This window comes from Trifolium pratense, linkage group LG5, assembly GCF_020283565.1.
Source record: "Trifolium pratense cultivar HEN17-A07 linkage group LG5, ARS_RC_1.1, whole genome shotgun sequence".
Lineage (NCBI taxonomy): Eukaryota > Viridiplantae > Streptophyta > Magnoliopsida > Fabales > Fabaceae > Trifolium > Trifolium pratense.
Genome location: NC_060063.1, coordinates 27720826 through 27792914, shown reverse-complemented (window position 1 = coordinate 27792914; position 72089 = coordinate 27720826). Strand labels below are relative to the sequence as shown.

Here is a 72089-nt window from a genome sequence, read left to right as displayed (position 1 = left end):
CCTGCAATCCATTCAACGTAACTGATTTTGCTCTTATTTAGCCAATTATTTCCAAATATCACATACTTTAAATTGGCAAATAAATAGATCGTAAATTATTATTAAAATATGAATTATAGCAACATTCAAAATTAATAGTCCAAAATCTGAATTTGAGCAAAACAGAAGAATTTGAGCACTTATACTATAACACGTTAAATTGAATAACCGGCAACCAATGGTGGTACAAAATATAAATAAAAATTTCTCACCAAATTTCTCTTAACATACTTCACACTTCACATGATTGCTGCAAAATAAAATTAGTAGCAATCCCGTGTAGAATAATTTAATTGGTCCCAATATTTAAGAAGAAGACCCACAAAATAATTTGAGAGCAAAAGTATTATACTAGTACTCAACTTAAATCCAACTATACGGCTGAGAAAAGAAATTAACAAATGCAGCCAGCACAAAGAACCCATTGATTTGAGAGTTAAAAATTTAAGCAAGAGAAATCTCAAATTGTAAAATTAGTTTCTGTACAAAATAAAATATATTTAGAAAGGATCAATTCTTTCAAAAATAAAAGAAATATGTCCTTTGTATTCACGTCAATTTCTCCATATTTAAACATGATTTGGCTCTATTCACCAACAAGAACATTCACTATAAAAAATTAGGCTTTGACCCGGGATAATTGATAAATCAATCTTTAAACCAAACCAACACGTGATTGACCGAAAAATTACATAGCCGAATAAAAATTTCACAATGATGAAGCATAGCTATGATTCAAACATGACCGGCTTATACTTAACCAATTTGAGACGAAGCACCAATAAAAAAAAAAAAAAAAAAAAAAAACATTAAGCTTCAATTAAACAATTCTGCTTCGTGCTTACAACAACAATATACTTGGTTTCTTTAAGTTCGGTTTTGGTTTAAGGAAATTGCACAAAATCAAAACATAAAGGTGGGGGCACAAAGTTGCAGTGTACATGAGTCAAACCCAAAACTGAATTCATAATAAAACAATTATATAAAATCCAAAACACCCAATCGATATATGGAAAGCAAATATGATTTCCTTGAATGAATCACAGCCGATGTGAATATAAAATAATATGATGTTATTGGTCATTCACGTACTGGGTTAATGAAGAAACAAATAAAATAATCTCCAAAACTTTGAAAACCCACCAATAGCATATGCAACAACATTCATACGACTATCAAACAGAAGTAAGTATGTTAATCGCACAACATGATTAACAAGGAACCTCAAAATAAAATTATGGTTTTGACAAAATTTATTTCATTCAAATTAGGGTTCTAAATCATATAATAACAAGCTCTGATACTACATGTAATAATTAATAATTTAGAGATCGATATATTATATGAAATTAGAACACACTTATTTGATAATCAACAATCATGTTTACCGGAGAGCCGATATCGGAACCACCAATATGTTAGACAAGGTCTTCCTTTGCCTATCACTTGCTCCGGTCTTTGAGGTCTTTGATGGGTAAAACCACAAATGAGCTTACTGTGTTTGTACGTGACGGCAAAGGGGACCTAGCCAATCTTATATAAGATCACAACCCTAGTACCACCATGATGGACTCTAGAGTTGGGCCTACACTTTGTTTCTACACAAATCAGAATTAGTGTTCAAGCCAATTATTACTGATCACAATTATCGGGCTTAAGCATCATCAAATGGATCACAACAACATCAACCCGTTTTTATTAAAACCAAAACTCACAATTGATTGCAGCCCACATAATATTGAAAAATATTCTAACACTTGAGAGAGGGAGGGAGGAGTGAGTCTTCTTGGTGGAGGGAAATAGTGAGTATCCGAGATGGCAGGGGAGACTTAGGGGTGGCTGGTTTGAAGAGAGTATGTCGAAAAAGGTGGGTGATGGATTAGACACTTTCTTTTTGTCTGATCCATGGTTGGGAGAGGTTTGGATGCTTATTTGATTTTGCGGTGAACAAATCGAGTAAGGTAGCCGAGATGAGTGCTCTAGGATGGGAGGTATGTGGGGAGGCGTGGAAGTGGCGGAGACAGTTGTGGTCATGGAAGTGGCGGTGATTACATATTTTTATCAGTTGCATATCTACTTACATTAATTAAGTACATATGATTCATCGCTTTTTAATTGATCTTTTTTATTATTTACAAAATTTGCAAAAACCATTTGGCCAATATCTTGTGAAAAATTCCTTCAAGATTGTGCTCCTCTGTACCCAACATCTTGATATTGTGCAATGTTCGGTTATTATAAGGGGACCATCAGCAAACGTTGTCCAATTAGCGCATGGATGAAAAGAATTTTGTCAAATGGAAGGGTACCAACCTGGTCATAATCTTAGGTTCAAATTTGGAGGATGCTTTTCAGCAAATTTAATTCATATTATCAACATTTAGAATTATCAATAATTTGACAAATTATGTCTAAGTTCTACATTAGTATTGTCCAGTTGTTTTTATTTTAATTTGTAACAAGAATTCGTGAGTTCTTTTTATTATCAAGTTATTTTTCTTTTCTTATATTAACGTCCATATTTTCCTTTTCTTATATAAGGTCAATTTTAAAATAATTATGATCATGTTACAAATTTTACGTGCCCTAAAATCTATGTTATACTCCTTCCAAACATAAATATAAGCAAAAATATATTTCAAATTTTGATTACTATTATAAGCAAAAGTTAACTACTTTTAAATTAATTAATATTACTATTCCTTATTTAATTCTATTTTATTTTAGACATTTATTTCACTTACACTTTTCAAACAAGGTAATATTGTAAACTTATCTTATGGTTTGCATTAAATAAAGAAAATTAACTATACTTAACTAAATTTCTTAAACACAGCGTAAATTATGTTTTTTGCTTATATTTGTGTTCGGAGAAGTATATTGTTAATTTTGTTCAATATGAGATTAAAATCATAGTTACAATTTTTTTTCACTCTTACCGAGTCTATTCTTTTAACCATATAGTTAGCATTTCAAACTATGTTAGCTCTAACCAAACCAGCTCCTTGACAAGTTCTGCAACCTATCATAGCCTTTAGTCAATCAAAAAACATATTCCAAGACTGACTTCATACACATCAACTTGCTTGACTTGACTTGATTGTACAATATGATCATTACTTTAGATAAGAATAGATTTACATTTTCCAAGACTGCTTTTATAACCTGCAAAACTAAATATTAAATTCACATTTTGGCTAATATCTACTGTCACCTCTACATTTATAACACTATCTACTACTATCAAGTCTAAATTACTCGCTCTAACCCAAAATAATTATAACATTTCACTAATGTACATTTGAACATACAAGATTTCGAAGATGTAACCAAAAAAAAATACAAGATTTCGAAGATTTATTACTCCCACATTTTCTTTTTAAGCGTTTAAAAATGTCGGATTTATTATTTCTATTTAATTGTTTATTTGGTGTTTAAAGATACGATTTCTCAGTTTTACATTTTATCAATTACTCTTATTTTTTTTAATATAACTAATTAATGCTATCAATTTAGAAAACTAAATTTTCTTTTCATAATTCTTTTTTGGTTCATAACATATTAAAGATTTGTGTTTTGCATAATATATTAAATTTAATAAAGAAAAAAAAAAGCTGTGCAAAAATAAAAATTTTTAATTTGGTGTTATTATTCTAAATGGACACTAAAAAAACAGATTAATTAAAAACAGTACGTGTAGAATAATGAACCCATATATCGTTACTCATATAATTGTATAGCCACTAAATGAAATTGCTCAGAAATTAATAAATTACTGCCTTCGGTTCTAAATAATTCCTCTGTCTCTAATTATAAGCACCCTTTAAAAAAAAAAAAAAAAATTGTCCCTCCGGTTCTCTTATATTTAGAACCGGCAGAAGTAATCAATTACTGAATTGGTATATACTCCCTCCGGTCCTAAATATAAGAGAAAAACTATTTTTAAATTAATAAATTATTGCCTCCAATTCTAAATAATCCCTCCATCCCTAATTATAAGCACCCATTAAAAACAAAATTTGTCCCTCCGGTTCTTTTATATTTAGAACCGGCAGAAGTAATCAATTACTGAATTGGTATATACTCCCCCGATCCTAAATATAATAGAAAAACTATTTTTTAGAACCGGCAGGAGTAATCAATTACTAAATTGGTATATTTTAAATTTTCTAAATTTCAAATTTGCCTACATTTCTACATGAAATTTTCAAAATTGAAGTTAACACTTGACTTTTTGCTTATAACTATAACACCTTACAAACCTACTCAAGCAAAATCTAACTAAACCAATGATAAGATGCTAACACAGAAACCTTACCTTCCTACTTATATCAACACATAACACACGGCCATTACAGGTAATTTTTCCAAAATGATACTTTCCAATTCTCTTATGGTTATTATACAGATTTGTGTTGCATCTTATTCACTCAATATGAAATTCCCATAACTACCTAATTTCTCGATCTTATATGTATCTTAACTGAAATTGCAAATAGTATATCCACTGTTATCATATATACCTATTTTTATATGCCTGGATACATTTATGTAAAAATGATTTTCAATCATTGACCCTCACAGCAGATGTCACGTTTTCAAAGTTTATGCAGCTGTCAATGCTTCTCCAAAATGACTACTATAACGATTGGACTTTGTTGGTGGGACTTTTGTCAACAAATTGGTTTTCATTCTGGAGATGTCATCTACTTTATGTTGTTAGTGTGTTCAAAATCAGTCATTAAGTCTTTGTCAGTTTCGCGTCTTCGTTTCTTCAATTTAGTTGTTGTTCCCATTTTATTACAATGAAGTTTCTGCATTTTTTTGCCTTTCACAGTAAGATTGTTTATGTATGCCCTCTTCTATCAATCATGTACTTTTATAACTTAATTTCATAGTTCTGTTTGTTTTATTCCTTTTTATACCTTTAAATCTGCTTAGTTCTTAATATTAAATTTCTACCTTGACTTCCCAAACTCAAATTGATAAATTCAATCAATATATATATAATAACTGACATTATAAAAACGACATTGATCAATTTCTACCTTTATAGGACTACTAGTCCCACACCCGTGCGATGCACAGGTGTTATGTGATATTTTATATTATAATGTTGAAAAATTATTCGTATAAATTGTAACAATAAGTATTATAAAATGAAAATTATAATAATAATAATAATAATATTAATAATACAAAAGTGATGTACTTATCACTTCCTCTAACCAATATATATACCTATATGTATAGAGAATTAGTACAGACCATCAAAATTGAATGAAATTTTTTTTTTGTGGGGTGCGTCAGCCAATGCAATAGTGCAACGCATAGGCGACACACTAAAATTGAATGAAATATGATAATGATAATGATTATTATATATTTCAATCCCATAACCTAACTTTTTGCATAACCTTCACTCTTCTCTAAAATTATAATGTAATTAAGTCAATAATGTATACACTCTTCGTATTTTTTTGTGTGACTAAATTATAAACTCTTTGTTGTTTCTATGAAAACGGTTGACATTTAAATGGGATAAATGTTGAAAGAGAATCCAACTATGTTCATCTTCATTGTCACTAAGAAATATTATAATAATGTAGAAAAATGTAACATCTTATGACATCAATTTTTGGATAATTGAAGAGGTATAATTTAATAATAATGTAGAAAATTGTAACATCTTGTGACATCAATTTTTGGATAATTGGAGAATCATAATTCTTTATTATTTATTATGAGATTGATATAATATAAAAAAAAAAAAATAGAGATGAGAATGATATAATATAAGGAAGTGATGTGAAAAAAAAAAATAGAGATGAAAATTATATAATATAAGGAAGTGATGTGGCATTATTGTGTGATTTAATTGGATGTAAATGGGTGATGTGGATTAGGGTTAAGATGAATAGTAGGAGAACTATCTAGGAATTATATATATAGATAAATTTGTTCTTTTTTTTTTTGCAACATTATTTTTATTTAGGTCATTAATATTTTCTATATTAATTATGCTAATTTAATATTTTTTAAGGGTATGTATTTTTTTTTGTCAAGTTTTAACTATATAATTTTATTTAAATATTATATTTAACTAAGTAATTTATTTGTCAAAAAAAAACAAAATTAATTTGATTTATATTTTTGGAAAAACACATTAAAACCAATTTGGTAATTATGTTTTCTAAAGCAATTTTGACTCAAATTATTCAAACAACTTTAAATATTGAGAATCATTTTTACATAAATGTATCCAGACATAAATCAATTTAGTTAAACTCACTTTTAACCAAAATCAAATCTGTTAAACTCAATTCTATCAAAATCAATTTGTCCCACCGCAGAATGAAACACATACATTATATGGCTTATGAAAAGTTAAATGGTCGAATATAAATTAAACCACAACAACGTTTACATCTTCAGTTACATAGTGACAAGTTACAAAGTTCAACAAGTTTAATGACATACAAAACATGAAACATACTATTTTTTTTCCTAATCATACCACCAAAACAACACCTCTAACTAATTGAAAATTATATCCAAACGATAAACATACATGATTTTTGGCGGATCGTCAACAGTAAACAACACCTTCTCCCCATCATTCAATCCCACTTCTTCCAAATATTTGAACCAAAAAAGTTGCAGATTCACTTATGAAAATTTCACTTTTAGCACATGCTTATTTTTGTGGTTTTATTCTCATAAAATAAAATACAAAATGCATTTAATTTGCTCTATCTTAACTTTTCCATAAATAATGACCAATAAAATTTATTTTTACATCTTACCATTCATCTATTTACAAAAAAACATATTTCAAATTATTATATTTTAATTTTTCGTAATAAGTGTGTTTTTTATTTGTTCCCTTATGATTTGAGACATACAAAATATACTTTAATTTTCATTTTATTCTCTACCGATATTCTTTTTCACCTATTTCACTCTTATATACATCTCTTCTTGCAACTAAGCATAAAATAAAAGAAATATTGATGTGTTTGCTTTTAAACATTGTCATAACCATGCTTTTTTTTTCCACCAAATACTTGATATCATGCTGCAACAAGCTACCTTCTCATCAATTTTCTTAATTTTTTCTTACATTTATCAGTGTTTTCTCAAATCAGTTATTAAAATCAATATCCATTGATTAAATGTTTGAATATGTAAGCTAGGGAATCATGTCAACAAAAATGTCATCGAAAAAATCAAAATACCATTACCTAAATATATTGTCATCGAAGAAAGTAGATCTAATGAACAGAGGTTACGCTAAACAAAAATTACATTTGGTTAGGCTAAAAAAATATGAGAAAAAAAATATGCACCGATTGTATATAATAATTTTTACACTGTCAATAAATATCAATCATGTTTTTCGCCACATCATTCCACTAAACCTCACTTTCTTAATATGATGTGGAATAATTCTTCATTCTTATCGGTTGTCAGTATAAAATTAATTTACACTGACGATGCGTAGTCTTTAAACTCGAAAAATATATATACTATCTTTGTCCCTAATTATAACATCATTTTGGGCTTATTTTTTTGGCTTAACTACATATTTGGTCCCTTACGTTTATTTTAGGTTTCAATTTGGTCCCTTACGTTTAAAAAGTATCAATTTGGTCCCTTACGTTTATTTTAGGTTTCAAGTTAGTCCTTTCCGTTAGTTTTGTCACTAACACCGTTTGAACAGTACACGTGTCAGCGTGTCAAAGTGCCACGTGTCAGTCCACGTATGCAAATTGACTGCCACATGTGACAAAATTGACGGAAAGGACTAGCTTGAAACCTAAAATAAACGTAAGGGACCAAATTGATACTTTTTAAACATAAAAGACCAAATTAAAACCTAAAATAAACGTAAATGACCAAATGTGTAGTTAAGCCTATTTTTTTTTTACCATTTTTAAACTCTCCAATTTTATAAGTACTCCCTCATGTTCTCGAAAGTAAACATAACATAAAATAAAAGAAGATATACTTTTTATGTTTATTGACAATCTAATATATTTAATTTATATTAAATGCTAGATACATAAAATTCTCAATGTATCTAAAAAGTCGATTTTCTCTCAGTATTTTGGATGTAAAAGAGTATTTATGTATTTGCTTTTTAGGCATGCATGCATGCTCAGTATTGGATTTTAGCATGTCATTATTCACATGACCATACGTTTTTCAACCAAATCACTTATACCTTCCTGCAACTACGTAACTTCTAATCAAACGTAAAAATAACCATTCCTCAATACATGAGCCAAATGTATAGCTATGATTCAATAATTCAACCAAATCTGATAACATCATGCAACAAACTATCTTCTGAACAAATTACTTATAAAATACTCTCTCCGTCCTAAAATATAAGTAAAAGTTGGTCAACCAAAATAAATGTATTTGATCCAAATTTCGAATCAAATACATCAAATTCCTATGACATATTTTTTCTTATATTTTGGGACGTAGAAAGTATTAATTTTATATTGGGCCTAAACAATTATCTTTAAAAGTAGAACAATTAATCAATGATACTTTTCGAAATATTATACAAAATTGAATTTGATAATTTTGCTTATATTTAAGGGAATTTTTATTTTTACTTTTGCGGATAAATAAGTCATGAGTTTGTATTTTAGTTCTCAAACTAAGATTTGTCTTATTTTTATTAAGATAGTCATATCATATAATAAAGACACTATATTGCTGCATCTTAACAAAATTCACATTGCCAAGAACATGCAACATGTAATGTAACCATCATATCTAAGCTAAAATACAAACATGTTTGCCAGCTTTTGGAACTAACATTATTATTATTATTATTATTTTATCAAAACTAACAATTTAAACAACAATACTTTGAAATTTGAATTACAGTTGTATGTCATTATTGTCTTAGTCCCTTCTTTCAAAATTTAGTAACCTATTTAATCGTCATCTACTATAAAAATACAAATAAATATTATTATTTAACATGTTTTTTAAAAATATCAACTTTTTTTTAACAAACTTGATCAAAAAAAATTATTTAAGAAATTTGACTGTGGTGTTAAATGTTTTAATGTATTTATTAAAAATCATATCAAAATATGCACTATAATTAGAGATATATATTGGTAAAAATATTTTTAATGTCCTTATGAATTTGAAAGAAATCTTATGAAAATTAAAAAAAAAAAAAATCAAAATGACCTTATAATTAAAGAAGGAGTTAGTATGACACTATCTAACTATCTACTCATATTTGTCAAATGTATCAAAACCAACCCACCTTATATTATATAGTAGTATTTAAGTAGTATTTATTAATTCTATATATATATATATATATATATATCAAACTAAACTCATAAAACCAAAACCAATAAGTTTACATCATCATGCCTCATACTTTACTTCGCATTTTTTAGGCAAACCCTAAAGGATGGTTTCCAACTGTTCATGTCACTAACCAGGTAAAAATACTACTTTTATGTTTTTCATTTTTATAATAGATTACTAATTTTTATTATTCTCAAACAATATAAATAACATTACAACATTCTATTACAGGATTCTGGAGAACTGAATCCATATTTTATTGCTGAATTTTTTGATGAGCTAGACAATCAATGGGAGATATTTGATAACAAAGGAATTTCTCACATTCTTGAGTTCAATTGTTCAGCAATCAATCCACTTTTAACTACCGGTTGGGAGAACTTAAGAAACCACTATTCTTGGACTGTAAATCAAAGATTAGCTCTCATTTACTATGGCCGTAGTCAATTCTTCATAATGACATGTGATCCTGGCAGGAATGTTGAACCTTACATTTTTCCACAATTTCATAGTGTTAGTAGTTCAGCAGGAGACTATCGTATTTTTTTCTGAAATTGTCAAACCTAGCGACAATACTTCTTCTTAAATGGTTAGAATATTATATCACTAATTTTAATAAAAATTGCTAATACATTCATTATATTTTGCAATTTTACAGAGACTTTCCTACTAGTTTGGTCTTTTTCTCAGACTCAAAAGACATTCATCAGTTAAACTATCTGACCCATTGAACAATGTTATAACTTGCGAGTTGATCATGGATAACGAAACAGAAGTAACTAGGAAGTTCGGAAATGGATGGAACACTTTTTGTCAAGCCAATCAAATTGTTGAGGGAATTCATCTTCAATTCAAAACTTATCGAGATATGGAAAAGAATGTACTCATTGTTAGTATCGTGTAATGATCATCCTTGATAATTTTAAGAACCTTTAGCTAATTTCCCATGTATTGTTGCTGCAATTTTAATTTCGTGTTGTACTTTATGTTTAAATTTAAATTTCATGTTGTACTTTATGTTTCTTTGTTTTTTTCCTATTGCAATTATAATTTATGTGTGGTATTATTGTAACTTGATTACAAATTCAATGCTTTGTTAATCATATCAGTTTTTTTTTTTGTACATTGGCTAAAAAGAAAAAAGACAAAAAGAAAACTAAGCTCTAGGGTGGAGCACCCTTAAAGCATCAGACAGAAGAATGCTCTTTAAAGCTTCAGGAGGGGACTCCCAAATTTTTATCTTGGTATCATTCGCCGAACCCAACTTAGCAAGCCAATCAGAACTGAAGTTTCCTTCCCGGAGAGAATGAGATAAAGTAATGTCTCAATTCAACTTCAGCATATCCTAGATGTTAGTAATAACAACAACGTAGCAATGATAGATGCTATGTCCCTTCAAAATAAGATCCAAGACTGTTTGGGAATCCGAATAACACAAGATGCTCGAAAAATCCAAGTCCCTCGCAATCTTCAAGCCATGGTAAATTGCCATAAGTTCTGCAAAAGTATTGTCCTTTAAGCCCAAGTAGCCACTGAAACCAATGATCCAGCTACCATCGCTTCTACGGATTAAACCTCCAAAACCGGTTCTGCCCGAGGTGCCCAAACAACTATCATCCACATTTAAAACATATCCCTCCTGTCGAGAAGGATGCCATGAAATCCATCTCATGGAATCATTAGTCTGAATTGAACCAGGAAAGCAAGAATGAATAATATGAACAAGTTTGTGCACTTCCAACACAATTTTGTACAAACTGATGTTTTCTTTACCAACACAGACAATATTCCTCGCTCTCCAATTCCACCACAACGCTGCTACAAATAATTGAGCACCTGAACCTTTCACATTATTATTCAGCCAAAGACCAAGATTCATTTGACTATAGAATTCACCATTTCGAAAGCCAATAGCATCCCAAATACGAGCAACATCTGGACAATCTCTAAGGCAATGCACAGTAGTTTCTACATTTGCTAAACATCTGGAACAAATATTACTTTGGGCTAGATGTCGATGATGCAAGATATCAAGAGTTGGAATGGAATTATGACAAATACACCATATAAAAAATTTAATTTTTTCTGGTGCTCGAAGATTCCAAATCCACTTCTAAGACTTATTGTTAGGATTGTCTTGCTTCTTTTTCAACAACCAGCTATAACCAGAAGATGCAGTATAAACGTTATCCAGACTACCATTCCAAGTAAAACAATCTGGTACACCAACGTTCAACATAGGATGAAAATTTGAGATGAGATTCTTTATGTCAATCGTCAAAGGAGTGTAAAGTTGATTTAAGTGTCAAGAATCATTAAAACTTACATCTTAAGGCGTAACTGACTATCCTGAATTGCCACATAATCTAATGATTTGCAGAGAGGATCCTTAGAAATCCAAGGAGTGTACCAAAAAGAGGAGTTTTCATCACCAATCCTGTAATAAAACCCGTCAAGGAGGGCTAACTTAGCCTTAGAAATTGAATTTCAAATAGGGGAGCCAAATTTCCTTTTGCTATTGAGTATAGGCCTATTGTATAGATACTTGTCTTAAAGCATGTAAACCCAAGGTTTATCAGATTGTTGTTGCAACTCCCAAACCAATTTACCCAACATTGTTGTGTCTGCTTCTCTTGCAATACGTACACCAAGGCTTATCAGTTTAATTATATATTAGTTGTTATCTATCTCAATTTTTTTAAATACTTCTTTTTAATCATTATCAATGGTAATTCTATAATAAAATAATTCCACTACTTAAACCAACGATAACTATATTATGAATACAAATTTACATCCATTCCAACTATAATATAGCCCACAGCATACTCATTCATTTTATCCTACTTTCATATAAAAATTATTGTCACAAATTATTAGGCCCATTTTACTCATTCATTTTTTTAACTTTCACTAATTCCTGAATTTTAACATTATTTATTTCAGTAATTTCTTACTCCGGTCTTTTTTATAAGAAACACTTTGAAAAAATTACGCAGACCATCGAAACATATTTTACATAGTTATTTTCATTTAATACTCTTATAAATTTAAATATATTTCATGTATATCCTTATTTAATTACTCTTAATTCAACTAACTTACTTTATTTTTAAAATTATCTCTCATAATAAATAAGGACATAAGTGAAATTAATTAACTTACTCTTATCAATTTGAAAATTGGTAAAAATTTCTTATAAAAAAGACCGATTTTTTTTCTCAAAGTGTAACTTATAAAAATAACCGAGGGAGTATTTGGAATGTAGTGCTAGGAATATAATCACTCCGGTCCTTAATTTAAGAAGGGTTTCCTTAATCTTTTAAATTCCGTAGGGTTTCCAAATAACGTAGATGTTCTATTTGCTTATTATGGTTATAAATGTTTTGGAATTATTTCTTACAAGGACCTTTATAATACGGACCTGGATTAGGTGCATTCAAATTGACTGTGCAGTCATGCAGTCACCCTACTTTAATGGTCCAGATTCAAAGCTCCCAAAATAAAATAAAAGACATAAATAAATGGGTGGTTGAGATTTACCTGCATTCACTATTTGATTCACTATTTGAATGTAGGGAATCCATTTCCTTATAATACACATGAAATACTACCCTTCCATAGCCGAAGTACTTTTCCTTCTGCAACAACTTGGTTCGATGTTACATTAACTGAAACAACAGTGATAAAAACAAAATTGGTTAAGTATTACAATATTAAATTCACTAATTATTTTATAATTTTAATTTTTTTCTCTTATCTAATCATTTTTTGGTTTAATTTTTATCAGGTCTTAGATCATTCATTTGGCGAATATATCAGATTTTATGGATTTGATGACTTACAACTCTGTACGAACGATGGCCGACACAATAAATTTTTAGTCATTTTGAAACAATTTCCGAAAAAAAATAAAAAAATCTTTAGGATATCATTGGAATGATGTTTTTAATAGAAACAACTTCGTTTCTGGTGATACTGTATACTTTAAATTTGGTACTTTTAATATGTGTCATCTTTTTAAAATTATATTCTAAACGTAATCAATTTATATATTAATCATCATGAGTATTATAAACTTCATGCTATGGAGATAAGATAATCTACTAAATATTCGAATTCTTTAAACTTTTCTGTTTCGATCTAAAATTTTTATTCGGTTTACTAACAATTAATTCCATTATTTTTTTGCCGAACAAAATACCCAAAGACGCGCGGAACGCGCGTCCACGTGCGTTAGCACGGGTAAGTTACTACTATTTGATGAAAATAAACAAAAATAACACCAATGTATGTTAGTCAAAAAACCAGAATACTGAACAACACACTCACCAAAAAACCAGACACACTGAACTGAACAACATTATCACTAAGTCGACAACAAAAACGACGGAAATGGATTCCCTGCATTCAAATAGTGAATGCAGGTAAATCTCAACCACCCATTTATTTGTGTCTTTTATTTATTTTGGGAGCTTTGAATCTGGACCATTACATTAGGGTGACTGCATGACTGCATTGTCAATTTTGAATGCACCTAATCCAAAAACGACACTGTCCTTAAACCTTAATCATCAAAAGAGGTTATCTTTTTTATGTTCCTCTCAATTTCTCCATTTTCTCTTAGCTCAAATTCAACAATGCTTTCATAGTGTTTCTTTTTTATCTTCTTAATCCATGGAAATTCTCAACTTTTCAACCTCAAAAACCATTACATACCCATTTTTCTGCAACCCCAAAACTCTATACCCATCAAACCGTAACACCCCATTTCATAGAAACCTTTTCCATTTCTATCAAACAACTTCTACTTCAAGAAAGTTTCAAACTTTTGCTCATTTTGGAAGACCCAATAACCGCCGCAATTCACTGAGAAACAAGTTTCTTCATGATAACCGGGTAAGTCTCAATCATATTCCCAATGACCCATCTTTTGTTTCTAGTAATGGTGTTGAAGAGAGTGATGTAAGTTTTCAAAATGATGGTTTTGTTGAATTGGAAAAAGAAAAATCTAAACTTTTAGGTGAATCTGTTTTGTTGGATAAATTGGAGAATTGGGTTGATCAGTATAGGAAAGATAGTGATTTTTGGGGAATTGGGTCTAGTCCTATATTTACTGTTTATGAAGATTCATTTGGTGGTGTTAAAAGGGTTTTAGTTGATGAAGATGAGATTTTGGAAAGAGTTAGGGTTCAGAGAGGTGGAAATGAAATCGAGGATTTATCTGAAGTGAAGTGTAAGATTTTGGAGGCTAAGAAGCTAGCTAGGGATATGGAGAATGGTGATAATGTGATTGCGAGGGATAGTTCTGTGGCTAAGTTTGTGGTTCAAGGTGAGGAGGAGGAGAAGAGTGGTTTTGTTAAGGCTGTTAGAGGTTTAGTTGTTCAGCCTCGGATGGTTACGAAGCTTTCGGGGGTTGGCGGAATAGTATTGTGTGTTTTGGTTGTAATGTTTGCTGCGAAGAAATTGTTTAGTTTTGGAGGTAAAGAAGTTGAGTATACAGAAATGGAGAAGAAAATGATGATGAGGAAGGTGAAGGCTAGAAAAGAGAAAGAGAGGTCGATGAAGGGTGCTGTTGAAGTTATTCATAAAACTACGGAGATACCGGCGGTGATAGGTGTAAAGAAGCCGAAGTTAGATAAAGAGCAGCTTAAGAATAATATTGTAAAAGCTAAGGCTTCTTCTGATAAACTTGTAGTTCAGAATTCTTCTGGTGAAATGAGAACTGGATCTAAGGATATGGACTATAAAGTTCGAGAGATCAGAGAAATGGCTAGGCAGGCACGGGAAATTGAAGGAAGAGATCGTTCTCTAGTTAGTAAGGATATGGAAATGGATGACTCTGTGACTGGGAAATCCTCCGATGAGACTGAAGTTATAATAAATAATAGCAAACAAGATAATGGTTTAAGTAATCGTCAAAATGAAGTTGCAAGGAAAACAACAGATAGTAATGAAATTCTGCAAACAACTTCTGATGATATCACGGAGAACGTTGTTAATTCAATCGAGCATGAGATAGTTCGTGATGATAGAAAAGTTGATAAAGGGGAAATAGGAATCAATGAAAACACTATGACCCTTAAAGACGATAAATTGTCACGTACTCCTATTAATGGCTCATTTATGACAAATAAAAGTTCAGTGACCAAGAAACCGAGGATCATACGGTCTGTCAAGGAAGCTCAGGATTATCTTTCAAAGAAACACGACAAACAAAATCCTGATACAGTATCTCAAATTGAACTTGGAAAAGAAAACATCACTGATTCAAAGCCTTCCGAATTTGTTGATTTTAACAACAAGAAGCAGCAAAATTTGGAGATGAATACGTTCGTGTCCAGAAGTAATACATTAAATGGATCATCATATTCTAAGCCGGACATAAATGGCAGCGAAGTTTCAAATCAGAAGGAAAGGAAAGTTGGCTCAACAAAGGACGAGTGCTTCAAAGATTCTGGTATTGAACCTGGATTGGAAGACCTTCAAAAGTCCGAGACCACTTTAGACCGTGAAGTCAACGGCAACGGTACAGAGGCAAGTCTATCGGTGGAGAAAAGCTTCCCTGAAGTTGAGCCAACAATTAAACCAATTAGAAGTGATGATACTTTAAATATGGTATCCAATTCTAAGCCTGACCTAAATCCAAGTGAAGATTCTGATCAGAAGGATAAGAAATTCAACTGGAAAAAGATTGACAACATCAAAGACTCTAATGTTGAACCTAGAGTCGAAAATCTTCAAAGTTCTGAGACCAGTTCAGACCATAAAGTTAATGGTGATAGTAGAGAAACAAAATCATCTGCAAAGACAGAAAATTGGCTGGAGAAAAATTTCCATGAAGTTGAGCCTATAATTAAGCAAATTAGAGCTGGATTTAGAGATAACTACATGGTTGCAAAAGAGAGAGTTGATCAACCTTTAGATATACCAACTGAGATGGAATCACTTGGAGTTGCTGAAGATGGCGGAGAACTTGACTGGATGCAGAATGATCATCTTAGAGACATTGTCTTTCGAGTCCGTGATAATGAATTGTCTGGACGAGACCCGTTTTATTTGATGAATGATGAAGACAAAGAAGCTTTCCTCGGAGGTCTTGAGAAAAAAGTGATGAAAGAAAACAAAAAACTTTCTCACCTCCATGAATGGCTCCATTCAAATATCGAAAACATTGATTACGGAGCAGGTAGTTTACTTGTTTCCAAAATTATTATGATACACGCAATGTTAAACTTTCATTTTTTAAAGCTACTTTTTTTTGTTCCTTGCCTAAACTAAAAGTTTACTGTATACGATTAAATTTTTAAGATATACTACCAATGTCCCTTATTATAAGCTCTTTTTACAATTTTCACATATATTAAGAAAAGTATGCTATGTATTTAATCTGTCTATTTTGTGAATAAATGTTTCTACAGTTCTCTTTTGTATGTGAATGTGTTCAATTATGACTTCTCATCTCTCAAGACACTTGGTAGTATACTAGTATTAATTAGGAGTATATTTGAAAATTAATTAGTAATAAATGTATCTAATAATTTGAATGTGGCTTATATTTAGGAATAATTTATTTTTCTTTTTAAATAATGCTTTAAGGAAAAGAGGTAGTATTAGTTTGCATTTTCTTTTGAATAATCTTAAACATCATGCTTATTGTGTTCTTTTATTCCTCTAGATGGCATTAGTATATATGATTCACCGGAGAAAATTATACCACGTTGGAAAGGACCCTCCGTGGAGAAAATTCCTGAGTCTTTAAACCAATTCCTAGATAATAAAATAAAGACAGCTTCCACCAGAAACTTGAACCCTGTGAAGAAGGATGAGAAGGAATCAGCTAAAAAATCAGTGGATTCATCTTCAAAAGTAAAGGTTGATAATTCTACAGAACCGAAGAAGTTAAAAAATCCAAAGACTGTTGTTGAAGGAAGCGATGGTTCTGTTAAAGCTGGCAAAAAATCAGGGAAGGAATATTGGCAGCACACGAAGAAATGGTCTCAAGAGTTTTTGGATTGTTACAATGCTGAAACAGACCCGGAAGTTAAGTCCATAATGAAGGATATGGGGAAGGACTTGGATCGCTGGATAACTGAAAAAGAAATCAAGGAAGCAGCTGATGTGAGGAAACAATTACCTAATAAGAATAAAAGTTTCGTGGAAAAGAAACTCAACAAACTTAAAAGAGAGATGGAGTTGTTCGGACCGCAAGCAGTGGTTAGCAAATATCGTGAATATACAGACGATAAAGAAGAAGATTACTTATGGTGGTTAGATCTTCCATATGTACTGGTATGTATGCATTTTCTTATACTTAGTTTCCACTATGTCACTAGCTAACATGAAATGAGTACATCAGAATTTTAGTAATTGAAATTGCAAGAGTTGCTCAATTTAGTCCCTCAAGTTTTCAAAATAGCAATTTAGGCTCTGTTTGGCAACACCATATTTTGAGCTTATGGCTTATAGCTTAAAGCTTATAAGCTCATACGACAAAAAAAGACCTGTTTGGTAAAGTTTTTTTCTCATGAGCTTTTAGCTTATTTTTACTAGCTTATTTTCATAAGCTAATTCAATTAGCTTATAGCTTATCATTTTCTCTTCCAATTTTACCCCTGCCATCTTACTTGAAAAAAAAAAAAAATATTAATTATACATATCTTTTTTTATGTCATTTCATACTTATAAGCTAGTTCAACTGCTAATTTTACCAAACACCACAAATTCAATCAGCTAGCTTATTCGCTATAAGCTAAAAGCTAGCTTATAAGCTATTTGCTATAAGCTTGTCCGCTATAAGCTAGCTTATCGGCTATTCGCTATTTTTTACCAAACAGAGCCTTAGTCCCTTAAATTGAACCTCAGTTGATTTTCTCCTTTTATTTTACAAATTTAGCACCACAATTTTAAAGGTTTTATGCTTATTTTGATGTAACAATAGATTATTCAAGTCAATACGTAGGTCTTTTATTAACTTTGATGCGTGTTAACTAAAGAAATGTTTTGATTGAGAGACTAAATTGATTGTTCCTTAATTTAAGGGATTAATTTGCTATTTGGTAAATTTGACGGACTTCCTTTTCAATTTTGAAGACTAATCAATTTTGAAGACTAAAGTGCTGATTTACTCAATATGAAATGTGAATGTTATGTTCTTGAGTGATGGTTCTTCTGAATCAAAGCCACACTTCCCTCTTCCACTGGTTTTAATCTGTCATTTTTTCCTATCCATTGATGCTGATTTAATGTTTATTTTCTGTCAGTGCATTGAGGTATATACCGTAGAGGATGGAGAAGAAAGAATCGGATTTTATTCATTGGAGATGGCTCCAGATCTTGAATTGGAGCCTAAGCCATATCATGTGATTGCTTTCCAAGATCCCGGTGACTGCAAAAATCTTTGTTACATAGTCCAGGCTCATATGGAGATGCTTGGAAGTGGCAATGCATTTGTCGTTGCACGGCCTCCTAAGGTATTAAATTGTATGCTATCAGAAGCGTTTTTTTTTTTTTTGAATGACTGATATTAGTATATATTAGTGTTGTGTTTTGAGTGAGGATAGAACTCTTAACCTCCTTATCACTTCACTGTCAAAAGCGTTATTAGTTTCATAAATCATTTTATTAGTTCAGGATGTGGTAGTGCAACAAACAAGCAACCATGGCGTTTGAATTTTTTCTTTTCTTTTCTTTTTTGCTTGCTAGAACATTTTAATTTGTGTTAACCCTCCAGTCTGACCAAGAATTGTTCCACCCAAGAATCGAACTCTGGTTCTCCCGAACGATTTGTTCATAGTGGAGTTCATCAACCACTTAAGGAAATTATCTTATGTCTCTTTTAGGTATTGTTTTGAATGTTCTCTTAAACTTGTATTACATATGACAGGAAGCATTTCGAGATGCTAAAGAAAACGGTTTTGGTGTTACTGTCATCAAGAAAGGAGAACTTCATCTTAATATAGACGAACCACTAGAAGAAGTGGAGGAACAAATTACAGAGATTGGAAGCAAAATGTACCACGATAAGATCATGAAGGATCGATCCGTGGATGTAAACACGATAATGAAGGGTGTATTTGGTTTTAATGCCTCCACTATTAGGTAAATTAATCATTTACTTAGTAGTTTCATAATTCAGCTATGGTATAAATTGCATAGAAGCTCAACTCAAACATGATAAGATTATTTCATTTTTGTCTTAATAAAAAGGTTAAGGCGGAAGCGGAAGTTGAAGTAAGCCGAATGGTGATGATGGCTCAAACTATTTTCAAGAATGAAACTGGTTGAAGAAAATGATGGCATGGCTGCATGGTAGCATAAGTCCAATCACTTTTGTAATTTATTTTCTTTACACAAAAATTACGGTTGTTTGTATATAGTTGAGAAAATAATAGTCTAATCATAATAGTTCTACTTAGGCTACTGTTGTTGATAATTTGATAGCATAGTGAGAATTTCTCAGCCAAGAATACTGTTTAGTAGGAAAGGATTAGTAATGCCACTTGTTGATTATAGTTTTGATAATTTTCTCTCATTTGCAATCCTTTCTGTCCAATTCCAATGATATTTTTTTGGGCACAAAAATATTATTCTGGTGAGTAATTCCTCTCCAATCTTTAATATAAACAAATAAAAAGTTATATTTTGTGGTCTTAAATAAAAGTAAAACTCAGTTAGCTCTATCATATTTAATGTTAAAAATTTTAAAATACTATTTTATTTATTTTATTTTTCAATAATTCTTTTAATATTCATGAAACAAATTCTCATGATAAATATTTTAGAGAACACGACTACTTATTTTATTACTTTGAGAAAATTAAATTAAACTATTTTTCTATTTTTAAGAACGTGAGATAATTTTTCTTTTTTAATATATGAGTCCGGAGAGAGTAACTCCAACAAACCAGACTTCGATGCGTAAAAAAAAGGTAAATTTTTTTATACACATCTTATTTGAATATTTACATGTACATCTACTAAGGTGGACAATTCTAATAGATTCACAAATATTGTTTATTAACTTTTTTATATTAAACATTATTTGTAAACCTATTAGAATTATTCATATCAACGATATACCTGTACATATTTAAATAAGATGTGTATTAAAATGTTTAAAAAAATTAGACTTGGTAGAGTTTAATTGAAGAATTTAATTTATATGCACTGTCAGTGTAAAATTATTTTACATATGCATCCAATAATATACTGACATATCATGTATGATATTTAAAAACACATGATGTGTCGCATTCGTTAAATGATGTGGCAACACATTATTGAATGTATGTGTAAAGAATTTTTACATCGACAGTGCACAACAATTAAACTCTTTCAGGGACATGTCAAAGTAGCAAAGGAGTGCTTGACTTTTCCATACTGACGATGCTCATTAGTCATGACTCATGACGGCCAAGGTGTTTTGTGTGTTTATTTTATTTCATTATTATTATTTTCTATCTTTTTTTTTTTTGAAAGATATTATTTTCTATCTATGTATGCACGAATAACGTACTATATACTAAGAATATGCTAGCATATGAGATTCTAGAGAAAGGTACATTTTGTATGTACAGAAATTTCTGTGTAGTACTACATCTCATCTTTTGACTTGAAAATTAGGAATGTGAACAGTTTTGAAGATTTCGTTGCTCCAAAGTTTGATTTGTAGAAGTCACAAGTCAAATTGCACATTAGCAAACAAATTTGAATCTCTCAACATTTTCTCCCATTTGAAATATGTCTCCCACTTGTTTGACTTTAATAATGTGTACTCTATTATTTGGCAAGAATAAGCACCACCACAAAATTTCCTCTTTATTTTTAGAAATTATAGTAATATCATTTTGAAATTTTGTATAACAAAATGTTGATTAATCTTTCATGTATCATCTAAAACAATTTAAGAACAATAAACTAAGTGAAATTAAAAAAAAAATGTAATCAACAGTGAAAAGGCCTTTTTTAGTAGGCAGTTATGCACAAAACAACTGTAGAAATTTTTGTTCATGGCTATTGATTTGTATAAATTGAAAGAAAAAAAAATTAACATTGAAAAAATGTGTTCCAGAGGAGAGAACCTACTAAATGTGGCCGGTTAGATTCCTCAACATAGATTAGCCATGGTCCTTGCTGATTCACACGAGATTCCACGTTCCCCGTGCTACTCGGGTCAGAGCATACAGCAGTCATGAGATGCTTTCGGCTATTGGACTTTCACCATCTAGAGTGCAACATTCGCAGACACATGTACATATCGCTCCCCCACAATCCCATTTTCACGGTGACAAAGTTAGTGGATACTTGCACCAATAACATTGTTAACCCAAAAATTGCATTTGCCATTTCCTGTTTATATAATTATATACTGACAACTCTATATCCATCATTGTTCCCACATTTCACACAAAGCATAAACATTAAGCTATAATTTAAGGTAAATATATAAGGTAAATTCGATGAAAGAATGTGCTTAGACCAAGGGAGTCATTACCCATTAATGTGAATGAAAACAAAGAAAAAAAAATAGACAATCATTAACTATATAGTTATGTACTAGTAGAACACATGTACACATACACAACATACCAAATTCTATTGCAGAACTCATCTTCAATCGATTAAGAATTATAATTGCTGGCAGTGATCTCATCAAGGTGCTGGTCCATAATCTCGGAAACAGCATCCATAAAAGTAGCTTCACTGGTACAAGGAAGAACAGAATCAAGTGCTGCTTTAACAATTCCTTCAATCACGGACTCTTTGTTCAAGGATTCTCGGCACATTAGGCTTCCGATGGCAAAAGGAGTCATCCCTTTTTCCACACCTTTTTTCAGAAGCATGGTCGAGATTTGGAGAGTGCGGGCGCATTCGAGTGGTAAATCCCATCCGTGAAACTTCAGAAGGGCAATATCTTCTTCGGCATCAAGGGACTTTATGTAGTCAATGATCTCTGGAGAGTATGGCTGGCGAGCTTGAGGCCAGTAAAGCCATTCAAAGGTACAATCTTCAAACTGTTGGCATGGTAAAAAAAAAAAAAAACATGGATGAGTGGTTTGAAGTTTAAACAAGATTCGAAGAGAAAATGCAGAGAAAATATCACTAAACATCCTTCCCCCTAAACCATCAAGAGGAAAAAGAATGGAACGTTTTCCGCAATTACACTTGCCATTACTCAAAATACCTGTGGTGTATCCCAATGTTGTCAAATAGCGGTTAAAGTAGCGCCATAGCATAGCAGAATTTGGACAAACCGCTATTGCTCCACAATACACAATTTAGCAGAAAGTGTTGTCAAATTGCTGCTGTATTGTAGCGGAATTTGAACAAGCCACTGTTCTGAGTGATTGACAACATTGGTCTATCCAAATCATTAACTTTTGTGAAAAAAACATGACAGAGAAGAGTAGCATCAGAAAAGGCAAGTCCTAGTAGTCATTAAGGTCTATCCAAAAAAAACTACCAAATCATTAACTTCTGTGTAAAAAACATGACAAAGAGAAGAGTAGCATCGGAAAAGGCAAGTCCTTGTAGTCACTAGATTGCTAGGGAAAATAACTACCAAAAACCACTCCAAAATCCAGATTACATTACTCACCAAAAGAAACTTCATATGAAAAACATTCCAAAAGGAGGACTCAGACATTACAAGTTACAACATTTATAAGCTATAAATGAAACTTCATTTAACACCATAATGGCTCAGAGCAGCATAATACTGCATTTTGTTAAAGAATTGAAGAAAAGAGCAAAAAAAAAACCTACAACTTATAACTTATTATAACCAAATAAGACAAAACATAAATTTACACTTCACATCAAGAGAACAATAAAACAGCATCACTTGCATTAAAAAACTTGACAACAAAAATAAGGTGCTTACACTAGTGGGGAGGCAGTATCCATGATCGATTGGAATCAAAACAGCCTGGCCATTTTCCTTCTCTCTGCCAATCAAAATATTCCCAGCATGCCTATCTGCATTTGCAAGTCTCATGTCCAGAACGGTGATTTTGTGCACTTCCTTCACCGGGAAAGAACGAGGTCCCATATCCTCACAACTTCCATTATTCTCCATGAACATTTGCAAGGAACCAAACTTAGCAGTCAAACCCTCTGGATGGTTAAATCCTTTGTGCAAGCACTTCGCCATAACAGTCGGGGGAACACCAGCAAGGCCCTTATCATCACCAAATAATGACCGGCGGCCACTCATTGGATGGTCCAAAATATAAGCAGCAACTTCCCTGAAAGCTCCTTGGCCAACTCTTGTACCCTTTTTTAACCCCTCTCCGTCTAACGACAAAGGTAAGCCTCTAGGGTTGTTCACAGCCATTGGCTCTTCGTCAATAGGCTTAAAAACCGATACATACTTTTGCCCTGTTGAGTCTAGCATAAAGTAAGCCCCTCCTGTACCCTCTGACGATCTGATTGGAGAATTTCCATTATCTAGCCCTTCATATGTAGTGTTTATCATATCCCAAACCTCTGAAGCTAAATCAACCTTAGGGTTAATAATAACCGGCTCCAAAAGAAGACCTCTGTCAAGAGCTTTTCTTGACATAATTTTCTCGATGGCTTCATACTCCCTTCTCGCATCTTCTTTACCAACATCATATTTCCTCTCATATTCACTTTCATTAGCATCACAGTTTTTTGTACCATTCAATTCTTTTGCTGCAATAGATAACTCTTCGAGTCCTGTATTAACATCAGCATATTTCGTTCTAACAAAAAGATGTATCACTGCATCATTATATTTGCTACAGATATCATCAATAAGCTTCTGATCATCAAGCAGCTCCCCATTACACACAACTTCCTGCTGTTCAGGATCAGCAAGCTCTTTTTCCTTTTTCGCAATCTGTTGCTTAACATACCCAACATCCCTGCACCTTTCAACCTGAAAGGTAAACTCCTTCCCACAAGCAGTTCTCACACTGATAGTCTGAAGATCTGTCAGTCGAATAACCAAATGCAATACATTTCCTTCGGTAACACCATAATCCTTGAGCAAAGAATTGCTACGTGATAACTCGCGACCATTACAAACCAACTTTTGTTTGTTTGTCACTCCCTCATTCCTTTGAATCTTGAGCTTCACAGACTCAATCGTATCCGAGGGTAGAACACGCATTGGAGACAAAGACCCCGAATAGGAAAGATACACGAAAATGAACTCGTGATGATTAGCAGACAAGTGCAGTGGATTACAAAATCCATTTGTTGGAGACAACAATGTCTCCCTTGGAACAGGACTAAGAGTGGATACACCAGCAGAAGACATTTTCACACTATTTTAATGAATGAAATCAAATTCCAAAATTCCAATGAAAAATTAAAAGCTTTGACTTAAAAAAGCCTGAAACCCTAATTCCTACCAATGTTACAATTTTACACCCATAAATTTGTACAAATTAAAAAAATTCAAATTAAAGCTAAGCTATATCTGGGTGTGATGAATCACACCTACCCAGAAGACCAAACCAAATCAAAATCAAATTTTGACCAAAATTTACACAAAAAGGAACAATCTTTATGATGGAAAAGATGAAAAAATCCAGACCCAAAACGCCTTAATTCCTCATCTTTTCCTCTAGATTATAATAAAACCCTAATTTGTAATTAGGATGGAAAAAAAAAACAAAAAGAAACAAAAGGGTGACAGAATCAATTGGTGTAAACTCAAGAAAGAGAGGATAGATTCTTACCCAGATGAAAAAGTATGAAGCTTTGATGGGAAAAATAGAAAAAAGAAGGTAATGGGGTTTTTGATTGTTTGGTTGAGTGAAAGGAAGAGAATAGTTCTTGTTGATGTTGTAATTCAAGATTCGGAAAACAAGGGAAAGGGTTTGTTATTGTTTTGTTGACTATGACCGAGAGAGAGAGAGAGAGAGAGAGAGAGAGAGAGAGAGAGATTGTTGAACAAGATAATGCGTGTAGCCGCCACGTATTGCTTATTGAAGAGATACTTGTACGATGTTTTGCTTTGGTGACAAGAACAAGGGATTTGGGTTTATTGCAGTCAGCAATTTAGTGACTGCAGTGCAGTCGGCTATGTCCAGTCCGTCTGATTAAGATCAGACAGTCCAAAGTTTAAGATCAATTTTATAATTAAAATCTGATCTTAAAATCTGAGCCGTCTGATCTTGATCGGACAGTCCAAATTTAGTGACTGCAGTGCAGTCAACTGCACATAATCCAAATCCCAAGAACAAGAGAAAGAAAGAAAAACCGGATGGGTACAAAACAGTAAATTTTTCTGTTATCTATATATATAATTCCTAAATAGTTCTCCTACTACTCTTCTAAACCCTAATCCACTCAAACCAATGAAATCACTCTACAATGCCACATCAACCACTTACATCCAATTAAATCACTCTACAATACCACATATTACTTACATAATTATCAATAAAAATTATCATCCCTATATACTTTTCATATGCCTGCATTTATATATTTTTATAACATTTATATTACAATGACTTTTCAATATAACTCACTCAAGCCTTTAATAAACATTCAAGCTCCATCATTTAATCATGACCATTCTCCTTTTCATATACCACTCATACGTTATTCTTTTTCATATTCATATGTACATTGGACATGAATGCTTCACACTATAAATATGTGAAGAGCAATTTTGTTGTTCTTTGTGTGTTTACAATCTCTTCTTGATTCTTAAATTAGATTTGTATGTTGTTTAAATTGCTCTTACAAAGCAAATGTTGAAAATTTAAAGTTTGATTGGTACCTAAACTAATTCGGAGAAAATGACATATCTCAACATAATGAACTTAAGTTTACGATATTATATTCTATATAAATTATGTAAATTTCTATTTTGTTATTATTTTGTGCATAACTTTTTGTCATATCTTTATATACTCCATGCTAATAACCTTTTGTTTGATCTTTGTTTGTATAGGGTACGGTGTTGGTCGATTGACGGACTATTTGTTGATGATTTTAGTATGCAAATTCATTGTGATGCTTTTTTGGTTGACTTGAAGCGATATTAGTTCTGACTATTTGGTAATATATAACTAATTTCATTTTTTAATTTATTTTATATTTTATTGCTTTTGTATTGTAATTAAGTCCATTTGTTTGAGTTAACTTTAGTATGTTTTCTAGCAATGAGTTTGGCGATTTTGCATTGTCGAAAACTCTGTCAAAAGTTAATTTGGTTGAAGACTCTGAAGATTGTACTATAGTGTCTTCTTAAATTTAATTTAGATCGTAATTTTCACTTCAAAGATTCATCGTGGGGGCTCTAATACAATTGGTGTACATGCTCATGTTTTATTTATTGCACAAAATCAGACTTTTAGCGTGATACTACTATGCGATTTAGATCCTATTAATACTTCGTGATAAAATGCATAGAATGTTACAATTTATTAGCAAAAATGCATTTGAATAAAAAAAATTAAGGATATGCAAACGGTGCTTCGGATCAAAAAATAAAAACAAAAGTTTTTAGTAAAATATTTTTTTTTAACATATTAAATGCATTTTAAGTTTATATTACAATTTTGTTTTCTTAACTTGGTATATAAAGTTTCATTTTAAAAAAATTTCTTCTACTTTAAGAGTAATTTCCTATTATTTAATTTATTTATGTTCTTTATATTTAAAAACTATTAAGCAATATTTATGCTTAATAGTTTATTTGTTTGTTTGGCTTTTGATTACAAAGTTCGAAGAACTCGATGAATATATAATTTTAGTTTTTACTTCTTAGTTTCAACTATAGGTTCATTATCCTTAAGTTATTTCAACTTTATTTTTTCTAATAAATTTTGTAGAGACATATTATTATTATTATTTTGATAATATTAATTGTTTTATTAGTTTACTGTCTATATTTTTTAAGTTATATTATAAATTATGAATTGCTAATCATAATTTTATATATATATATATATATATATATATATATATATATAAATTTTAAATAGTTTTCCTACTATTCTTTTAAACTCTAATTCACGTCAGTCACTTACATCCAATTAAACCACACAATTCCTTATATTATCACATTGTCATCTCTATGTACTTTTCTTATAGTTGGTAATGATTATTACACATCTTTTATATCTATCTTATATTTACACGAGTTTATTATTATTATAATTTTTATAATACTTATTATTTTAATTTATACGAATAATTTTTCAACATTATAATATAAAATAGCGTATAACACCCCGTGCATCGCTAGGGTGTGGGTCTAGTTATTAGTATTCTTTTTGGGTAAAAGGTGCATTTGAAGTAACTTATTTGAACTTATTTTATGACAAAAGTGCTTGTATAAGTGACTTGTGATAGCTTAAGAAATTAGTTTATGGGACATCTTTACGCTTTTCAGCTTATTTCAATATAAATTCTCCATGATATCAAAAAGATATTCATAAAATAGAGGGAACAATTATGGAAATAGATCCTGATGTCCATATAGCAGCAAACATTGGATTTGGATGTCAATATAGCAGAATCATGCAAATAAGTTTTCATGATTACTAAGTCAACATTTTATTGTTTTATGACATCAAAATGATCATGTATATGATATGAACAAACAACTAATAACCAACTTCAATAATTCTGGACCCATCTTCCTTGACAAAAAGAACTAACACATTAAATTTTAGTCATCAAATATTTATCAATGATTGATCAATCTTTTAAGCAGACTCTGACTGGGAACCTATTCCCATCATTTTCTTGTATAATTGTTTTTTCATGTTTCTACTCTTGCTTTCTATTACAAAAAAACATTTTACTATTTTACTTGATTTTTTATTCACATATTGTTGATGCATAACTTGACAGTAAATGAAATCCATTTTTTCAATACGAAGTTTTAAAACGGAATAAAAACAAGACAAGTCTAATAGAGCTTGTTCATAGCTTTATCAAAAACTTAAACTATAATAATCATAAAAAGTTAAAATACACAAACCCTTACTAAGTTTAGTCTCCAAATTGTCAGCAAATGACATCATATATAAAAATTAAATTCTCAAAAAACAAAATTCATCAACAATTAAACAGCAAGAACATTTCAATTTCCATTTTCTAGTAATTTTGTTGTGCTAAAGTGTTGATTCCAAAATTTCAGCGTTTCTTTTACGGTCACAGACTCACAGTGAAATGCTATCCCGAAGAGAATGTTTAATACCCGCACCTTCACTAACACCGCTCTAACATTTGCTGTTATTATGCCTGCATCAATTACTGAGAAACTTTCTCTTCCTGGTAGTGTTCATGTAAGGTCTGATGACCCATTCTGTTTGAGCTTCAGCTTGATCCACTGTTCCCAATTTTATCTGCAAAAGTTTCCAGAAACATGAGGACAAATTTTTTGTATCCAATATTAGGAATAAGATTGGGGTTTAATGTAAACTAGTATGTGCAAAAATAGGAAGTAACCTAAGCCAACTTCAATAAAATTCCGAAATAAACACTTAAGAAAAAAAAAAAACGAAACGAACTTTTGTAATAATTGATTTGAGTTTCTCCATAAACGTCTATATGCTAACAAGTCTCAATTTTTTCACAAATTCTCTCGTACAGCTTTTCCATAAACATCTACATGCTTATAGAGAGTTTTTCGAAAGGGATGAACCCTTGGGTTTCAATTAGTGTTCCTAGTTAAGATGCAAGAAATAAAGTCATTCAAGAGAATTTTATCAGACGTCGATAAATATTGGATGGTCAGCAGTTTGTTTGCCTTACATAGCATGGTAACCAAAAAAATCTGCTACTTCACAATTTAAAGTGGATATCTCTTATTGGATTAGACTCTGACAAGCAATAGCATTCATGATCACTCATTGAATTAGAGGTGGTAAAAACATCAAGATAATCAAATGAAAAGTAACTACATAATTGAATACAAAATTGTTTATAAGAAAATATTGAATTATGGTAATAATAAGAAAAACGGAGTAGAAAGTGGAAACGTATCAGATAATCCATGCAATTCACGCCCACCAAACTACAATGTTTAAGAAAAACCTTCAAATCCCAGTTACAGCAATATCTTCAAGTAACAGAAATTGTAGAGGCTTTTTAAATTTTATTAGTATGTATGTAGTTATTTGCTTCAATCCTCCATCATAAAATTACTAACAAAAAAAAACATTAAAAAAAATAAACAAAATCAATAGTGAACATAATTGCAACACAAACCTGATATAGTCGCAATTCAAACCGTGGACCAATTTCCTTCAATGTTACAGATTTAGGACCCCCTTGCTTTTCATGTATATGATGCCTGTATGCAGCAGAAACAATATTTCAAATGAGAAGGAAACAAACCCCTAATAAGAAAAAGATAACAGAACTCGAATAAGCAATTGTAAAGAAGGCCAAATGCACAAAACTGCATAAATGCAACCAACCTGAATGAGATATAGTCAGACTTGTTAGCAAATGTGATGATTCGTTTTGTGTCCGGTTTTGGCACTGGAAATAGATATTTGAGAATGGTGGCAGTCCTTTCACCTAACTGTTTACAGTCCAAAAGAAATTATATGAGCAGTCAGCACTTGGCATAAAAGTAGTGTTACTATTTTTATAGATGGTAATTATTTTTTGTTAAAAATATTCTGACGTATGCAGTAGATTAACCTGACTGTTTACAGTCGAAAAGAAAGCATATGAGCCGTCAGCATAAGCACAAAAGTAGTGTTACTTTGTTATAGAAGGTAATTATTTATGTCAAAAATATTTTAAATGTTATTGATGGTGATTAGGTTTTGTTAAGATTGAGTTTTCAGAAGCATTTCTTAAAGATGGTAGGGAAATAAAAAAGAAAAGAGAAATCATCGCGAAAAGATTCTGATAGCATATTGCAATCACAAACAAGTATCAACGTTTTCAATGTAAACATATGCATGGTAGACTCCTAAACTTCCTTCCCACAAAATCATATACAATATATTGAGAGGTTTAACTTTATTGACCAACGTTCACCAATGTTCCAGTGATGGAGCACCTTTTCTTTTCCAAATTGAATACCCCATGAATACCTCAAAAATGATTTTTAACCACAATTTTCCCGTATTTGAATAAGAAATGAACCAATGAAACTGAAAGACAAAATTGTCAGAGTGTCGGGTGAATAAGGGGTTGTGAAAACAACAGACCATTAGTACTACTAGTGAAAATGGATTTGGATCCTTTCCAATTTTCCCTCATGTTTTCTCTCCTTTTGTTTAATCCAATGGTTGATTCTTTCTCTTCTTTCATATATCAACCATTGATTAAACAAAAGGAGAGAAAACATAAGGGAAAATTGGGGAGGATCCAAATCCAGTGAAAATTAGGGACTTGGATCCTCTCCTTCCCATTTTCTCTACATCCCTCTCCTTCCTCTCTATCTCTCTCTTAATTTCAATCTCTCTCATTAAAAATTAATAAACAAAGTAAGAGAGAGAGTGAAATTAACAGAGAGATAGAGAGGAAGGAGAGAGATGGAGAGGATCCAATTTGGAAAATTAGTATATACAAAGATAATAAAGCTGATATTGAATTATGAATACCTTAGTATTGAAATTATCAAGAATAATATGCGGATAAGCCTCAGGCATGGTTTTAACGGCTTCTTTGTCTTGAATTTCATGCCTTGTAACCTTCAAGAAACAACAGATTAGCATGTAGTCTCCTAAAATCTATATATTCAACACTAAGACTAACACTTACCACATTGAGTAATCCAAAATATGCAGTAGGACCATATGGTAAATGAGAAACTATTAAACCATCTGGCACACCACGATGTTCATGAACCAAGATAACATCTGTAAAGTCATGTGACCGGCAGGATTCTATAATCTCTGAAACAACCTGAAATGAAAGATCATTTGGTATTATTTTTCAAGAAAAGACCATCAAGTATCAGTACAATTATAATTGATTACTTAAAGGTGTCTAGCATTAATAAATTATTATATTCAAGTATATTATCATGCTTAAGCCAACAAATGTAAATGTTGGACAGGCAAAGATTAGATTTCAACCATATTGGACAAATACAGTCATACTATTCAAGATTATTAGTAAAACAAATTACTTAAGTTAGAGTCACATTAGGAGACAAATTATCAATGATACATACCTGGATTTACAATTAAAAAATTTAAATTTCATGTTCAAAGAAGTTTAAAAAAAAAATTATATAGAAATATGATTTTCATGTTGAACAATAGATTATGTAGGAGTTAGAATAATGGAACATAGTGGTATGGGTGCTATAAATGTAATGTGTAAAATGTTGGCAGCGAATCACCAATGATATATATATGTATCAAATTCTTTAACCAGAAGCAAGAGGAGTAAGGTGTGTATCACAATGGATTATCCCAAGCATATCTAATATTAAAAATGAAACCATATCAGTATATTAACTTCACAGCCTAATTAACTTCGCCATAGAGTGTTTTCACACAATGTGACAAAGGATTTCAGACACTAGGATTTATCCAGCTCTTCAGTACATCACAGTATATATATTTTAAGCATTTTTGCAGACCATATGCAAATGCTATAATTTAGTATTTGTCTTTATGGGCATCGCTTTGGTGCTCTGCTTGTGGTTGCGTCAAGAGAAGTTAGCTAGATTGCTTTCAGTTTTATGATGATATCCTATTTTCCCACAATTTATAATATTAAATATTATGATATTATGTCACTAATTGCAAAAATATTTTTTTCCTCTGAGAACTATATATGAACAAACGACCAAATAATCAATTTTTCATGTTACAAACACAGAAAATGATAACAAAGGATAAAATGGTAAAGGTTCAAACCTGATTACCACGATTCATTCTTTGAGCATTGGGAAAGACAATACTCAACTCCTACACAAAGAAATGATGATAATGATATACAGTGAGTTCAATATAGCACCAAACAAACCAAACAAGGTATGTTTACTACATATTTGAAACCATCAGCAATATAATGAAAACAAGCAAACCTTTACAAACCGTTGAAGAGGAGCGGTTGGATTCCTGGATGTGGTCAGCAGAATTTTAGGATCTTTCTCGGCAGCAAATGCATACTCATCATCAATGTGTGTTCTTGGGACTGAATTCAACACATCACAAAGTATCAAAACCCACAAATTCACAAAACACAACAAACCCCATATTGAACGGCACAATTAAGAGGTTTATCAAAGAGAAAGGTGTAATTAAAACCAAATTTTCAAAGGCTCAAAAGTCTTCTGGCATTCCAAATCTAGTTTAGATCCAAAGTAAATAACTACTATTTCAAAAATTGATAAAAGTGACTCTTTTCTCAGCTTTCCACTGATAAAATTCAATGAAGACATTTTGTTCGATACCAATACACTATTAAGCAGCATATAGCTCCCAATTACAAGGCTTTCAACCTTTCATGAGTTAGCTCATTGTGAAACATTTGTGAGAACTTAGATAACTTATCTATGATGTATTCAGCATATAATCTATATTTTTAATTAAAGAAAACTATAAACTATGATGTTCCTTCCAGAAGCTGCAAAGTCATCAACTCAGATTGGATTAGCTTCTACTTTGAATAAAACTTGATTAAAAAATTATGATGATTCTTTACTTTCGATAAAATCTCTATAAGCTTATAAGTATTCACGAAGAAATCAAACAAGAGAGAGTTTGAAAAAAAATTATATATTTTTTCTTTTTTAAAAATTATTATTTATTAAAGTAGCCATAACATAACGGCCATTTTTACACATGTCTTACGAGGGGATTTGAATTGCATCTCTCGAAGTTACAAGGTCATACTCTTACCACTACAACTCATGGAGAAAATTGGTCTAGCTATGGATTAAACTCCAAGTACTCCTGATCAATTCAACCTTAACCACTTGAGCCCAACCACTTGGTTTATATTTTGGGTTTCACAAATGTCTCCTTCACTATAGAGGTAACCCTATTCGAGGTGTGGTGTGTCGGACACTAAATATGTGTATACCACTCCCAACCAAGATTCAAATCTTAGTACACCATGTTATGGGAGTCTAGCCCCTTCCGCTAGACCCAACCCCTGTCAGCTCCCAACCACTTGGTTTAAAAAATATTAATTACTTAAAAGCTCAAGGTTATGTTCATAGACTCGTAACATTAACAATAAGAATTTAATTTGTATACACCGATAGTGTAAAAATTCCATACACATGCATCCGATCAAATCACTTCCTGACACCACTTTTTTAGGTTACTTCGTAAAACATCTCTACCAATATATATCTACTATAGAAATTAATCTCTAACAATAATGCAAAAAGATAAAGGGCCTGTTTGTTTGAGATTTTTAAAAAAATGATTTTTTTTGAAAAAAATCATATTTTAAAGATTTTCGGTTTGTTTACCATCATAAAAATCTATTTTTTTAAGATGGTGAGGGATGATGAGTGATAAAAAAATGGATTTTGATAAAAGCTATTGAAAATAGATTCTCATTTTGATGAAAAAAATGATTTTTTTTACTAACATTCACTCAGCAACCAAACAATATTCACAAAATTCACTCAAAATTTGAAAAAATCAAAAACCTAAAAAACACAATACCAGCTGTGTTTTCATCTTCCAGATCAATTTCGCGACGAAGTTGCGCTTCCACGTTTCTAAGCTCAGTAGGTATAGGCTTTCCTTCTGCAAAAATTAAAAAAACAAAATTAAACAAAAATTAAGAAAAATAAAAATAAAATTGAAAAGGATAAACGAAACTGAATGATGAAAACCTTGAAGAGCTTCTCTGATTTTGCGTTTATTCTCATAATTCACCCGCTCTTTTCCTTCTAAGCTTTTTCTATACAAATACTCTTTCTTCAAACGTTGGGTTCTACGTATCATTTTTTTGAACAACTGAACTAACAAAATCGGTGAAATTAAAGTGAAGAGTGCAAGAATAGGTTAAAACTGTGATGGAGGATGGATGATGAAGGAGCTGTACGCCGGCGGGAATGCGTCGGCGGAGGCCGATGAGGGTGCGGCAAGGAAGTGTGGCTCTGCTTGAAGTGAGTTGTGTTTATGTTTTACTGTGTGTGGTGGTTTAATTATTTATTTTTGATAAAAAAAAATAAAAATAAAAAAAAAACCTAACCTAAACGGTGCCGTTTCCTTAGACACCAATTTTCACCAAACTGTGGACTAGGGTTGAAATTGAAACTTGAAACATTATTATTAGGGGGCTGCTAACTTAGACCCAGTTGGGTCTAAGTTAGCAAGGTGCACCTTTTCAGTTGGACCAAAATACCCATTCTTTTTAATTAATTAACCAAATTACCATCAATGGACGCGGATCCAGTGTCGCGCGCGTACCGCAGGTCCATGGTTACAGGCCGTTGATTTCCATCAGACAGCCAAGCTCTGATCTCATCAAGACTGTCTGATCAATCAGACAGCCCAGATCATCCGAATCCATCAGATTCCAGCGCGTGCACCACACTGGATTACACCCTGGAGAGAGAAGAATCTACTTTTTAAAAGCAGGACACGTGTCGCTGTCTGATTGGCTGAGCGTGATTTTTTTCCATTTAATACTTTGAACTCAATTATTTCGTTGTAAATTAATTTTTTATTTTTTATTTTTATACCAAAATTCATAATTTTTTTTTCTTTACAAATAGAGACTTGGTTCGTTTGATTTGGACACAGAAAAAAAAATCCAATTTTTCACTACCTTAATCTCATTTTTCACTACCTTACATCAACTCACTGAAACCATTCTACCAGGAAAATGGTTTCAGAGTACAAATCTCTGAAACCATTCTACCAGCTAAATGGTTTCAGAAGCAAATAACTAAGAATCAACTTACTGAAACCATTCTACCAGCAAAATGGTTTCAGAAGCAAACACAATTAATAAATTACTCACTGAAACCATTCTACCAGTAAAATAGTTTCAGAGTACAACTATGTGCAACCATTCTACAAGCTAAATGGTTTCAGAAGCAAATAACTAATAATCAATTTACTGAAACCATTCTACCAGCAAAATGGTTTCAGATTACAACTCTCTGAAACCATTGTACCAGATAAATGGTTTCAGAAGCAAACACAATTAATAAATTACTCATTGAAACCATTCTACCAGTAAAATGGTTTCAGAATACAACTATGTGCAACCATTCTACCAGTAAAATGATTTCAGAAGCAAACATTAGTTTTTAATTACCGTTTTATCTCATTTAATTAACTAAAAATAGTTTCAGGTCTCCAAAAATTTCATAAAATATACCAAAAGTTCCAGAATATTATCTACTATTTTCCTGGTATAATGGTTTCAGTGAGTTGGTTGAGTGGTGCGTGTTAAATTACAACACACAAGTAACGTATTTAGTAGACAAAAAATGAGATTAAGGTAGTGAAAAATTGCATTTTTTTTTCGGTGTCCAAATCAAACGAACCAAGTCTCTATTTGTAGAAAAAAAAATTATGAATTTTGGTATAAATATAAAAAAATAAAAAATTAATTTACAACGAAATAATTGAGTTCAAAGTATTAAATGAACAAAAATCACGTCCAGCCAACCATTATGTGACACGTGTCCTACTTTTAAAAAGCAAATTTTTCTCTCTCCAGGGTGTAATCCAGTGTGGCGCACGCGCTGGAATCTGATGGATCAGGATGATCTGGGCTGTCGGATTGATCAGACAGTCTTGATGATATCAGATCTTGGCTGTCTGATGGAAATCAACGGTCTGTAACCATGGTCCTTCAGTACGCGCGCGACACTGGATCCGCGTCTATTAATGGGTATTTTGGTTAATTAATTATAAAGAATGGGTATTTTGGTCCAATTGAAAAGGTGCACCTTGCTAACTTAGACCTAACTAGGGTCTAAGTTAGAAAACCCCTTATTATTATTACTAGAACTTTAACCCATGCGGTGCATGGGTCTAATTAGGTGTAATATGTAATAATAAAAAATAAAATACAAAAATTCTAAGAGCATTTTCAATAAGAGTAGTATAGAGAATTTCATGAACTAATTATTCTATATTTGTTTATGTGCTTATTTTATATTTTATATATTTTTTAAATAATTTTGGAACCACATCGTTTTGATTACTTATTAAAAAAAAATTGCTGATAACTATAGGTTAAAATATTGATGATAATTAAAGGTTAAAAAAAATTAAAGACACAATCAAGAACATAAACTTAAGTAGACATCCATAAATAAATAAAAATTGTGATTAATTCCGCCATTCAAATTTATTGAAAACAGGGTTAACATATTAGGATTCCTAAATTCTTTCATAATTGAATTGCATGTTTTAGCGGTTGAAAGATTTTATTGTAAGTAAGGGATGCAGGTTCGATTCCCATCGTAGACAAATCTGTATTTTTTGAATATAAAGTTGCAATAAAAAGAAAGAGAAAATGAGAGGGGGAAAATTTTGGTTTAGGGTTAGCTTATGTTAGCAAGCTTATAATATAAGAGATAAGAGATTATCGATTTTTAATTGTTTAAATTGTGCAACGAAAATTGATGTTGCTTAATTATCGTATGAAATCTTTCCTATGAAAGTTGATGGAGCTTAACACTTTGTCGACATAATTTAAATCACAATTGGTCTGCTAGTGCATATTGTATCAATTGATCATCGGTTAATATTAAGTCTGCAATGTTAAAATCAAAATAATGAATGTGATTAGTGACATGACTATGGTTGTGTTTGGTTGTATTGCAAAAAAAATTGATTTAGCAGAATTGAGTTTGATAATAACTTTCCAAATTACACGTGATAATAACTTTCCAAATCTCACATGATAATTATTCTCTAAATTTATGATCCGATAGAAAAAAAATCATTGATCAGGAAAGACATAAAAATATTTCGTGATAAATAATATAGTCAACAATAATTTTGATATGATATACTTTTAAAATTGATGGTGCTTATCAATTATTGCACATAATTTTAATCACAATTGGTATACTTGCCATAGTGGTTGGAAATATTGCCTTGTACTGAAGGGTTGCGTGTTTGAATCTTAGTCAAGACAAAATTGTATTATTTTTTAATAAAAATTGCAAGATAAAATGGAGGGAAAACAGGGAAAACAAATTAGGGTTTAGAGTTTGCTTATGTATACAAGCTTATAATATAAAAGATTACTAGGGGTAAACCCGTGCAACGCACGGGTTTGATTAAAATATATAATTAAAATATTTTTATAAATAAAAAATAATAATTGTGATAACTATAATCACATATAGTTAAATAATATATATATTATTTTAAAATATGATTATATTTAATATTAGTATATGAGTAAAAAAAAAGTTGTTTAAAAATATTAGATTTTTTATTAATTTATATCGTAGTTTGTTTATATTTTAATGTAATAGATCTCTTATAATATTTTATAAGTTTGAAAGGATGTATCATTTTTTTATTTTATTAGTGTAATCATATAAGATTTTAGTTTTCTTTATATGAGTTGCAATTTTATCGTCAAATGTCACTTTGTTTTTTATTTTTGATGTATCCTTTATTTTATTATTTTCAATAAGAGTTGGAGGTATACCTAATTATACTTGTAGACAATATTGCTCATGGGAAATGTTAAAATAAGTTTTGATTATAGAATATGATTCATATATGGTGACTTTGACTATTTGTTCCACGTGATCTCATTTTTTGAAAATTATGTATCAAATAGCGTATTTTATGAATATCTTTTTGATATCATGGAGAATTTATATTGAAATAAGCTGAAAAGCGTAAAGATGTCCCATAAACTAATTTCTTAAGCTATCACAAGTCACTTATACAAGCACTTTTGTCATAAAATAAGTTCAAATAAGTTCCTTCAAATGCACCTTTAATCCTTACATAGAAGTAATAATATTTATTCTATCTTTATCATGAGAAATTTAGGGTAAAAATTTAAGAGAATGAGGAATATTTTCAATCACTTACATAGCCATCGATCTCAGCATTGAAGTTATAATTCTTTTTGTGAAAATTTATAAATGGATTTAATCTGTGTCAAAATAAATAAATGGATTTAATCGGATTTTAGATTTATTTTATTTTTTTGCTATAAATGGATTTTAGATTTATTTTAGATAACATCAATTGAACATATCTAATGCAATATACTTATCCTAAATACAAGATATAGTTTTTAGATTTATTGAGAATTTAATGTATTTGGTTTATATTATAGTCTAAATACATTGAATTTCCAATGTATCTAAAAAGTTATCTTATATTTAGGACAGGAGAGAGCATGTATTAATTAATTTTGTATCCGTAAAAAAGAAATTTGTACTCGTATATACTCCCCCTTGTATTTAATACTTTCTTCGGTCCTATATATAAGAAACATTTCACTTTTTAGATTCATTGTAGAATGAATGTATTTAGACTATATTATTGTCTAGATACATCAATTCCACAATGAATCTAAAAAGTCAACTTTTTCTTATATATAGGATCGGAGGGAGTATAAGAATTTTTTTTTTAAGTCATTATGTTTGATCTAATGGTGAGAAATTTTTGTAGTATGTACGAGGTCTTAGGTTTGATTCTCATTGCCAATATTGTAAACCAAACAAAAAAAAATATAAGAAATTGTTTAGATTCATATGATGTGTTTGGACCAAATACATTTTACTTTTTAAATTTTTAATTGACGCTACTTCAAAGAAAATATTTAGTTGACTGAATGACTGATTTAGGGCGAGAATATTCAAATATTTTTTGTAGTTTACTTCTTTTTTTCTCCTGCATAATATATCCATCAACTGAGTTTTTTCTTTTGTATAATAGTTTATAATTTTTACTATTATTTATCTTTATCTATTTTTACTATTTTATTGAACTGTCCAACACATTTTGGACTTCGGTCATGTTCGTTATGGAATTGGATCTGGTGCAGTCTTTTTTTCATCCAGTTGTTTTATAGCTGTCCGATTACGATCGGACGATTTAAACAAATGCAGTCAATAAATACCATTTTTAAATCATAATTTTCCGATCTTTATCAGATGGCTATAAATGTGTTGACTGCACAACTGCACCGAAAATTCAACTGCATGGAATCCAAGTTCGTTCGTTATAGCTTAGTCCATATAAATGAAAAATAAATTCTAATATGGCCCACCAATCGAGATGGACTCTCCTATATAGGCGAGTACCACTCTCTTATGTCAAGGCGATGATATCTCAGTAAAAAAATTAATTAAAATTTCGGTTTAGGGAAAGAGGCCCTAGTAATTTAAAATTCTTTCACGAGATAATTAAAGTCTGACAAAAAATTATTTCACTTAAAAATTAAATTCGAATTTTTTCGAATAAATTCATTATATGATGAAACTCATAAACCATTTAAAGATAATGTCTTGGTTTCTGAAAAGTATAACTTGATTTGAAAATATTAATATTGTTAAGTATAAGTTCAACCTAATTACTCATATTTGAACTCTTGATAAAGAAGTGAGGTTGAATCTTAATAATGAGTTTTGACTTTCACCACTAATTTAATTTGATTCGGAGTCAGTTCTGAAATCAAGTAATTTTAGTCCTCCCGATCGCATCTTGATAAAGAATTTGCTGGATGTTATGTCGATAAACCTTTACAATAAAAATTAATCAGAGTGCGCTATCCCGTCCTTATCTCTGATCATCATCCCACACCAACCCTTAATAATAATATTATAATGCTGTTTTACCGTTACTCAATCCACTAGCATCAACCATGTCCACTAATTAATGTTTCAAACATGTAACGTTCATTTTATAGATCTTCATAAACTGTTTCATATCATTAATCTGGCATAACTAGACCTATCTATTTTTCACTTTTATATTAATCGTATTAGGGTCCGTTTGGCCTAATTTTTTTTGAGATTATGCAATATAAATTAAGTTTTATGTTATTTTATAAGTTCACACTAGTGAAAATTGTAATTTTATAAGCTATTTTATCATAAACTACCTTGACAAACTTATAATAATATATAAAAATTGCATAAGTTGTTTGCATAAGCTCTAAATAAGAGGAAAAAAAGTCAGGTCAAACGATACCTTAGACTATTAGTATGTACTTTCTCCGCATTAAATTATATAAGTTGATTTAAGAAAAAAAGTAAATCAAAATACAAGTCATTTTATAATAGTAATGAAATATTTAACGTTATTTTTTTTATTATTATTTTTTTAATTCATCTTTCACATATTATTAATGAAGGACAAATTCGTAAACTAATTCATAATTTTTTTTTCTTACCACATTAATTATATTTTTAATTTGATTGAGAAAGAACAATGAATGTGTGGAATTTGGCTGGTTTTTCTCAAGTTGTCTCAAATGCTTTAGCTAATAATAATGATGCTCCGACCATTATCTTTCAAATTCTGCAGCAGCTGTCGAAAGATGATTCAGCAGTATTTGCTTGTGTTTTGTGGAGTATTTGGAAGCAACGTAATAATCAGATTTGGAATAATGTAATTGATGCTCAACATTTTGTTTTTTCCCGTGCTATTAATATGTTGCAGGATTGGAAAGCAGTCCGTATTGTCACTTCCAAGCCAGGCCCGACTGTTCAGGACTCTGCGGTAAGATCTTGGCGTAGACCGACGATCGGCCGAGTGAAATGCAACATAGATGCTTCCTTCCCGCCGAGCTCTGACAGAGTTGGCATTGGGATTTGTATCAGAGACGAACATGGTGCTTTCGTTTTAGCTAAAACGGAATGGTTCACACCAAAATGCGAGGTACACATTGGTGAAGCACTCGGTCTTCTGTCAGCGCTAAAGTGGGTACATGAGCTCCAGCTAGGTCCTGTTGACTTTGAGTTGGATTCAAAGAGAGTGGTTGATAGCTTCCATTCTTCAGTTAAAGATTCCTCTGAATTTGGTGTTATTATGGATCATTGTAATCTTGTTTTTAATAATTATTATAGAAACTCTAGTGTTGAGTTTGTGCGGAGACAAGCAAATGAGGTTGCCCATTGTCTAGCTAAGGCGGCCACATTATCAGCTAGTTTCCAGATCTTGGTTCATGCTCCAAGTTGTATTGAACACATTTTAATTAATGAAATGCTATAAGCACCCTTTTGTCAAAAAAAAAACAATGAAGAGAGATTTGTCATAAATTTTGATCAATAAAATCATAAAAGAATGATTGAGTAAAAAAAAAAAGCATAAGAGAATGGATTTTGAAAAATATATTTATAATCCTGGACATGCCATGATTGTGTCATACCACAACGGACCGTGGTAGGGTCTTGAGCAAAAAAGAACATGTTAGACGTATTACAGATGATAATGTTCATTTTCACTTTCTTGAACCAATTTTTAATAACCATTTAATAAATGGACATGATTATTAATTAAAATTTGGTCTACCATGGATCAAAACTCATGTCTTCTATATGCATTAAACACTAAGCAAAGAGAAAAATAAGAATATAATCTCTGCTGCCCACAACATAAAGGGACTCATTACTCGTTTTCGTATTGGATTGGGGTCAACGAAAAAATGGAAACAACGGCTTAAACCATTAGGTGTAGGCGTCTTTCAGAGGTGAAATCTTATTGTTGTTATATATACTCAAGCTATGGCCTATGAGCACGATTCTTCAGTTTCTGCATTCATTATAAAACTGGGAAATGCTAGAGTTATGTCCCTGAAAAGAGAAATCAAGAAGTGATTTAGAAACAACAAAGTGCTAACAAAATTATATAAGGACATGCTTGAGTTCATTGTTGTTTATCATATAGCCATCAATGAAGTCCATAGTAAATACTCCCTCGATCTGGTTGTTAATATAAGAGAAAATTTACTTTTTAGGCAGTATCTGACCTATATTATAGATCAACTACATTAGTTACTCAATGTATATAAAAAGTAAACTTTATCTTATATTATGAACCAGAGGTAATAAATTCATTATCGACTAGCCAATGTTAAAAGAAAAATAATCTAATCATATACCTAAATGAACATTTAATTATATTAATATTAGATTTCATATGTATGGTAAAGATTTAACATCATAATGCAAGGAATGAATGTGTCTCATGTTATAAAATTTAAAACTTACATTAAATAAGGTAGAGTCATGTTCTTTAGTAATGATGGATTCTTTCTAACATATTCATTCCATTCTTCTAAGTCAATTCTGTCATCACCTTTTGAGTCTGCTTCTAGAAATGTCTGTTAACACCCCACAAAATATATATGTGAAATTTTCCATAGAAAAATTATAAAGTTATGATTTCAAATTCTGATATTTTTACCTTGTCCACAATTGTTTCAACCACATCATCAGAGAGAACTAGATCAGATTCAACCAAAATTGCCAACACCATCTCCTTCAACTGTTAATTTCCATATGAACAATGTTAAATCAAGAAGCATAAATCTAAGAGATTAATTTGTTTTAGCCATATTGTCAAAAGAATTATACAATATATTCTTTGAAAGATCGTAGGAGTATTTACCTCTTCGCGCTCAATGTAACCGGTACGCCTCAAGTCATAAAGTTTAAATGAATCTGCAAAAAAAGGAATTTTACACAATGAGTAATCATTTACTTAACCATATCATCTTGAAATTTAATTAAACATTGCTTATGTGCAATGACTTATATTTCTTACATATTATTTTTTCTGCTTGAGGAGCTTTTGGATGAAAGATGCTCAAAGATCGGATAAATTCACCAAACTCGATATGGCCACTGTGATTTACGTCAAAAAGATCAAACATCTGCATACATGGAGTCAGAAGAATGTCGTCATTCAAAAAATATCGAACAATTATACTTGAAAAGCTATTTACATTATTGTTTTCATGGTAAATCTTGAATATGGATGAAAAGCTATTTACATGCTTATTTTCATGAGATAAGCCCAAATAAGCTTTTCCAAACACCTCCTGAAAGGCATTTGGCATAAGTTTTTTGGGTATATAGAATGCCATATTTGCATAGTTCATGTTAAGAACAAATAATTAAGACAGAGCAACATACCCTATCCAAAAAGAGATTTCGCTTGTTTCGATTTCTAAAAAGAGCAAAGTGAAATTCTTCCTGTATATACATAAATCAATTGTTTAAAATTATCTGCAAGAAATGGATCTAACAAGTACAAAGATATTGATTCTGCTAAAACTTAAAATTACCTTTTGAATAAGTCCATTTTTCACAATAGAAGTGCTTAATTTTTTATACAACTCCTTCAAGATTTCAACCTCTCCTATAGTAACTGCAGGTACAAGAAAAAAGTTTCAAATGAAAACACACAAGTGCTTATATGAAACCCTCATTTGATAAACAACTTAATCAAGCACTTATACCAGAAGTGCTTATCATATAAGTATTCATGTGTGAGCTATTTCTATAACAAGATAAAATAAAGTCAAATTGAATTCATATATACGCTATAAACCGTTTTCATAAGCTATCCTCGAGAGTTTATGAGTATAAGCTAAAAACAGCTAATGAACATGTCACAAGCTGCTTTTATCAGCTCTTCTAAACAATCTCACATATGTGAGTAGATAAGTTCAAATAAGTCAATCCAAACATACCTTAATGCAAATTATCCATCTAGGTTTAACTTTACAAATTATCATATCAAATTAAATTTTCACACACAAAAAACAAATAAAATATCTTTCTTCACTTACATGATGTTTCAGAAGCAAGGATAGAAAAATCCTCAGAACAAGAATTAAGCTTATCTTTACCAACTTTAGAGGATACATCCATAGCATTTTCTGCTACTTTTGAGGTATTGCAACCCATTGTTAACAAAAAAGCTTATTCCAATTCAAAAATTTCTTGACTTCTTGAACCTGCAATAATCCACCATAACAACAGAAATTTTAGTCTATAGTCTATACCTATTACCCTGCTTATGTATAATTAAATGTGTAATTAATAATAACTTTGAACATGTGAATGTTGAGCAAATATCCAATACATATGCAAGAATCATGATGATGATGATAATTTGAAATGTTAACTTTTTACCTTGCAAAACTCAATTTAGACATTAACACATAAGCTAAGAAATACTAAAAGTCAATCTTACAAGCTAAACACATGATTTTTTTATTAAGCAAATGCTTTTTGTCTATATATATATGTAAATTTAAATATTTTATTAATAGAATCGAGATCTAACCAAATTCTTCCTTAAATGCAAATGAAAAAAAAAAAAGAAAAGTAAACTTGACTCACATGTAAAAATTTATGTGTTCACGGCTTCAACAACAATTGCTATTAATGTGAGACTCTACTATCCAACTCAACTCAAATGCCCTTTTATAGGATAAAAAGTGTCAAATGAGATGTATCACTTTTTTCAAAAATTTAGTGCAGGGGAACTTTAAGGTCTTCCAATGCTATTTATGTCTTCCAATGCTTTTTGCGCATCATTGGACCAATGAGATGTAACATGTAACACTATCTTTTTTGGTTTGTAGATATAAAGTAACAAATACAACAAAAAAGTTGCATAGACAAATACAAATGGTATCCTTAAGTAGTAATAATGAATCAGAAGAAAAAAAAATGGCATTGTATACATCATGAGCAATTTGAAGCAATAGGTGATGTCGGAATTTCGGTAGAGTTAGGTTAGGTGAACATGCGTGTAGGTGGGGCCTTTGTTTGCTTGGTGACAAAATGACAAGGAAAATGTCCAAAACATATTGATTCTTTATAACATTTAGTCAAGAAATTAATGTTTGAAAACAAAACAAAAAAATACATTAAATCAGCAAAACAAAAAATAGATTAGATCAGCAAAAACAGTATGCAGGAAAGACTATAGAAGATGAAGAATAAGCTTCTTTGTAGATCCAAGTTTATTATGTTAGTCCCACATCGGTGGAAACATGTATGAGAAAGTGTTTGGGGTATTATAAATAAAGAGTGAGTAGGGAGTTGTAACATACTTACCTGGATGGGGTCAATGGATGTTCAAGAAGGTCCGTGGCCTAGGTTGGTGACCTCCATTGCACTTAGGAGGGGCGCTTGCTTAAGGTGTTCTCAAGTAGAACAGCCTACATCATAATTTGTTGTAGTGGGGGTCTACGTTCGCGCGGTCTCTTCTTATTTTAGTTTAACTTTTTCATATAAAAAATGTTAATCCTTAGAGCAGAAATTGGATACTTTGTTGATATAGAATAATTGAATGAAACTAACTTCGTAATTAATCAAAATAGTACTCAAATACTACATGGAGTCAAGCAACATTGAATTAAATTCATTTAAAAGACCTAATCTAGAGTTTAGCAAAAATCAACTTTTTTTAATTTGGTGTTATCATTCTAACTGGACAGTATAATAAAATGAAGGGAGTACATAGTCTACACCAACACACGCGTACATCCAAAGTAACAAACAACATAAATTCATTTGAAATCATAAACTAATCGTACCCATAAGTAGCTACATAATGAACCATAAGGAAGAAAAAAAATGCTATAGTTTGAAATGAACCATCATGAGCATCCGTGTGTTGTGCTCGGTGACAAAATGACAAGGAAAATGTCCAAAACAGATTCATTCTTTATACCATTTAATCAAGATAATAACTTTGTTGATTCTTTATAACATTTTAAATATACAATTCTCCACAGCTTTGTACTTAAAGCGTGAGATTCGTCGCTAGACTTTTTTTAAAAATTAATTTTAAATTAATTTTCAACTAAGGATTCTAATTTTAAATTAATTTTCAACTAAGTATTCAAATTTTAGGTCTTGGTATGATTACCGCGAGTTGTCGCTAATCGGAGATCCGGGGCGAGTCCTGTTGGGTCTTGACGAGGGGACAACCGGGAGATCATCCACATTGAGTTCAAGAACAAATTCACAAGTAAGTTGGACACCACACTTTAACCCAAAACCTTAAGGTGATAGGTTTATGGGTCCTCTCACTTATAAAATATTCAATCTTCACTTTTCTAAGCAATGTGTGACTTTAACTCACTTGCCACAACACTTTTTAAAAAAAATTAATTTTAAATTAATATTCAACTAAGGATTCTAATTTTAAATTAATTTCCAACTAAGTATTCAAATTTCAGGTCTTGGTATGGTTACCGCGAGTTGTCGCTATTCGGAGATCCGGGGCGAGTCGCTATTCCATATATACGGTTAAGCAAGCCATGCCGCCAGCTTCCACCTAGACGACAAAAAATGTGAGCACCTCGCGCGAAAGGTTGCTTTGCTTTACTAAAAAAATGAACCACTTGGAGTGCTTTACTCGTCCATCATCTTAACACCATAGCTTCAGTTTCCAACCAATTTCAATGTATAAGTACACAAACACTTAAACTGGGTACCACAAACATACTTGAATCTCTTATCCCTCATACCAACTACATGTTGGTTTTTGTGTATTCTGAATAGAGGCAATGACGGCAAATCTTTGTAGTCAAGTCTTGCTTGAGAGCTGGTGACTTCAGTGAACATAAAGAAAAGAAGGACTTCAAAATGTTTGAAAACAAAACATAAATAGATTAGATGATCAAAAACAGTATGCAGGAAGGAATAAACTTCTTTGTAGAATCCAATTTTATGTGAAGAGATTCATTGGACAATAGAGATAAATCATAAAATAATGTGTGACTTTTAGTTAACCAAGTTGATTATAATAGCTTATTAGTCCCACATCGGTGGAAACATGTATGTGAAAGTGTTTGGGGTATTATAAATAAAGAGGGAGTGGGAAGTTACAACATACTTACCTGGATGGGGTCTATGGATGATCAAGAAGGTCCATGGCCTAGGTTGGTGACTTCCATTGCACTTAGGAGGGGCGCTTGCCTAAGGTGTTCTCAAGTAGAACAGCCTACATCATAATTTGTTGCAGTGGGGGCCTGCGTTCGCGCGGCTCCTTTCAATTCTAGTTTAACTTTTTCAAATGATAAATGTTTTTTTTGTTTTCAAATGATAAATGTTTTTTTTGTTTTCAAATGATAAATGTTAATGCCTCTGTATAGGAATAGGATTTGTCCTTTGCAATTGTAAGAAGACTTACTTTTAGAGTTTTGACGAAGATTGATCTTATGGACAAGGGTACTGATGCAGTGGATGTAACCTCTCAATACAAAAATTGTGGGCTACATTGAAAAGTTTACCTCAGGAATTTTTTCCCTTGAATTGGTGTCTTTTGACAAAGTTCTTGACATGAGAAGAGTGAATTTGTAGATTCAAAGAAGTATAGCATGTATACTCCTAGGTTAAGGCATTTATGCGTGTCCGACCGACGATTAAACGACACCTGTCAGACCTCTTTGGCATACCTCGAACATTCCTATGACACTTCTCGAACACAACTAATTTTATTTAATTATAGCTCATATATATATATATATATATATATATATATATATATATATATATATATATATATATATATATATATATATATATATGCGTGTCTGTGTTAAACTCATACAGTATAATTATTAAGTATAGCACAGACACTGTTAATGTCCACTACAACATTTGTTGTCTTTAGCAACACTTTTTTATGCAACTTGTATAAACTGTTACCTAAAAGTGGCTTAGCTAACATGTTATGACTGTTGCCAATTCATTTTAGGCAGCACTAGATAATTGTTCCCTGTAATAGAAAAGGGAACATTTTCGGACTGATACTATGATATTTCTTTGGCAATAGTCAACAACTGTGCCTATAGATATTTGTGGGGACAGTTTTAAGGCGTTACATTATTTCTTACAAAAGGCAACATTTATTAACAATTGCTTTTAATATTCAACATTAAAAAAATATTTAACTTTATTATAAAATTATTTTTACCACACTTGTTCAAATTCAATTAAAAGACTAATCTACATCAACAAAAAAAAAAGACTAATCCCATCCAAACACAGGCGTAGAGAAACCCATCACACACAAAAACAAGTTTGAGAGTTAAACCCCCACAGTGTGGCTTCCTTCTCCTCCGTCTGCAATTTTCGAAAAAAAATCTCTTCAAACACCACAAAATTGAAAATCCACTTCAATCTGTAGCTTTATAAATTATCTCTCACCGCTCAATCCCTAGATTTTTAGGGTTTCTAATCTATTCTCTTACACCATTCAATCCCTATTTTCCTAGAGTTTCTGATCTATTCCTCTTTCTCGTATTTTTTTTATGACCAAAATCAATGGCTTCAATCTGGAGACCCTGTCTCAGTGGCGTCATAATTTCATAGATTAGCTAGCGGAGTTGGTTTCTACGATAAGGGTTTCATGATTGATCTGTATGCTTTAGCTTAAGCACGAACACTGAGAAGGAATTAGCAGAATGCAGATCTGGATTTGTTGAAGGATTTTTTCTAGTAAGTTATTTTGGGTTTGTTTGTTCTTATTTTCTTCTAGCTTGTTTTTTCTGGGTTTTTTGTTATTTTCTTATGTCAGGAAGAAGCACTCTAATTTATTAACTCATTATTATGCAGGTATTTTCCACAGTGTTGACCAACATCAACTTCTTATATCAGTGAGTCTCTTTATCGACTCCAACTTAGATTGGGTTTTCCCTAAATTGTGCCAAAAACCTAACATCCTCTTTCATCCTAAACTAAATTTCTCTGTTCTTGGCTCAGTTAGAAGCTTGATGTTAATTTGTCTGATTATTATTTGCATGTTTTTCATATTTTGTTAACCTTCAAACCTAACAAGATTTGGCCGTATTTGAATGGCACAATTTGTTGGTTTTTGGTGTGTATAGGTTTATGATAATTGTTTATACTTTCTAGATTTTGGTTTTGGGTTTGGGTTTGCTGGTTTTTTGTGAAATATAGTGATTACTAAATACTAATTACTAGTTAATACTTAGTATGTAGAGGATAGTGGTTTTATGAATGATCCAATTCACGTTGAGTGAAAACTCATGATTGGAGTACGAATGAACCAATTCACCTTGACTAAAAACTCATGAAAAATGATGATGCAATGATGTTGTGTATGCTATACATATTGGTAATGCACTGAGAGATATAAACCAATGACGGGGGGACTTGTTTTCATAAATGGAATTGAGATGTGAAGTTTTTGATATGTACAATATAGGTAGTTGTTGCATTCTTCACAATAATGAGGATAATATTGAATATGAAATTGATATTGAAATGTCAAATTACTTCTTATATCTCGTTGCTTTTTTCCTTCCAAAAGAAACCAATTGATAATCAATTGTATGAAATGTTAACATTTGGTGTAGGTGAATAATGCATCACAACTAAGTGAGAAGGAGGAATTAACTGAAACATGCCTTAAAACAAACTACTTTGGTGTTGGTGAATAATGCAGCTCAATTACTAACTGGTTAGGCATTTCCCGACAAATTAAGAAGGCTTTACAGCCTTTTTAGTATCTTTTTTGAGCATAATTTGAAGTGTAATTAAATTAGTAATAGTAAAACTATTTTTTGTGATTCATAGACTTGCTATTTGAGTGAGTTGCCTACAAAGGAAGAAGAATCAAAGATTACTCTAAATTGGACCCAACTTCTCATTTCACAGGTGATATAATTTCTTCTATTACATATATGAAACATGGGTAGATTTCTTGATATAGTTTGTTAATTAATTGATTTGGTTTTCTTGTTCTTTTATTATTTTTCATTATTTAGCAATGTAGACACCACTGTGTTTGGTTTTGCAGCCCTTTACCTTTTAGAGGATGTCTAGGTATATTGTTGTTTTTATTTAAGAGTTGTTGTAGTCTAGGAGCAGGTTTGTTGAGTATATAAAAGGAACCATCACTTATTCTCATATTCCTAATAAATAGTTCAAATAGGAAATTGAATTTTCAATGAAATGGCTAGATGTAATTTGGTACATTTACATTAGAGATAACAGTGATACTCTAATTTTGTAATGGCAATATGCATTCTAGTGTATAGAGGGTGTGTTGTTAGCAAAGTTATAGTGACATTGTAGTTCTGTTTTTGTTCAACTATTGATTAATTTGGTGTAGCAGGTTTTGCATTGGAGCAATACGATGAAAAGGGATTACGATCAAAGAAATGTTGGAATTGATAAAGATCATTGAAAAGTAACAGAAGGCATGTTATAGGTGCTTCTTCATATGATTTTGCAACCAATTCAAGATTGGAGGCGATGAAAGGAAATTTACTATTTACACCAAAAGTGTCCAATTTTAGTTTTATTATGGTTTTTAGAAAATATTGTCTTAATTTGTATAGTCACAGTACATGTTGCTCCCTTTTAGTACCAATAGAAAGGAGGTACTCTGTTATGCAATTATGTAATACTACAAACATTTGAATGAAGGAGTTCATATATTTGCTCACTTTTATTTGAAATATATACTTTGAATATTAAATTTGGTTAAAATCTTTTCGAAATTATTGTCGCTACATTAAAAAGCATTGCCAATACATAATGGAGACATTTGAAAATTGTTCCCTTTGCTTAATCTATAGGCAACAATTATAAACTGTAAATAATGGAGGCAACGCGTATTAACTGTTGCCTAAAGTTTTATGAATAACTGTACCCTATTCTCAATAACATAGGCGACAGTTTTATAAAGTGTGGCCAAAACGCGAAAAAACTGTAACCTTAGACAATAGGTAACGCTCGCTTATAAAACGGGTGAAAACTGTTCCCTGTACTTTTAGACAACAGTTTTCATGGTTTAGGCTACAATTTTGAAGTGTGGTCGAAAAACAAAAATGTTGTAGTGGTCGGCGTAAAGAACTATCACACAGCAAGATAGGCTCACAATGAGCCAAGAACACGGAAAATAGGCGCAGTAGGCGCGAGCTCAGGCACACACAGGGATAGGTGTGGTAGACGTAGGAACTATGCACGCACACACACATAAAGTTGAAGATGATTATAGAGAAGAAAGGAATTGTAGGGAAGAGTAATCACATTCACTTATTCAATAAAGATTACATCACAAGTATATATATATAGTACAATAACTTGGAAATGATTTATTGTCCACAACTGGTGAGAAAATCTATCAAGTATTTGAACATTAATTTCCAGCAGCTCTAAAAAGACTGCAGTTTGACAAACATCTATCAACGGACAATGTGCGGAAACTAATTACTGATGCTGATGGGCATCAACAACCACTCATCTTATTGCTCCTGAGCAAGGATATCGGCGTCTTATTGAATCTTGCTTAGTATCTATTAGGGGGCCTGCTGAAGCAGCTGTTGACGCCGTACATATTTATACAAAAACAAAAGAAAAAACATCAAAATCTGGAATACTTAAAGTAGTTGAAATCAAATTTTGAAAATAGATATGAAATTTATTCTTGCGTTCAGTTATTTACTTAATATACATCACTTTCTTACTTGTTTTCTTTTTCTTTGAAGATTACAACAACATATAAGCATCACAGTTGATGAAAAATGAAGCAATTACGTTATGTATTGTTGTTTTTGCATGGGAAATAACTAGCTTCATTGTTAGTTTGTACGTTGAGAAAAAATGAATGTATTTATCAGAAATGGAGGTGCGGGGAATCGAACCCCGTGCCTCTCGCATGCGAAGCGAGCGCTCTACCATATGAGCTACACCCCCATTGATGTTATGTTTATTTGTGTTATAATATTCATAATTATTAGTATAAGAAAAGAACTTGATTCTCGTTTCTCACACTCCATAAGTTTTAGAACCTTATTCTCATTATTCTCATTTAAGTTTAATCAAAATAATTTTATGATATTAAGTTTATTTAAAACTCATGTTTGACCCCTTGTGTACATAACAAGAATTAAAAAAGTTGGTTGTAGTATTAAAATTATTGACGATTAATATTACTTTTACAAATTTATCATTTAAAAGTGAATGTATTTAATATTTATATTAAAATATGTATTACAGATAATAGAAAAAGATATAACACAGTTGTTTTTTCAAAGGCCCACCTCCGTTCGTTCTTCTCACAATAATCCAATTAGTTCCCCATGTAAAATTACACTAGACTTCCATCTTTTGAAACTCGAACTTGAATGTTATTTGAGGCACAATAATTTTGATATGTCTATTATGGACGTGTAGAGATGGATAAACCTTTTGGATTTTATTAACCCGTGAAATATGACTATGTGCTATAGTTTGTTTAGCACCAATCGAGAATCTCGAAGGAATGTCGAGAATTTCTTGTTATTCACTTGTTCCAAGAATTGTCAATTTTTTGTTTTTTTGCTAGATTCATTGTTATTGAATCAACCAAATGTATTTATAAACTCAATAGGGTGTTATATTTAGAAATTGAGGTAGTACAAGGTAGCTTTTGCATTATTAGGGATGAAAATTTCACATTAAGTGTGTAGTTTAACAAATGTTGAATGGTTTTCATTAAGTGGATCACCGTGAACTAATGCTTAGATTTATAAAAATATTCTAACGACCATCAACAATACTCTTTAAAATATGTGAATAATAAATAACATGAGAATATTAAATTAAAATATGTGTATGGCATATCAGTTTTGCAGCTATTAATAATAAAATGGGAATGTCAAGTGAGTTTAGCTCGGTTGTCAGGACAACTTCGATGAAGAGCTGGTGAGAAAACTGTTTTCTATCAATGATGTTCTGGATGACGCGGAGACAAAGCAGTACAAAGACTAATCCATAAAGAATTGGCTTGATGATCTGAAACATTCGTTGATGTGATTTCTACTTACACGCAACAACAACGAAAGGGCACAATTCGACACTTTGTTTCAGGTTTTATAAAACGATTTGAATATAGGATTATATTATGACTAAAGTATTGCTACATAGACTAGAGTTTCTTGCAGGGACACAAGGATATATTAGGACTTCGAGAAGCAACTCGTGAGGATAATCATGTCACACCCTCAGAATTATTTAACGAAATACCATTTGCAACTTTGGTGGATGAGGATGAATCTGTCATATATATATGGTAGAGAGCTTGAGAAAGAGGAAATCATCGATTTTTTACTATCGGACAGTGACGGTGAAAAGCATGCACCTATAATCAGTATAGTGGGTCTGGGTGGGATGGGTAAGACAACCCTTGCCCAGCAAGTTTTCAATCACCACAGAATTAAGGAGCAATTTGAAATGAAAGCTTGGGTCTGTGTTACACAAGCTAATGATGTTGTTCGTCTCACACGATCAATTCTCGAGTCATTTCAATCTTCCGCAGCATATAGTGAAGACATGGAAATACTCCAACGTCAATTGCAACAGAGGCTAATGGGCAAGAAATATTTGCTTGTCCTAGATGATGTATGGAGTAGCACAAATGGGAATGGGAATATGCGGGAGCAATTACTACTTCCTTTTAACCGTGGATCTTCAAGAAGTAAGATCATCGTCACAACGCGTGACAAGGAAGTAAGATCATTGTTCTGGACTAGACTAATGCTAGTCCACCTAGACCCTCACAAAGTCCACATGGCTTGCCCAACCACCTCCATGTCAGCATGGCACAACCTCTCCACCAAGATAGGGTAAAATTACTACTCTACCCACTATCTAAGGGTAATATCTTGGCAGTCCCTCTTAATGGGCCTTGGCTAGTCCAGCCCACTAAGAGGACCTTTGGCCCAGAGCTGGGGGCTATAAATACTCTCCCTCATGGGAGAGCAAGGTAGACACTATTCATTATTGCAATTACTCTCTCTCTCTAACTTCTCTTTAGTATCTCTTTTGCTCTCTACCCTTACTGACTTAGGCATCGGAGCACCTGCAGGTACAACCCCCCCTCCGTGGATCATCTGCTCGGACCTGCTGCCTACCACCTGCTCAACGGACTTCCAGCTGGCCTTCTACCTGTTCTGATCAACAGTTAAGATCAGTGGCGCCGACTGTGGGGAACTGAGTTCTCCCCTTCTTTATTTCGAACAAGAAAACTAAAGAACAAAACCAATCAATCACTTCTTCGTCATGGCCAGTTCATCTCATTTCAACAATGACGTTGAGGACGCTGCTCCTCCACCTTCTCCCCGCCTGTCTCCTGCTCCCATCACTGACCTCCAGGCCCTCCCCGAGTCAGACCCTAGAGACGGGCAGGAAACTTCCTGGACTTCTGAGGATGGCGACTTGGTCGTCTTGACTGAGAAGCAGGCAGGGAAGCGTCCCCAATCCGAGCAGGGCAAATCAGCAGAGACCGACTTGTCCGCTGCTTCAGTTACCAATGCTGAACTAGCAACACTCATAGCTGCCCTGAAACAAACCACCGAAGCTCTCCAAGGCCAGAATCGCCGAATGGACGAGCAGAATCTGAGACTCGATCGCTTGGAAAGGAATCAGCGATTCTCAAGGAACAACTCTCCCCCGAGGAGAACTCCTACTTCTCAATCCCCTCCTCGTCAAGAAACTGTCAGACAACGACGACCTGCCCTCGAGAGGATTGAGCAACCTGGCAAGAAAAGAGACCATGTCTCCCCTCCCCGCGAGGGTATATCTTCTCCAAATGTGAAAAAAGGAAAAATTGTGGACCGAACACCTCCTCGTCATCATTCTCCCCAGGGACTCAGCTTGATGACCAAACAAGGGCAGCTAGTAAGCCGCAGCCATCACACTGACCAATTCTCCAGGAGCCCTACTCCTAATCGTGAGGGCTCACCTCCCCTAAACTCACAAGAGAGCGACGAGGAGGATCCCCGCTGCCCTTTATCTCACGACATCCTTCAAGCACCCGTTCCAAAGGGATTTGAGCGACCACCTGCTCTCCCAGCTTATGATGGACTTACTGACCCAGATGAACACATCGCATCAGTCAATGCTACCCTGAACTTCTTAAGGGTCAGCGGAGCAATTAGATGCAGAATCTTCCCAACTACACTAAGTTCACTAAAGCAGGAATTAAATTTCCAAGACAACAACCCTCAAAGCCTGGCCAAGACAAGAGCAAATACTGCAAGTACCACAAAGGCTACGGCCATCTGACTGACGACTGCATCCAGTTGAAAGACGCCATTGAAATTTTGATTAGAAATGGGCAAATCAAACAATACGTCAAGAGGGGCAATGCTCCCCGGGCAGAAGCTGCTGAGACCAGCAACACCGAAGAAGCTGCACCAGAAAAATCCGGGCACAAGCCAGTTGCCCTTGCCGTCTCCAGACCTGAAGACTTCTTTGTCCCTGACTACTTGGACGACACCTATGTTGCTCCCACACTGAACAAATGGGACGCACTTGCCCAAGCTATGGTTATCTCTTGTGGAGGTTTTGACAAACAGACTGTGGGATCCATCAAGAGAAAATTTGAAGAATTGATAGATGGCTCCTCCAACCTGAGTGCAACTTTGGATAAACCAAGAGGGCAATCAAAACCCTTAGCCTTCTATATGGAAGAGCTGCCCGGTGGAACTGCAAACTCCCAGATACCCCTGCTCATCAGAGTGGACATGGCAAATATGGACGTCCGCAGGGTACTGGTCGACCAAGGAAGCTCCTGTGATATCATGTATTCCCAACTTTTCAAGACTCTGCAATTAGATGAGACCTACCTCACCCCTTACTTTGGATCTGATCTCTCCGGATTTAATGGAGCAACAACTAAGCCATGGGGATATGTAGACCTGCTAGTCACCGTTGGCTCTGAAGAAACTTCGAAAACCATCAAAGTGAAGTAGACTGCCCTTCTCTCTACCAGTGCATCCTGGGCCGGACAGCTATTGCTGACTTAATGGCTGTCCCTTCAACTGCCCACCTCAAGATGAAGTATTATACTCATAAAGGCCAAGTTGCGACACTGCATGGAGACATTGAAGCTGCAAGGAGAGTCTTCAATGCCTCCTCCAAAGGAAATGAATATATCGGGCAGCTCCCCGAGTCCAAGAAGTCCAAGGCAACAACTTCCCTGCCCTTGCCAGAAATCAGCTCCATCGACCTCGACAGCCGCTTTTCCAAACAGGAAAACAAGGATGAGAAGAAGCTCCGCAAAGAGAAGAAGGAAGACGACGAGGCAAGCCAAGAGCACCGTCGTCCAGTTCCAGACGGGGAGTTCGAGCTGATGCCCTTCGGAGAAGACCCGAGCAGGGCAGTGAAGATTGGGACTAGGCTCCCCGAACTTGCTAGGAAGCAACTTGAAGCCTGCTTGAAGGAAAATGCTGATCTGTTCGCCTGGCACGCTTCCGAGATGCCCGGCTTGGACCCCAACATAGCATGTCACCAGCTGACTATTGATCCTACTGCACTTCCCATTGTACAACGTAGGCGTAGGCAGTCTCCTGAGAAATCGGAGGCTGCAGAAAAATGTGTAAAAGACCTCTTAGAGGCAAATTTCATTTCGGAGGCCAGGTATACAACCTGGCTGTCCAACGTTGTACTCGTCAAAAAATCTAATGGAAAGTGGAGGATGTGTTGTGACTATACCGATCTTAACAGGGCTTGCCCTAAAGACTCTTATCCCTTACCTTGCATTGATAGACTTGTTGATAATTCTTCTGGCTTTAAATTATTGTCTTTTATGGATGCTTATTCAGGTTATAACCAAATTCCAATGGCAGTGGCAGATAGAGAAAAAATAGCTTTCATGACTGAGTCGGGCAACTATTACTACAACGTAATGCCCTTCGGTCTCAAAAATGCAGGAGCCACATACCAGCGAATGATGAACAAAGTCTTCCAAGGACAAATAGGAGACATGCTCGAGGTATACATGGACGACATGATCGTAAAATCCCCCGAGGAACTCGACCATGTCGTGCACCTTCGAAAAGTGTTCGAGCAGGCCAGGAAATACAACATGAGATTTAATCCAGAGAAGTGCACCTTCGGGGTCCGAGCAGGGAAATTCCTGGGGTTTTACCTAACCGAGCGAGGAATTGAAGCCAACCCTGACAAGTGCAGAGCTTTTGCCGAGCTCCCCACTCCGAGCGATAAGAAGTCCATACAAACTCTTAATGGAATGCTGACATCGCTTTCCAGATTTGTATCCAAATCAGCACAACATGCACTTCCCTTTTTCAAATTACTAAAGAAAGAAGCAGTCTTCGAATGGACAGAGGAGTGCGAGCAAGCTCTCCAACATTTGAAAAAGGCCTTATCAGAGCCACCTGTCCTCTCACGACCAAATGACGAGGAGGTATTATACCTGTACCTTTCCGTCGCCTCAGAGGCTGTAAGTGCAGCTCTTATTCGTGAGACAAACGAAGGGCAGAAACCAGTATACTTTACGAGCAAAGCCTTGCAGGGTCCTGAACTAAGATACCAACAAATTGAAAAAATAGCCCTTGCACTAGTTTATGCTGCGAGGAGACTAAGACATTATTTCTTGGCTCATACAATTGTGGTCCGAACAGACCAACCAATCAAATCTTTGCTTGGCCGACCAGATATGGCGGGCAGGATGCTCAAATGGTCCCTCGAACTCTCAGAATTCGACATTCGTTACGAAAGCAGAAAAGCTCTAAAAGCCCAAGTCCTAGCTGACTTCGTCGCAGAGATGACGAGCTCCTCCCCTACAGTGGACGGAGCAGATAAATGGACAATCTTTGTGGACGGAGCATCAAGCGCCACAGGAGCAGGTGCAGGCATCATTCTTGAAAATGAGAATGGCTTACTAATCGAGGTGTCCCTAGCACTATCCTTCCCAACTTCAAACAACCAAGCAGAATATGAAGCATTCCTCGCTGGACTACGTTTGGCCGAGGACGTACAAGCCAAGGAGATAAAAATCTACACAGATTCGCAACTGGTCGCCTCACAGGTACTAGGAGAGTACCAGACCAAGAATGATAACCTCTCTGAATATCTAGTGTTAGTAAAGGAAAAGATCACCAAGTTCAACTCTGTTGAAATATTACATGTTCCCCGCGAGCATAACAAAAGGGCAGATATCCTGTCCAAGCTGGCAAGCACAAAAAGGAAGGGCGGAAACAAATCTGTCATCCAAGAGATACTCCCTCGTCCAAGCATAGAAAAACCAAGCAAGGTTGTGGACATAAACGTCATTGGCGACAAAGACTGTTGGATGACTCCAATATACAACTTCCTCGAGCACGGAACTCTCCCTGACGACCAGAAACAAGCAGCTGTAGTCAGACGAAGAGCCTGCACCTATGTCATCCTTGATGGAAAATTATACAGGAGAGGATTTTCCATTCCTCTCCTAAAATGCGTGGACGAGGACACATCAGATTACATCCTGCGCGAAGTCCACGAGGGCATTAACGCCCAGCACCTAGGAGGAAGGTCACTTGCCAGGAAAGCTCTACGAGCAGGGTACTATTGGCCTACTATGCAACAGGACGCCAAAGACCACGTAAAAAAATGTGACAAATGCCAAAGGCATGGGGATATGCACTTAGCTCCCCCTCGAGAACTAAAATCTTTGTCTTCCCCCTGGCCCTTCGCCTGGTGGGGCATGGACTTACTTGGTCCTTTTACCAAAGGACTTTATCAAAATCGCTACCTAATAGTAGCAGTGGACTACTTCACAAAGTGGGTGGAAGCCGAACCCCTCTCCGACATCACATCACTCAGAATCCTGCGCTTCTTCAAAAGAAATGTGCTAGCTAGATTCGGAATACCACAGGTGGTAGTCACAGACAACGGAACACAGTTTACAGACAAAGATTTTCAAGCATTCCTTGTTGCCCTGGGCACCAAGCAGCACTTCACATCGGTCGAGCACCCCCAAACCAACGGGCAAGCTGAAGCAGCCAACAGAGTAATCCTGAGAGGGTTACGAAGAAGACTCGACCAAAACAAAAAGAAATGAGTCGAAGAGCTTGACAATGTACTCTGGGCCTATCGAACAACCCCACACTCCACAACCGGAGAGACCCCCTTCCGAATGGTATATGGAACAGAGGCAGTTATCCCCGTAGAGATTGGGGAACCATCTCGTCGGACTGAGCAACCTCTAGACGAGGAGCAAAATGACGAAGCACTTCGAGAGGAGCTTGACCTCGTCGAAGAAATTCGAACGGGAGCTTCCTTAAAAGAGGCCACCCTGAAGCAGAAAATAGCTGCCCGTCATGACACCAAAGTCATCAAAAGAGAATTCGAGGTGGGCAGCCTCGTCCTAAGACGCAATGCAGACTCCCAGGATGGCAAACTTGCACCCAATTGGGAAGGACCATACCGCGTCATTGACAAAACAGAAAATGGTGCATACTATCTCGAGGACCTTCGAGGAAAGAAACTTCCTCGACCTTGGAATGCCCAGAAATTGAAACAATATTACAGCTAAGTTATTGCCACACCAAAAAAGGCTGCTCGCACTTCAGAACACAACGAATCGAGCACCTTAAACAACGGAGGGCACCATGGCACACGTGCTCATCTAAAACCATAGCAGGGGAACTAATTCACCATAAGGGAAATGGAACTCCTGCTAGACGAGGATAACTCTCGAAACGAGCCCATCGTCCCCGTGCCACGACCTAGCACCCAGCTCGCGATGGGAGGTTCAGGTTGCGAAGAAAGGTACACTAGCGTGCTCGTATTCGCGTAACTTAGAAACAACTCTAAGTGCTTATACAGTTCCCTAAACTGTTTAAGTCAAAACAGAGGAGACTACCCTCAATAAAACATGCTCAGTATCAAGCAGGGGAAACCTCCCCGGCAAAATAACAACGAGCGCAGCATTCATACATGCAAAAATATGATAAGTATACAAAACAGGCATAAAAATAAACAGGCAAAACTTAGCACACCAACTTGCTCGAATGAGCATACCAGCATGCCCAGACGAGCACCTCAATAACGGGGAGAGAAACTCTCCGTCACGAAGTTTAAACAGCAAATTTCGTTAAGTTTAAAATGGGGACAAGCTCCCCGGCTCAGATTTTGAGCAAAAAATTAGCATAAAATTTCGCTAAGTTAAAAGTAGGGACCAGACCTCCCCGGTTGAAATTTTAAAACAACGAAATTTCGCAAAATTTTCTAAGTTATTAGACGGGGAGGCTCCCCGGTTGAAATTTTAAAACAACGAAATTTCGCAAAATTTTCTAAGTTATTAGATGGGGAGGCTCCCCGGTTGAAATTTTAAACAACGAAATTTCCTCAAAATTTTCTAAGTTATTAGACGGGGAAGCTCCCCGGTTGAAATTTTAAACAACGAAATTTCCTCAAAATTTTCTAAGTTATTAGACGGGGAAGCTCCCCGGTTGAAATTTTAAACAACGAAATTTCCTCAAAATTTTCTAAGTTATTAGACGGGGAAGCTCCCCGGTTGAAATTTTAAACAACGAAATTTTCTCAAAATTTTCTAAGTTATTAGACGGGGAAGCTCCCCGGTTGAAATTTTAAAAACAACGAAATTTCGTAAAATTTTCTAAGTTAAAAGACGAGGAAACATACATGCGAGCAGGTATAGACGAGCAGTTATAAACAAGCATAGATAAATAAACGGGCACCTGCCCGGAATTGTCATAAAAATAAAAGACGGGGACAAAAGCCCACTTGTTCCAATATTACAAACCATGGCTCAAAGGCCCCAAAATTCAAAAAGACAAAACAAATTACAAATAGAAAAACCAGGGACATCTACTCCTCGCACCTATCTTCCTGCTCGTCTTCATGATCCTCCTCGTGCACCACTTCAGCATCAACCTCCTCGTCATCAGAGACGTCTAGGCCAGCAGGGATAACAATCTGGCCATCTTTGACTTCCCCGTTCACATGCATTCCCCGGGTCACCAATTCCACATCAGGATTAAGGCACTTAATCTGCTGCACGGCATTCTCAAAGGCGTACTCAGTGCCCTCTACAAAGTCATGGGACAACTGAGCAATCACCTTGACCAAGTCTGCTCGGGTAGTCAAGCCCTCGGCAGCCTTGTGCTCGTTCTCGCCCGGCGCCATAGCAGCAATAAGCCTTTCAATCTCAGCCCGAGCAGCATCCAACTCCTCTCTCCTTTTACGGTGCTCCTCCACCTGGTCACCCCAGCGTTTCTGCTTCTCCTTGAGGTCATCCGCATCAATCTTGAGCTGGTTGATCCGACTTTTGGCCCGCTCGTGCCTGGCCTGGGCATTGTTCAGCTGCTCGAGTAAAGATTCCCGCTCGTCACCAAGGACAAGGGAGCTCGAGATCATTCGCACCACAGCAGCCATGTCACGAGCATGCTGCTGCTTACGGACCTCTGGCTCCTGGTCAAGAATTGCTGACCGCTCGGCATCAAAGACTTCAGGAGGATATTTTTCAAAAATTTTTTTCCACCGTATAGCACCGGGGAACTGGAAACTTGCTGCATCCTCCCATGCCCGTCTCCTCAACCGGGGGATCTTCTTCTCTCATCCTCTTCACTGGAGGAGGCCGGGCAGCTGAGGTAGGAGTGCCCGAACCACCGATCGAGCTCCCAACAATCTGCAAGGAAGGGGACCCCGGCCTCACTTGCACGGAAGGGCTCCCAACAATCTTCTTCTTTCCTCGGCCAGATCTGCTCGCCTTCTCATCCTGCTTGGCCTTCAACATTCGCTCAGCAATGGTTTCCATTCCGTCTGCAAACAAACGACGAGCAAGTTAATAAGGGACGAGGAATACATACAACAATAACAGAAATTTTTCTAAGTCAAAAAGAAAGGAAACAATACCCAAACACAATTTAACCTCCCCGGCATTTTTGCACTTAAGGAGGGTCCTAGTATTAATATAGCGAGGAGAGGCCTTCGGCTCCCCGTGTTCGTCCCTTATTATAACTCCCTTACGAGTCGTCCAGACCCCTGGAGTAAAACCGGCCACAAAGGCCTTCAAACTCTCGAAGGCAGCCCTGTCCTCGGGAGACAAATCTGCGTCCCCGGTTGTATACTCCTTAGGCTCCTTCTGGAAGTGGATGTACGACCAGCTCAACGGGAACTTAGGAACTGCTCGAAGTCTGACTTGCCTGCTGGCATCCTTACGAGCAATACCTTGCTCGTCTATATCTTCCTCAAGTTCCAGTAAACTCTCCCGGGCAGAAGGAGACTCTGGCCGGACGATATAATACCTCTCCTTAAAATCCTTAATGGAGTCCACGAACATCTTAAAAAGTTTGACATCATCGTGATGCTTCAACGAAACCCAGTTTTGACGAGGTGCCCGTCCTACTTCCTTCGTCGGCTTGCGTTGAATTTTGAAGATCCTAAAAAAGAGGGGAAGGCTGGGACGAACACCTTTATACACGCAGAGATGCTCGAACGCCATTATAAACGACCAGGAGTTAGGGTGCAGCTGTGACGGAGCCACTTGCAAGGCTTTGAGAACACTTGCAGCAAAAGGGCTGAACGACAGTCTAAGCCCCATCTCTTTAAAGACGAACTCGTACATAGCAAAATCATGCCCGTCAAAAGACGAGCACACCCGTTCATCCTTCCCGGGTAGACGGGTCGACCAGTGTTTGGGCTCGTTTGCTCTCCTCTGCTCGACAGTGGTATGCAATTTAGAATCCTCGGGAGTAAGCGCCGAAGCTATTCCCCGGGGCTCAGGAGCAACCCAATCCAGTGCAGGATCAGTTATACAGTCGACCAGCGTATATTTCTCCGCACCCTGCACTTCCACAACCTCCTCGGATTCTGACATTTTAAAACCTGAAATGCAGTAAAAACAAAGTGAATTCGATGATCAAATCCACCCTTTCACCGCAATTCAAGTGAAAGGGCGCAAGATAGGACGAGGACGCTGTCCCCGACCAAAGCCCTTTTCAAATGGCAATCAAAATCAAACCGAGGAGGGTAAGGCAGGCAAAACGGGGAGGTAAGCTCCCCGGCACTAAAGTTTAAACAGCAAATTTCGTGCAAAATTCTCTAAGTCAAAGACGGGGAGGTAAGCTCCCCGGCATGAAATTTAAACAACAAATTTTCAGCAAAATTCTCTAAGTTAAAAAGGGGAGGAAAGCTCCCCGGCATGTAAACTATCTAAAGTTTGAAACGGGGAGATAGGCTCCCCGTCACTTAATAAACTATCCAAAGTTTGAAACGAGGAGATAGGCTCCCCGTCACTAGTTGTCTAACCTAGAGTTTCAAAAGGGAGGAAAGCTCCCCGACACTAAATTCATACGGTGCCCGGCACATTCATCCTAATGTTCATAAATTCATAACATTCTTCATATAAAAACGCCCAAAACTGGGCAGGAACAACAAAAAATGGATCTAAGTAACAAAATTTGGAAGAATTACCTTGAATATGAAGAAAATCTGAAGAACGATCTGACAAGCAAGTTGAAACTTCAGAGAGAATATCCAGAATCACAATTGAAGAGAGAGAGTGAAAAGTGAAAATGAAATTCACTCTCCTCTATTATATAGATCAAGCCAGGAAAGTGAAGAGACGCTTTGATCCAATGGTCCTTACACTCCCTCGTAAAAATCAAAGCAGTAAATGCGCCATTTCACATTCCCAACAAACAGTCCTCCTCGTTACTAACCTCCTCGTCATAGTAACGAGCAATAAAGCCGCCTCGTTGCTAGCCTCTTCGTCATAGCAACGAGCGATAAAACTTCCTCGCTGCTATCTCTTCGCCAGAGCAACGAGCAACATATCAACAAGTAACAATTCTTTCTTGAAAATCATCTCCTCGTCATCGTTGCGAGCAACAATACTTCTCGTTGTTATCTCTTCGCTATAACAACGAGCAACTATTCCATCTTGTGCAATATCTCCTCGCAGGAGATACGAACAACACATACTTCCTCGTAACCATAATTACGAGTAAGATATTAAACATCCTCGAAAAATCGATTCGAGCAAAACATTGCAGATGCTTGCTACGAGCAAGGCTTTGACGAGCAACTTCCTCGTCCACTTTTGTTCAAGAGAGGTTGCAGGGAGATTTCCTTCTGCACTTGGGCACACATCTAAAGTCATCACTCCTATGCCTAGGAGCAACGACTTGGGGGGCTCCTGTTCTGGACTAGACTAATGCTAGTCCACCTAGACCCTCACAAAGTCCACATGGCTTGCCCAACCACCTCCATGTCAACATGGCACAACCTCTCCACCAAGATAGGGTAAAATTACTACTCTACCCACTATCTAAGGGTAATATCTTGGCAGTCCCTCTTAATGGGCCTTGGCTAGTCCAGCCCACTAAGAGGACCTTTGGCCCAGAGCTGGGGGCTATAAATACTCTCCCTCATGGGAGAGCAAGGTAGACACTATTCATTATTGCAATTACTCTCTCTCTCTAACTTCTCTCTAGTATCTCTTTTGCTCTCTACCCTTACTGACTTAGGCATCGGAGCACCTGCAGGTACAACCCCCCCTCCGTGGATCATCTGCTCGGACCTGCTGCCTACCACCTGCTCAACGGACTTCCAGCTGGCCTTCTACCTGTTCTGATCAACAGTTAAGATCAATCATCAATCATGGGATCCACGCGGCTACATCATTTAGATCAATTCAAGGAGAGTGACTCTTGGAGTTTACTTGTGAAACATGCTTTTCAACGCAGGAATGTGTTCGAATATCCAAATCTTCAATTGATAGGCAAGAAAATAATAGAAAAGTGTGGGTACCTTTAGCTCTGAAAACGTTGAGGAATCTCTTGCAAAGAAAATTCTCTGAACGTGAATGGGTTAAGATATTGGAGAGTGATTTGTGGCATTCACCCGAGGGTGACATCAACATTACAACCATACTGAGATTGAGTTACTTTAACCTCCCTTCCAATCTGAAGCGTTGTTTTGCTTATTGTTCTATATTATCCGAGGACTGTAAGTTTGACAGAGGTGAATTAATCAAGCTTTGGATGGCAGAAGGTTTACTTAAGTGTTGGGGAAGATACGAAAGCGAAGAAGATTTGGGTAATGAATTCTTCAATCGTCTAGTGTCAATGTCGTTTTTCCAACAATCCATAATTATGCCATTATGGACTGATACATACTACTTCACCTTGCATGATCTTATCCATGATTTAGAGAAATCAGTGTCAGGAGAATCCCGCTTACGAATAGAGGGTGATAACGTGCAAGATATCCCTGAAAGGACACGTCACATTTGGTGTTGCATTGATTTGAAAGATGGTGATAGAAAACTAGAGCATATTCAGAAAATTAAGGGACTACGCAGTTTGATGGAAGAAGCACATGGATATGGTGACCAACGCTCTAAGATAAGCACCAGCGTTCAGCACAAATTGTTTTCAAGACATATTAGAGGTATATATATAATATATGTGATTAAAATCATTCACGACTCTCGGCGAAAAAAAATCATTCACAACTTTTTGTCTCAACTTTCATTATGTATGTCCACAAATCCTAGCTCAACCGACAGGAATGCTGAAATTGCTAGGTCGGATGTCATGATCAGGGTTCAAATGGTTTTATCTGCAGATTATAACAAATGGGATTTATAAAAGCATTGAAAATCTCGAGCAAAAGTTAATTCGGAGAAGGAGTGGATTTCCTTAGCTACTTTTTATGGCCCTAGCTTTGAAGCAATTTTAGCTCCAACACCAAGCCTTATTACTCAAGAAAGACCAGCACAGTTTAGAAGAATAAATGTTGTAGACAGTAGACTACTACAATCTTTGTTTTTCACAAGGGATCCGTGGAAAATCATATTTGAATGAAATAAAGATCACAAAGGGTGGAGAATGATAACAGTTCTTACTGGAACAATTAGGGAATTGAGATGGAAAATGAATTAATAAGTATGCATTGTAGTAATTGAATTTCTCAAACTGCCCTTTATTTTCATTTAATTATTTCCTTATATTTAATACTAGAGTAGACTTTTCTCTCTTAGGACGAATTAATGGTCATCTAACTAAAAATTAGAATTCCAAATCATCTGACCATCAACAATAAGGACACCAAACTTGGTAGAAATTAGAGATGTAATTTACATGAATAGTAGTCATCTACTATTCCTTCTGTTAGATAAAAATGTGCATAGTACATATATATTGATGCAGATGATTTTATCAACTAATATGTGTAATAATAAAATCATTGTAGCTGGTTAATCATGGAATAAGTACTTCGTTGGTGGAATATATGAAGAGAGACACTAAAACATTGTTTGAACTACCAAAGGAAGAAAAGAAGAAGCTATGGCAGAAAGAAGGAGAGATGGAGGGATTTGGTCAGGCCTTCATTTTATCTGAGGAACAAAAGCTAGAATGGGCAGAATTGGAAAAACTTGCCATCAAAATCATTGAACTTATGGCAAATGCTCTTGCAATAAATCCTAAGGAAATGACAGAGTTGTTTAACATAGGAACTCAAATCATAAGGGTAAATTATTATCCTCCATGCCCCGAACCAGAACGAGTCATTGGTTTAAAATCTCATTCAGATGTCGGTGGCCTAACCATCCTACTTCAAATCAGTGACATAGAAGCCCTTCAAATAAGAAAGGATGGACAATGGATTCCTGTTAAACCTCTGCCTAATGCTTTTCATCGTCAATATCGGAGACATGTTAGAGGTATATATGTGATTAAGATCATTTCACAACTTTTGAATATTTGCATTGACAATCATGGTTTAATTTGCAGATTGTTACAAATGGAATTTACCCAAGCATGGTACATCGAGCAACCGTTAATCCAGAGAAGGAGAGGATTTCACTAGCTACTTTTTATGGCCCTAACATGCAAGCAATATTAGCTCCGGCACCAAGTCTTGTAACTCAAGAAAGACCAACACAATTTAGAAAAATTAGTGTTGTAGACCATTTCAATGGGTACTTTTCACAAGAGCTCCATGGAAAGTCATATCTAAATCAAATGAAGATCACATAGGGTGGAGAATGATAACAGCTCTTACTAGCTAGAACTATTAATGGGGAATTGAGATATAGAATGTGAACAATTAATGGTACATGCATGATAATAGTAAATGATTCTGTTTGTGTTAACAGTAGTATTTTATAGACACTACAACAAATATTGGCATTTAATAGCGTTCTTTTTAGTTTTTAATAGCATTTAAAAGCGCTATAACTGCTAGCGCTATTATAGGTCCGGTGCCTATAATAGCGCTTTAAAAACGCTATCAATTATCAATATTTAATAGCGGTTTCGCGAAAAACCGCTGTCGTAAGTTGTTTTTCGCTGTCTGGGAGAGCTATGGGAACAGGTTTTAATAGCGTTTTATTTTAAAAGCGCTATTATAGGTCTTATATTTAATAGCGCCCGCATTGAATAAGCGCTTTTAAAAGTTTCTTTTTTGTAAAAAAAATAATAATTATCCAGTTTTTTTTTTTATCATAAGCAAACACCACATAAGACATTTAAACGGTGTATCATTTTATTGATCATAAACAAAATATAAACAACTCAAATCTAATTACAATTTACTAGAATACAAGTATACAACATATATCTTCAAATCCAAATACAATTTACATGCATTTAAACTAATCAATATAAGAATTACAAAGCATATAAGTGCATTCCTTAGCATTGATAAGCAATGAGATGGAAAAATCACAAAACTAACTAAAGATAAAAAAGACACCATTGATAAGCCAAAATCACATCCTTGATCTTTCAATTGAAGAGTAGAAGCATCAATGAAAGACACCATTGATAACCTTGCATGCATAATGTTAGCAGCTTTTGTCTTGCCAACAACCACCATTGTTGGCATATACTCATTTGTTTTCATATGTCTGCATATATAATCAAATATTAAGATAATGAAATAATCACCGGCGCCTACAACTTCTTAAAAATATTAAGAGAATGAAGTAAATAACCCACATGCCTATACCTATTAGACTAAGAGCTATTTTTGAATGACAAAATACCTCTCATTGACAACAAACTTTTTCCAATTAGTTATTCGACATGCATTGATATTTCTAAGATGAAGTAAATAAATAAAAATTTGAAAGGGTGCAGAAGTACATACATTGATATTTCTATTTCAGAAATGCATTAAAACATAGAAATGATCATTAAAATTATGGTTCATCAAGCAATGTGTAAGAAATAAGACAAAAAAATTTCTGAAGCTAGAGCTTAGTGATTGTGAACTTCAAATATTTAGTGTAAACCAGTAAAACAAATGACGATTGTTACAACCCTTGAGTATGCTCAACCTATAATATTTAGTGTTTAGTTGTTCCAAATGTTGTTTCTTTAATCATACCAGCCTTGAATAGATCATAAACTAATGCTACTTATAAGTTATAGTCAAATTGTAAAAACAAACAGCATGAGAATCATTGCATAAAGCAGACAACTCGACAAGGCAACAAATGTTCTAAATTGCTTCCCCTAGAATTTGTATGTGAATTCAAAAAAAAAAAAAACAGAGATCCAAAGAAAAGAAATGTTTTGGTAAGTGGTAAATAATCCATAAAAAGAAATCAAGATTGAGATGATACCTTTCCCAACTTGGTAAGTGATAAACCTAAGTGTTCAAACCTTAATGGCTGGAACTTCATAAACACGGACCAGTCATCGTCTCCTCCACCACAACAGTTTTACCTTCCTTCCTTCCCCTTAGTTTACTTGTTATCAAGGATACACACACACACACACAACCAAAATAGAATGTCAATCATATTCTCAAACTAATCTTCAAACTTTTGCGAGTATATCACAAGAAAATTCAAATTTAAGAATTCTCGATCACTAAACCACTGATTTCATGATTGTTAATACCTGAGTTCATGACACACTAGTCCAAGCACAAATTTTGTGCAAAATCTCCATAGGCACTCATGTACCCGGTCTGAGTTTTTATACTAACAAAAGCAAATTATTTTCCTCTTTTAGCAATCAAACAATTAATAGATTGTTGGATACATCATGCATCAAGCCTTAGTACATGTTAACTTTGTTAACTATCAAGCCAGATTCAAGTACAAAAATACCAAGATCAAATCAATATACCAATCATGAATTTATAACTCAATATAGAAATCAGATTTAATGTTCTTACTCATAGCATTATCACATATTGGTGAATTTTAATGCACTAACAAGAGATACCCGTCATGACAAAATTTTGGTGATGTTGCTTCAAAATGCTCAATACTTTTTTGTTTAATCAACAAAAGAAAATCATTCTTCTGTCACCTAAGTCTGCAGCCAAGAAGGTAAATTTTTCCAAAACCACAATTACACAGTAGAAAAAACAACACCAAAAGTAGTGTAAATAAGTCATTTGATTTCAAATATTTGCACATAACAATTGGTAGGCTATATGCAGCAATAATAATATATCATAATAACAGACTAGGGATTGAATCATGAAACTATTACAAGATTAACTAATACCAAACCTAATAAAACCAATTATACTTCTAAAAAAAGAAATTAAGAAATCGTAAAAAAAAATTCCCCTTTACATCTTCATTGCCACCTTGTGAATTGAGATCCTTCCATAAACCCTCTTCCTTCCTACAAACCCATTAGGAAAAGAAAAGAAAAAAAAACCAATAAGTTGAATCTTAAAAATTAAATTACAGAGTAAAATTGAAACTACCTTGAGCTCCTGTAAAGCAACCAGAATTTCCCAAAAGCCTTTCCAGGTATGCCTTTCTTCGAACCTAAAATACACACAAAAAGACGTAGAAGGGAGTGAGGGATTCAGAGTTGTTGAAAGCAAAATTTTAGGGTTCTTGCTGGGTTGGGAGAGAAATCACGAGATTTAGGGTTCATGGATGTGCTGGGTCGAAAAAAAGGAACTAGGGTTTGGTGGAGATGGAGGTGTGAACGAAACTACAATGATTTATGGTCGACGGTGAAGTTCTGGGTGAAACGAAGCTTGATAAGGATAAAGATGGAGGTTTGAACTTTGATGAGATGGAGAGAAGAAACAGAGGAAAGTAATGGAATTACGAATTAGGACTGATCTATTTTCTCTTTTAATCACGGTCTTTCTTTATTTTTTTATTTATTAATTAATCAGCAACTTTGAGGTCAAGGGTTCGAACCTCAGCAACTTAGAAATTTATTTTATTAATTTTTCCTACTTTAGCGCTTATGTCAAAAGCGCTATTATACAGTATATGTTTTAATAGCGCTCTTCGTAGAAGCGTTATTATAGTTATCCACGTTCGCGAATTTAATAGCGTTTTCACCAAAAGCGCTATCATATTGTCCCTGCGTTTGAAGTTTTAAAAGCGCTTTTTTTCAAACCGCTATTAAAGGAGCTCCGTGTTATGTTTTAATAGCGCCTTTTAATTAAGCGCTATTAAATGTGCGCTATTAAATCTAATTTTTGTAGTAGTGAGACTACATTTCTCGTTAAGGGTCTTCTCCACTTACATTGGTAATTATGAATAACTATTCACATTGAAATTGCATTCAGACCATCAATTTTATGGACATCGAGGGACATAAACTCAATTTAGGGACACCGAGGGACATAAACTCAATTTAGGGACATCGAGGGACATATAGCATCAAGCTCAGCCACTGTAGCATTTTGCAAAGCACCAGCCTGTATCACACTTGAAACAGTCACATGTTCTGCCTGCATATAACCTGAAACAGATCACTATATCTGTGCTAAATTCGAACATTAAAATAACTGATGAACATAATTCAACTATAAAGCTTGAGTCTAGCAGTTGTTCCCATACGTTGTTCCCATAAACTTCATAATAGACAACAAAACCAGAGCAGAACTATGAACATCTAGTTTAGGGACATCGAGGAACATATATTCAATTAAGAGACATCGTGGAACATATATTCAATTAAGAGACATCGAGGGGCATATATTCAATATTACATCTAAGACACCAAGGGTCATCTCCATTTACATTTGAAGTTATGAAGCATTCACATTGAAATTAGATTCAAACCATCAATTTTTATCAAAAATAAAATAAAATTCAAACCATCAATTTTAGGGATGTAACATCCCGGATTTTTATCCAAGATATTAGTTAGAATTTTGCTTAATTATAAAACGTACAAATATTTTTCTTTCTTTTCATAAAATAAAATAGTTATAAAAGAAATTGAAATGAAATTTATTGAAATATAAACTTAATTAATTTGAACAATAGTTTGAAAATTTCCAGCGGAAGAAAATACAACAAAGAACTATTTATTACATAAAATTCTCAATTTACAAAACCCAATTTTTCCCCGTTCGTGCGCGCTTCGAGCATCACATTCAATCATAGCTTTCTCCTTGAGTACCTAAAATGTTGGTTGTAAGGGTCAATTTCCTGGTCCACATTGAATCATACTCACCACAAGAAAATGTTATAAAATAATAACAAAACACTTCACCTTATCGAAAATATAATTATTAGTTTATTATAAAAACTTTTGGCTGATAAGAGTCACATATACAAACATAGGTAGCATCTTATTGTTAAACGGCAGTAATAAACAAGGCAATATAATTACACATATCACAAATTGTACGGCAAAATCAAATGAAAGACAAGGAAGCAACGATCACCGCTTTACCATGGACTAACTATATTTTTTTTCTTTTCTTCCTTTTTCTTTTTCTTTGCTTTTATTATAATTGTAATAATTATTTACTATTGTATTTTTTTTCTCCCTTTCTATATGGAATGCAATGTGACTAAGACAACTCTATATGAAATACTAATGATCCGGATAATAAGTCTCATACCAATGAGAGAACCAGCCACACAGGCTCCAAGCCACACAGGCTAAATTAAACCAGCCACATAGACTCAAGCCACACAGGCTAAAAATAATATTAATCAAGCCACACAGGCTCCTAAAACTTGCCACAAAGGCACTACACATACTTTCCTATACACATCCTATATATGATGCATGTCTTAATATATAATAGATCATTTTATTCAAAAACC

General features: G+C 34.0%; 5 protein-coding genes, 2 long non-coding RNA genes, 3 other non-coding genes and 2 pseudogenes across 15 annotated transcripts; 7 read left to right on the top strand and 5 right to left on the bottom strand.

Moving 5' to 3' along the window:
- The first annotated feature begins 13680 nt into the window (after positions 1-13680).
- LOC123884346 lies at positions 13681-19914 on the top strand. Its single transcript, XM_045933433.1, has 5 exons — positions 13681-16579; positions 17069-17682; positions 18654-18863; positions 19277-19491; positions 19600-19914. The coding sequence occupies exons 1-5, from the start codon at positions 14068-14070 to the stop codon at positions 19625-19627; spliced, it is 3579 nt and encodes a 1192-aa protein (XP_045789389.1). The 5' UTR covers positions 13681-14067; the 3' UTR covers positions 19628-19914.
- Positions 19915-21812: 1898 nt separating this feature from the next.
- On the bottom strand, positions 21813-25390 carry LOC123883497 (phosphatidylinositol 4-kinase gamma 4-like). Of its 2 annotated transcripts, none has more exons than XM_045932316.1 (2): positions 23276-25390; positions 21813-22406 (listed from the first exon to the last, which is right to left on the bottom strand). In XM_045932316.1, exons 1-2 carry the CDS (start codon positions 24677-24679, stop codon positions 22014-22016), a joined length of 1797 nt encoding a protein of 598 aa, XP_045788272.1. In that variant the 5' UTR covers positions 24680-25390; the 3' UTR covers positions 21813-22013. The 2 variants fall into 2 exon arrangements, with proteins under 2 accessions (XP_045788272.1, XP_045788273.1); XM_045932317.1 differs by lacking the exon at positions 21813-22406 and adding an exon at positions 22460-22769 and having other exon boundaries at positions 23276-25314.
- A 2306-nt stretch (positions 25391-27696) lies between these two features.
- On the bottom strand, positions 27697-34464 carry LOC123884868 (U3 small nucleolar ribonucleoprotein protein IMP4-like). 2 transcript variants are annotated; one of them, XR_006800974.1, is made up of 10 exons: positions 34166-34464; positions 33993-34076; positions 32396-32505; positions 32226-32276; positions 31117-31260; positions 30957-31046; positions 29814-29920; positions 29602-29686; positions 28580-28736; positions 27697-27886 (listed from the first exon to the last, which is right to left on the bottom strand). XR_006800974.1 is itself a non-coding variant. In XM_045934105.1 (9 exons), the coding sequence occupies exons 1-9, from the start codon at positions 34275-34277 to the stop codon at positions 28638-28640; spliced, it is 882 nt and encodes a 293-aa protein (XP_045790061.1). In that variant the 5' UTR covers positions 34278-34464; the 3' UTR covers positions 28288-28637. The 2 variants fall into 2 exon arrangements, 1 of the variants encoding a protein (XP_045790061.1); XM_045934105.1 differs by lacking the exon at positions 27697-27886 and having other exon boundaries at positions 28288-28736.
- A 6248-nt stretch (positions 34465-40712) lies between these two features.
- Positions 40713-41495, top strand: LOC123886379. Its single transcript, XM_045935701.1, has one exon. The coding sequence runs from the start codon at positions 40713-40715 to the stop codon at positions 41493-41495; it is 783 nt and encodes a 260-aa protein (XP_045791657.1).
- Positions 41496-41603: 108 nt separating this feature from the next.
- On the bottom strand, positions 41604-44742 carry LOC123884619 (calcineurin B-like protein 4). Of its 3 annotated transcripts, none has more exons than XM_045933755.1 (9): positions 44636-44742; positions 44080-44247; positions 43573-43655; positions 43421-43480; positions 43050-43158; positions 42894-42946; positions 42690-42770; positions 42494-42606; positions 41604-42076 (listed from the first exon to the last, which is right to left on the bottom strand). In XM_045933755.1, the coding sequence occupies exons 2-9, from the start codon at positions 44195-44197 to the stop codon at positions 42013-42015; spliced, it is 681 nt and encodes a 226-aa protein (XP_045789711.1). In that variant the 5' UTR covers positions 44198-44247; positions 44636-44742; the 3' UTR covers positions 41604-42012. The 3 variants fall into 3 exon arrangements, with proteins under 3 accessions (XP_045789711.1, XP_045789712.1, XP_045789713.1); XM_045933756.1 differs by lacking the exon at positions 44636-44742 and adding an exon at positions 44426-44525; XM_045933757.1 differs by lacking the exon at positions 44636-44742 and adding an exon at positions 44341-44416.
- A 608-nt stretch (positions 44743-45350) lies between these two features.
- LOC123887735 lies at positions 45351-45511 on the top strand. Its single transcript, XR_006801738.1, has one exon. It is a non-coding gene; the product is annotated as a U1 spliceosomal RNA (small nuclear RNA).
- A 1632-nt stretch (positions 45512-47143) lies between these two features.
- LOC123887733 lies at positions 47144-47304 on the top strand. Its single transcript, XR_006801736.1, has one exon. It is a non-coding gene; the product is annotated as a U1 spliceosomal RNA (small nuclear RNA).
- A 619-nt stretch (positions 47305-47923) lies between these two features.
- On the top strand, positions 47924-50729 carry LOC123885845. Its single transcript, XR_006801268.1, has 5 exons — positions 47924-48754; positions 48872-48912; positions 49636-49739; positions 49856-49936; positions 50397-50729. It is a non-coding gene; the product is annotated as an uncharacterized LOC123885845 (long non-coding RNA).
- A 1179-nt stretch (positions 50730-51908) lies between these two features.
- On the top strand, positions 51909-65673 carry LOC123886378 (annotated as a pseudogene).
- Positions 51910-51982, bottom strand: TRNAA-CGC. Its single transcript has one exon. It is a non-coding gene; the product is annotated as a tRNA-Ala (tRNA).
- A 610-nt stretch (positions 65674-66283) lies between the features above and the next one.
- On the top strand, positions 66284-67093 carry LOC123886377 (annotated as a pseudogene).
- Positions 67094-67569: 476 nt separating this feature from the next.
- LOC123884807 lies at positions 67570-70135 on the bottom strand. 2 transcript variants are annotated; one of them, XR_006800928.1, is made up of 3 exons: positions 69764-70135; positions 68039-69678; positions 67570-67937 (listed from the first exon to the last, which is right to left on the bottom strand). It is a non-coding gene; the product is annotated as an uncharacterized LOC123884807 (long non-coding RNA). The 2 variants fall into 2 exon arrangements; XR_006800927.1 differs by having other exon boundaries at positions 68076-69678; positions 69764-70134.
- Between the last annotated feature and the right edge of the window lie 1954 nt (positions 70136-72089).

Bases quoted from the DNA above. Each gene is read 5' to 3' on its own strand.
- LOC123884346 (XM_045933433.1), top strand. From the start codon at position 14,068: ATGGAAATTCTCAACTTTTCAACCTCAAAAACCATTACATACCCATTT. The intron at 16,580-17,068 runs GTAGTTTACTTG...TTATTCCTCTAG, and splicing joins AAACATTGATTACGGAGCAG to ATGGCATTAGTATATATGAT. The intron at 19,492-19,599 runs GTAAATTAATCA...CTTAATAAAAAG, and splicing joins TTTAATGCCTCCACTATTAG to GTTAAGGCGGAAGCGGAAGT.
- LOC123883497 (XM_045932316.1), bottom strand. From the start codon at position 24,679: ATGTCTTCTGCTGGTGTATCCACTCTTAGTCCTGTTCCAAGGGAGACA. The intron at 22,407-23,275 runs GTAAGCACCTTA...CCATGCCAACAG, and splicing joins GATACTGCCTCCCCACTAGT to TTTGAAGATTGTACCTTTGA.
- LOC123884868 (XM_045934105.1), bottom strand. From the start codon at position 34,277: ATGATACGTAGAACCCAACGTTTGAAGAAAGAGTATTTGTATAGAAAA. The intron at 34,077-34,165 runs GTTTTCATCATT...TAATTTTTGCAG, and splicing joins AATCAGAGAAGCTCTTCAAG to AAGGAAAGCCTATACCTACT. The intron at 32,277-32,395 runs GTTTGCTTGTTT...TTCTTTGTGTAG, and splicing joins CTCTTCAACGGTTTGTAAAG to GAGTTGAGTATTGTCTTTCC.
- LOC123886379 (XM_045935701.1), top strand. From the start codon at position 40,713: ATGAATGTGTGGAATTTGGCTGGTTTTTCTCAAGTTGTCTCAAATGCT.
- LOC123884619 (XM_045933755.1), bottom strand. From the start codon at position 44,197: ATGGGTTGCAATACCTCAAAAGTAGCAGAAAATGCTATGGATGTATCC. The intron at 43,656-44,079 runs GTAAGTGAAGAA...TTGTACCTGCAG, and splicing joins CCTTGCTTCTGAAACATCAT to TTACTATAGGAGAGGTTGAA. The intron at 42,607-42,689 runs GTAAAAATATCA...GGGTGTTAACAG, and splicing joins TTGAAACAATTGTGGACAAG to ACATTTCTAGAAGCAGACTC.